We start from the raw sequence: 72089 nt of genomic DNA on the forward strand, positions 1-72089 counted from the left end.
GCAGTGAGGTACATCAAAGAGCCGATGATGCCTCTATAAGTCTTGTGATCCACAGATTCGCCTGAGGGATCAGCAGAGATCTTATAACCGAAGGCCATGGGGACCTTAGCAGATGAACAGTTGTCCATAGAATATTTCTTCAATAGTTCAGTGGTGTATTTTTCTTGATGAATGAATATGCCTTGCGGTACTTGTTTTACTTGAAGACCTAGAAAGAAATTAATCTCTCTATTCATGCTCATTTTGAACTTGTTGGTCATGAGCTTAGCAAATTCATCCACCATGCCTTGATCAGTCGAACCGAAGATGATATCATCCACATATATTTGTAGCATCATGAGGTGGTCGCCATTTGCTTTTCTGAATAGTGTGGGATCAATCACTCCTCTCTTGTACCCGGATGAAACAAGGAATTCAGAAAGAGTCTCATACCATGCTCTTGGGGCTTGCTTCAGACCGTAGACTGTATTTTCAAGCTTGTAGCAGTGGTCTGGGAATTTAACATTTTCAAAGCCTGGAGGTTGCTGAAGATAAACCTCTTCTTTTAGTTCCCCATTGAGAAAGGCACTCTTAACGTCCATTTGGTGTACCTTGACGTTTTTGTGGGATGCGTATGCTAGAAAGATCCGGATAACTTCCATGCGTGCTACCGGAGCATACGTTTCATCGTAGTCAATGCCTTCAAGTTGACTATACCCCTTTGCAACTAGCCTTGCCTTATTTCTGACTACCGCACCAGATTCATCCAACTTATTTTTGAACACCCATCTAGTGCCAACAATGGAGTGACCACGTGGCTTCGGAACGAGCTGCCAAACTTTATTTCTTTGAAATTCTTCAAGCTCTTCTTGCATTGCAGCTATCCAGTCAGGTTCAAGCAATGCTTCTTTGATCGTTCTGGGTTCTACCGAGGACATAAATGCTGCATAGTGGCAGTGATCAGATAGGTCCTTGGAAGATCTAGTCTGGATGCCTGCGGATGGGTTCCCAATGATTTGACCTGGTGGGTGGTCTTTCGTCCATACATGAAGACGTGGCAGCAGATGATCAGCAGCTGTGGTAGAGGGAATATCTTGAATGTCAGAGGAATCTGCAGTTGGAGATGACAGTTCCCCCTGGACTTGAGAACATCCTGCTGAGTCATCTTGATCTATTGGAACAGAATTCTCTTGAGTAGTTGGGAGAGGTTCCCCCTGGGTTGCAGATAGGAGAGTGACAATCTTTGGATCAGTTCTAGTGTCGATATTTTCTATGAGTTCATCATCCGAATCCAAAGATACGTTTGATGGTAATGCTTCTCTGCGGACAGGAATTTGAACAACATTAAGTAATGGAACCTCGACGGTTGCGGCTAGATTCGGAGTAGATCTTTCCCCCTCACCCGGAGAGGTGGAAGTATTGAGAGAGGCTACTTCAGATAGAGATGGTCCAGAAACATCAGCATGTTGTTGTTGAGCTACGGGTGACACAAGAACTTCAGATAGTTTCGCCGTTTCAATAGGATGGAAAAGATCCTCATAGTTGACTTCAACTAGATTCAAGGGACCTGAAGAGGCAGGAATGTCACTTTCCATGATTGCGGTGGTTTCATTAGATGGAGGGGCGTCGCGGATGTGAGAATCATCAAATTTCACATCGAAGCTTTCAATGATCAGCCTTGTACGCCTGATGAGCACTCGATAAGCAACCTTGTTAGTGGAGTAACCAAGGAATATGCCTTCGTCGGACTTCGGTGCAAACTTGTTGAGCTGATCTCTGTTGTTGATCACGAAGCATCTACACCCAAAAATATGAAAGAAGCGAACATTGGGCTTGCGGTTGTTAAGGCCCTCATATGGTGTTTTATTGAGGCGTTTGCACACGATACTTCGGTTTTGGACAAAGCATGCGGTTGCTACTGCTTCAGCCCAGAAGTAGAGAGGAAGTTGGGCGAAGTTAAGCATGGATCTGGCTGCTTCTACTAGTGTGCGGTTCCTTCTTTCTACTACACCATTTTGTTGCGGTGTGTAGGGTGCTGAGAAGTTGTGAGAAATGCCTTTGGACACCAAGAAACTGTTAAGAAGATGATTAGTGAACTCGGTTCCATTATCACTGCGGATGCGTCTAACTGGAAGCTTGATCTGAAGTTCGATTTCTTTGATGAAGTTGATGAAGATCTGCGGTGTCTCTGATTTGAGTCTGAGGAAGAAGACCCATGTGAAGCGTGTATAGTCATCAACAATAACTAGTATATACTTCTTGTGGTGGAGGCTGGCTACGGTTGATGGACCGCAGAGATCAATGTGCAATAGCTCCAGTGGTTCAGAAATAGAGGAGTCCATTATCAGAGGGTGACTTGCTTTAGACTGCTTACCACATTCACAAGCCGGACAGAGAGTATCGTTGCTAAATTTGAGAATAGGGAGACCGCAGACTAGTTCTCCAGTGACTAAGTTGTTGATGTACCGGAAGTTGAGATGAGCTAGCTTACGGTGCCATAGCCAGCTGACTTCGGATACAGCTTTGGACAAGAAACACAATTGCGGTTTACCAATGATTAGAGAAACATCCAAAGGGTACATGGTACCTTCGGATCGAGATTTGATCAGGCAAGTGTTTCTATCACTCGTCATTACGTAGCAAAATTGATCATCAAATTCAACACGATGTCCTGCTTTACATAGTTGGCCAACACTGATGAGATTGTGTTTAAGGCTTTCTACATAAGCAACCTTCTGAATGGAAAAGTTCCCCGTAGTGAGAACACCGTAACCTCGGATGACACCGTTTGCATTGTTACCAAAAGTGACATTTCCACCATTGCATATAGGCCTGAAATCCCGAAGGTACTCTAACCTTCCGGTCATATGCAAGGAGCAGGCACTGTCAATTAACCACTCTTCTTCTTGTTCCTCCTTGCACAAAGCCTGAGAATTACACGGTTAGTTTAGGCATCCAAACAAGTTTGGAGCCTGAGACAATTGATGTGTTTCTGAGTGATGCATGGTCCGAGGTTGCAGGGACAGGTCTCTTGTCAAATTTTGAGCCTAGTCCTGGGTGTTTGAGTAGATTTGGAGTGTTGTGATTTTTTGAAAAAATACGAGGTTTCTGACTCTGACTCGATTTGACATGAGATAAAACCTTTTGACAACTACACTGACATTTACAAAAGGAGATTTTGTCTTTTGATCTAACACTGTGATTGGTCAGCGGTTTTAAGGATGTTTTGGATCTGTTACCGGTCCAAGATGGGTTATTCCAGACACGAGTGTTTTTGGGTTTTGAAAAAGTCTGTTTATGAAAGGTTTTAGCACGTGTAGATTTCTGAATTCTTTTTGATGGATTTGGTAAGATACCCTTCCATTTGAAATTTTGACGTGACTTTAAAAGTGTTGGAGTGGGTAAAATACCTTTCCATTTAGGATCATTTGAAGAATAGACCTGAAAAACATAGTTTCGAAAAGATTGAACACCCTTTTGGGTTGTGTCAGAAGGAGTAGGAATGACTTTTGAAACTGAACTTTCCTTTTTGTTTGTTTTCTTGAAAGAAGAGTTTTTTGAAATGTAGTGAGAGAAAACAAATTTTTTAGGACTTTTGGATTTAGGAAATCTGACTTGCTTCTTGTTTTTTGAAAAAATTTGTCTATTAGTACCGCGAGATCTGATTTCTTCTTTAAAAGCCTTTTTTGCCAAAGATTTTGGTGAACCGCAGTCATTGTTGTTCAACTGCGGTTTCCTGGAATTCTTGGAATGATTTTGAAAACGCGGAGTTGAGTCATCAGAGCTTGAGGATTCAGGAATTTGGGAACATTGACCTACTTCAAAATTTTCTATAGGTAGTTCATGAAATATTGGCAGAAGAGTTACAGTTCCTTGAACTGATGACTGCGGTAGGGATGACTTGACTACCGCTGAGTAAGTCTTAGATGGGACTTCGGTGGGACATTTGTGGGACATTTGACTACAGTGAGAGACACTGCGGTCTGAGGACAGAGATGGAAAGTCTTTTGGGACTTCGGGGCCCTCAACAACAATCTCTTCGTCAACTACGGATGAAGTTTGAGAATTTGGATAGATGGTGCCACATATAGGAATTTGATCACATGTGTGACCCGAAACCTCCAGCACAATTTCCTCAATGACACAATTATTGCTTAAGTAGTGCAGTCTACCGAAGTGAGTTTTAATATCTTCGGGAAAAGTCTTGTCATTGACAGGGAAATGAGATTCTCGGTCTGGAGGGACATACAGTCTGTCTTTGTTGAACCGGGGTGAGGAATCCATTGAGGTAGGATATCCATTTGACCAACCCCAATTGTATGTATTGTCCACGGTTCCATTGTTTACCAAATTTTCAATAGCTTCACTTTCATTAAACAATTTTTCAATTAAGAGATTTAAGCGTACAATTTCTCTCTGAGCTAAATCTCTCTGGTTCAAAGCTATCTCTAATTGAGTTTCACTTAACATTCTTGCATCCTTTTCTAACTCTAGGTCCTTCTCTAACATAGCCATCTTAAGTCTTTTGTTATCCAGTCGTCCTCTCACGTGGAACATCTCTTGGGACGCAATGTTCTTCTCATCTAAGGCTTTATTATAGTCTGTAAGGACGGCAGTACAAGTGTCATTAAGATCATCTATGTAAGGCTGACAGTCATGCATGCTATAGTTTAGAGTTTGGATCATGAGTTTTACCTGTTCGACGATGCTTAATGTTCCATCCTTTGCCATGTAGCAGTAGTTCTTGTTCAATATTGTAGACCCATCATCATCCGCAGTGGCCAGCATGCAGATTTTCCTTTGACACTGCTGATGGCCTCATCTTCGTCTCCGGATGACCAGACTTGATGGTCCCTTTTGACATGGGCCACGTATGCCCTTGCCTTTTCAGCTTTTTCTTTGTCTTCCAACTCTTGAGCCATTCTAAGGTAGAATGCTCTGTCTTTTACTACATTGGCCTTACAATCTCGTGCAAAGTGATTCTCTTTGTTGCATTTGTGACAAATTACAACATCAGTCTTGTCTTCTGAAGGAGTACCAGAGTCAGTGATTTGAGGAGACTGCGGTACCTCCTTTGGTTGAATATTCTGAGATTGCGGTGGTGGATGAGAACTTTTGGGAAATCGAGAGTAGTTATTCTGAGAACCGAAGTTACGGTTGAATGGAGGTTTGTTGAACTGCTGATTCTTGAGGAAGGAAGGAGGTGGTAGACGGTTGAACTGTTGGCTAACCAGAGCAATAGCCTTCTGAAAATCTTCTTCATCATCATATTCAGAATCCGCTTCGTATGACTGCGGTAGAGTGTCATACGAGGAAGGGTAAGGTGACTGTGGTGGAGCTTGTGCGATGAGAGCAAGTGGTCCTCCGAAGTCAGCACAGTCTTTGAGTACGGTGGATTCTTGAGCTTGCAGCTCTCCATAGAGCTTGTAAAGTGACAGGGAGTGAATCTTTCTATTGCCTTGGACTATCATCTTGTCCGTAGTCCAATGTCTACCCAAGCCATTAAGAAACTGAAGATTGATTTCATGGTTACTGCGGATGGTGCCCGCATTGGATAACTTGGTGACTATCAGGTTGAACCTTTTGAAGGAGTATTCCAAACTTTCTCCAGTATGAGCTTTGAAGTTGTTGAACTCGTTGAGTGCGGTAGTAAGCTTCTTATCTTGTGCTTGTTCCGAGCCTTCGTACATGTTTTTGAGAACATCCCAGATCTCTTTCGCTGATTTGCAATTTATGATAATATCGAAGTTGTCAGGAGCAACTCCGCAAGAGATTTCATAAAAAGCAACAACATCATTTTCCATTTTATCGAGATCATCCTTGGTGGGACGGCTCATGGCTGGTTGACCTCCTCCTAGCCTGGTTACAGCGCCGTCAGTTTGGACTGGTGTCAGGACTGGAACATGTGGTCCTTCTTCTACGGATCGCCATACATCTCTACCCAGTCTTCTCAAGTACCTTTCCATTCTTTGTGACCAGTGATGATATTCATTTGCGACTAGTATTGGGGCTCGGTTAGAACCACCGACACTGTTGGAAACATTTAGAGATAATGATTGTGCCATTTGAAATTGTTTTTTTTTTTTGTTTTGAAGAAATGAGCTTTAGTCGTATAGAAGGCTCTTTGAAAAACCAGAGTTCCGTTTTCAAAAAGCAACCACTTTGGCTCTGATACCAATTGTTGAGAGAAAAACTTGGAGACACACTTGAACAAAAGTTAGAACAAGTATAATGCGGAATAGTTAATCTCAAAGGATCTAAAAGGTCAACAATAATATAGTTAGATAGTTAGAGAGTTAGTTGCGGAAATGTAAAGGAATGGGAATGACAGCAATTGTTATATCAAGAAGACACTTAAGCTGATTCATAACACGGAATGCATTCACTCCAAGTTAATAAGGAAGATCAAGCTTAGTGATTAAGTCTTAAAGACTTGCTCCGAAGAGGGATTATGATCAGCAGGATTATGATAAGATTTAAGTAAGAAGATATGAGTGAAGAAAGATAAGAGAGATAACTTCAGAATGTGTATTCAGATAGAATTCATAAGTTATCGGTTTTTTGTTTATCTCTATGAATACAAAGAGAGTAAGTCTCTATTTATAGAGACTTAGAAACTACACTAGATTACAACTCTATAAGCAGCCGTGCAAGGCATACTGGATAATAGAGTGTATTACATAAAAGACAAATAACGTAATCTAGCTAAGTTGACTGCGGTAGCTGACTCAGGTTGCTGATGAACAAGATTGACTCCGGGTGCTGAAGCGGTTGCGGTAGCTGAGATGGTTGCGGTAGCTGAGTTCAAGAGGGTCACTTTTATGATTCAACAGCTGGATAAACAATTTCATACATGTTTTAAATGATTTAAACTGTATATATATTTTATATCTACAAAATATGTTTGGTAAACATGGGTAGATGAAATATGAGTCGGATGATGAGGTGAGAGGTGAAATAGACCATGAGGTGAGGGTGAGAGGTGGACGATGTGAGAAGCCTTTTACCCAAATGCTGGCCCCGTCATCTAGCAGAGTATGGATGACAACCACAGACTATTCTAGACAGTCCAGTGGAACACTAGCTGGCTCGCAACCTGTAGGTGTTGTGAACGATGTGTTCACCGGTGTACTCTAAAAACCCATTGACATGTATTGCGAATGGACTCTCGAAAATGATACTGTCAATAAACGAGATAACCCTGGCAGCTGTGCCCGAAGGACAATACCGGCAGCTGCGCCTCATAGAGAATGTCACAATTCTGGCAGCTGCGCCTAAGTGATAGAACTAGTAGATGTGCTTGATAGCTGTGTCATAGGCAACGATGGACTTCGTGCCTACTCCTTAGGAATGAATGAACGAGGAATAGCAGAATCTTAGGGTAGATCCTTAAGAGTAAAGAAGATAATGGGGATGGGTAATTGGGTTGATTGTTTGATGTTTAACATAATAATTATATTATTGTGGGTTGAAAACCCTATGTACTCACCAGGTTTCCCAACCTGACCCACTCAAGCTTATTTGAATCACAGGTGCCGATACGAAGTTACATTACACTGAGAGATTAAAGAGGTGTAGATCACTAGTGTAAATGAATGTAAGTTCTGTTTATGCTTATGTTTCTGTATTGACGATGACATCCCAAATGTTTTAAAATGAATAAAAATACTTTTCTTCGGAAATGTTTTGATAACGTATTTATCATGTTTTACTGGGAACAAATTCCGCAACATTTTTATTAAAAGAGGTACTCTGATTTTTATAAAGCATAAACAAAATTGGTCTTTTCTGGCCGTGAAAATGGGGATGTCACAGTTGGTATCAGAGCATTAGTTTAAGCGAACTAGGAATATGGATTTATTTCTAGACTTAAACTTAGAATGCTAAGCAATGATTGTGAGGAGTGTGTCTAATTAAATTTAGGTAATACACCTGAATAGACACAAGCACTAGCTTATTTAGGGAAAATACCTAACAGGCTTTTATGTGCTAAATGAATTGTGATGTTTTACGATGCTATCGTTTGAACGGATCTATGGTCTGTTGCCGACCGGATCTGGAAATTTTATGTGTTCAGATTTCTAAACGTTTAATTACGATATTAGAACTAGCATGTAACTTTTCGGAGTAATAAGGAGGATTACACGTCTAAATCTTCTCTATCCATATTCTCATCTCGATGCAATGACTGCATGCTTCCGTGAAAATAACGTCATGGTGAAGATTCATAGAGAATTGAGTAAATAGAGGAAATGAAAAGGGTTATGATAGTGAATGACACCTATCAGAAGATATCGTAAGAGTGGTATCTTGCCTTTAGAATATGTTAGACAGTACGTTTAGAGGAGTACAGTATGTCCGAAGTACACCTTCGATTGGCGGGATGATGGAACGATTGGCGTAATTCCTGAAGTTGTCCCATCGTATGACATTTCCACCACCAACCAAGTTGAAGCAGAATTGATGATTGAAGATACGCGTGGAAGAAGTCCTAGTAGAGTCTAGGGGAAAATTTTGTGATTGCTTGGACACATTTGTATGTGTTAAAATTGTTTTTGTGATAATAACTTGGGAAGCTGCGAGACAATACTTGGGTCGAGTATGAGTAGGTGTGAATGGTAGTAGAGGCCTATACTTTCGGAAGCACAGGACTCACACTTGGATCAGGGAAAGTCACAAGGTTACCAAGGAGCAAGTAATTGAATTCGTTTTATTCAAGTATGTCGTTACCATTGTTTCGGTAAAGATTAAGAAGATGATTGTTATTCCGACCCTAGTGGTCATACCAAATTGAGTCCGACTACGACGAGTATGTTACGTGGTTCCGAGAACCAAGTTCGATGTAGCACCTGACTTAAGCCGGAAGAATTAATCAAAGCGATCAGTAGAGGTATCGCGACAGTTGCTTGTAGCTAGAAATGATACCTTTTAAGATGAGATTAGAACATGAAGGAAAGTATAGTCTGTTCTGGAAGACTCTAAGAGACCTGAGTCTAAGCAACATACGATGATAAGTCATTAGAATATGACACATCGTTCCATTGTAGTAATAAAAGAACTTAACTTAAGTTCATATCCAGTGAGGATCGAGATTGTGACTTGAAGGTCATAATTTAGAGTCTAACATTAGACAGAGAGCGGGTGCGAGATCGAGCGCCGCATGCAGTCAAGAAGTCAAAGAGTTAGATATGCATTCGAAGAAACATAGAAGTTACAATTATTACCTAGGATGAAGAGATAACGTATGGAGTCATTATATAGCCTTGTTTCGTTGATGATTTCAGGACGTAATCATCCTAAGGGGGAGATAATTGTAACGCCCGCAGATCCGGGCTAGTCAATTTAGAGACAATGAGCATCAAAAATGAGTTTTTGATGGAAGATTATTTAGAAGGAATAATCTTAACCAAGTGGTAGTATATGTTACAAGGGTTCCGTACATATAAAGAAAACGCCGAAATCCAAGTTATAACGAAGAAGTTATGGCCCGTCGAAGTTTTACGGCAAAACCGGCACGATACCGGGAGACGTAAATAGTGAAATTACGATGGAGGACTTTTTAGCCTTAGTGATCTAAAAGAAAGTTTTAGTATACGTTAAACCGAGAACATACAAAAAAAGAACGCCCAAATCTGACTTCGTATGAGGAAGTTATGAATTTTCTAAGATTTGGCTTAGAAGTGCACGACCCGAAACTCGAATTTTAGTTCGAGCGGTTTTTGGCTTACGCGACCTGAATGAGAGTTGAAGATCTCATTAATAGGAACTCAACGATAAAAAGACAGATGAAAACGGAGTCTGTATGAAGAAGTTATGAATTTTACGCGGACATTTAACAGTGTAATCTTCTCATACTATTAAATTTAAAATCGGCCGAGAATTAGCCGATGGAGTCAAAAGAAAAGTTGTAGATCTTGTCTTTACCTACGTGTGGATATAAAGAACGTCAAAAACGGAGTTCGTATGCGAAAATTATGAATTTTTAAAGATTGGCTGTTTTACCTGCGTCCGACGCCACGTGTCAGCACCAGACTTCGCCTTGGAGCCTACGCAAGGCTCACGACGTGAGAACCCTTTCTCACGACGTGAATCGGCCCAGACAGCCTATAAATAGAGGCGTAAATCACCCCCAAAACTCACACCTTTCATACTCTTTCTCTCCCATTACCCCCAAACCCTCTTCCCCCTTCCCTAGCACCTCCTAGGTGTTAGAGGCGAGTCCCGGAGCGCCGGAAGGCTCCGAGAAGAAGGGCTTTCGGCTCGGAAGTTCTTCCCCTGCAGAGCCCGGCTCCTAGCCAAACCCCTGGTAAGTGAGATATGCTTACCCTACCTTAAGTATAGCTTATGTTTAAATATAGTAATGTTATTAGGACCTTATAATAAATATATGGGCTATTATTATGAGTTATATAAGTGTCGTTATAATATCTTTTTAACCACTCGCGGTACGAGGAATCTGGTTTGGAGGGCCGCTTGGGCTGCTGGATTTCAGAAGTGCTATATGCCAAAATGATCCTGCCCTCCGGTGTTCCATGTCTGGCCCCTGTCTGTACATAGTGGGTGAAAAGTATTGTGTTAACGCTTATATAATAGTAATAATGGCAAGACTATTAATTAGTCTCGTAGAACGTGGGTTTCCTATTTAAAGACATTGATGCTTGTTTTGGTTAATTAATGTGGTGAATGGGAAGTGTTAGAGCTTGTTAACACTTTCAAGTACCAGCTTAGATAGAACTGAACAAATATTGTGTCATCTTTGAATCACATTGCTAAGTTGTCATACATGAAGTTGGAGTCCTTACACAATCTAAATTTAATTCACTCATTTAGCTAATTACTTGTGTTTTTAATTTGTTTATTTAATCACTGCATTCAACCCCCCCCCCCTCTTTACTGTTGGTGACCATAGTACCTTGTGAAAAGAGGTATAGACTGATTATCCCGTGTCTCTGTGGATCGACCCTACTTTCCTTGTACTACCTTTTAGTGCAATATAGTGGGATTCTTTTGGTGTATATCGTACCCCTTTATTTGTTGGGTTTGACACGCGTAACAAATTGGCGCCGTTGCCGGGGACACGGTGTTACTAATTGTTTTATGCCAAGATCTTTTCGTACAGGTATGCCATTGCCAATTGACTCGGAGATAGAGAAGACTGCAAAGAGGTTACGGAAGCAAGCCAAGCTTCGTAAGAGGCAACCGGGCTCCTGGACTTCTTCATCATCTATCCCTCCGGTCATTAACATTTGGGAGGATATACCCCTCTCAAGTGTGTCTGCATCCGAAACAGAAACTCTCTCACTCTCACCACAACCATCCTCACCCATAAATACCACTCCACCCTCTTCACCTACTCATAATAGCCCAAACACTACACCCATAAAAACTTCAACCACAAATCATACCATGGGAGATAACCATGGAGGAAATCCACCTCTAAACCCACCACCAGAGCAAAACCTTCGCCAATGGGCGAGGCAGGAGGTTACACAACAACCTCTTTGCATCACATATCCAGCTGCCACAAACTTGGAATTAAAATCCGGGCTCATCCACTTACTCCCAACCTTTAGAGGCCTGGAAAATGAAGATCCTCATAAGTTTCTAACCGAGTTCCATGTTGTGTGTGTAGGAATGAAGCCACACAATGTCACGAAGGATCAAATTAAGCTTAGGGCATTCCCCTTCGCGGTGCAAGACGCAGCAAAAGACTGGCTCTATGACCTCCCACCGGGGACGGTTACTACTTGGGTAGATCTTGCACGCCTCTTTTTGGACAAATACTTCCCAGAGATGAAAGCTTCAGCCCTACGGAGGGAAATCATTGGGATCAAGCAACATAAGAGAGAAGCTTTTCACACATATTGGGAGAGATTCAAGAAACTTTGTGCCCGATGTCCAAAGCATGGAATCACCGAATACCAAATCCTCCAATACTTCATTGAAGGCATGACTCCAATGGAAAGAAGGCTTCTTAATGCCTCCAGTGGCGGATCTTTACCCGACAAGACTCCAACCGAAATCCTCAATCTAATCAAAAACATGGCTGAAGATTCTAAGCATTCAAGTCATGATGAAGAATGGTACACGGATGCACCCTGAGGTGTAAAGGAAGTCCAAACTCCTCAAATTGAAGCTCAATTGTCCGAGCTTGCAAAAGTGGTTATGATGCTAGCTAAAGACAAGGGTGTGCAACCCACACCCTACCCTTGTGGTATTTGCACTCAAGTGGGGCACCCAACCGACATGTGCCCTCAACTTCAAGATGAGGATTATGAAGAAGCAAAAGCCATGGGAGGCTTTCCTGGGTCAAATCAAAGGGGATATGAGCAGCCACTGGGTGATCAAATATGGAACAACAATCAAGGTTGGGGAGGAAATCAACAGGGAAATTATCAACCAAGTCAACCACATCAATACCAACAAAGACCACCTTTTCCACCACAGAACTTTCAGCCAAGGAAGCCACAACACCCTCCTCAACAAGCGGGTTCATCAAGTATGTCCTTAGAGGACATAGTGAAGAGTTTGGCCACTAGCACCCAAACTTTCCAGCAAGAGACAAAAGCAAGCATAAAGAACTTAGAGCAATAAGTTTCACAGCTTGCTACTTCTGTAAGCAAACTAGAATCTCAAGGAAAGTTGCCCGCCCAAACAGAAACGAACCGAAGGCACAATGTGTGTGCCATCATATTGAGAGGCAGAAAGAGTTACAATGGTCCAACAATGACAGTTGATCAAGAGGAAGAAGAAGAAGAAATAGTAGTTGAAGAGGCAACCGAAGAAGAGAAAAAGGAAGATAAAACAACCAAAAAGAAGCCTTTCGTCACTGATTCTAAAGCCACACCTGCTCCATTTCCCGAAAGATTAAAGAGCACGAAGAAAGAACGGGAGGAGAGTGAGATCATGCAAATGTTCAAAAAAGTTCAAATCAACATTCCAGTCCTCGAGGCCATCAAGAAGGTACCTAGATATGCAAGGTTCCTTAAGGATCTTTGTGTATCTAAAAAGAAAATAAGAGGAAACCAAACTATAACAGACGGGGAAAATGTATCCGCGATTTTGCAAAAGAGGATGCCCCCGAAGTGCAAGGATCCCGGTGTCTTTACGGTGCCTTGCAAATTGGGGAATATTTATGTACCTCGAGCCATGCTTGATCTAGGTGCATCCATAAATGTCCTACCATATTCTATTTTCAAATAAATTGGTGTAGGAACATTGAGCAAAACCGATGTGATCATCCAACTTGCCGACCAGTCTTTGGTACACCCAAAAGGTGTATTGGAGGACGTGTTAGTGCAAGTCAATGAATTTGTTTTCCCGGCTGATTTTTATGTTCTAGATATGGGAGGTGATGACTCTCCAAGTTCAAGTTCCATACTTTTGGGTAGACCTTTTCTTAAAACTTCTAAAAGAAAAATTGATGTCTACAACGGAACTTTAACTATGGAATTTGATGGTGAAGTTATCAACTTCAATATTCATAAAAAAAAAAGGTTTCTTCCGATGTTCAATCTGTCAATCTTGTGAGTATAATCCAACCTCAACTAAAAAAGGTTTAAACTTGTCTAACAATGAATTTCTAGAGTTAGTTTTATCACGAAAACTAGATAGGGACAAAGCCAAAGAACTTGCAAAGGAGTTCGATATAAATAACGAGGTGCTGGAGATTTTGGAGTTTATTGATGATAAGAAGCATATGAGGTTTGATGAAATGAAGTCCACGCCACCTACAACCAAAGTCAAACCCCTTCCACCGGTGGAACAAGCACAAGATTCAGGATCAAAAACTCCACCGGACCCTTTAAAGATAACACATGTCGAGAAGGAGAGCAGCCAACCGGTCATCAACTCAACTAAATTATCGAAGAAGGAAGAGATGGAGTTGATAACCCTATTGAATAAATACCAAAAAAGGACTGAGTGGACAATCTCCGATATTAATGGTTTAAGTCCTTTTTGGTTTGTGCGCAAAAAGAAAGCCAAAGAAAGGTTGAAGGTTCCATTGAAGGAGGTGGCGAGAAGGTTGATGTGTTGGAAAGGCCCACATACATAGAATGAAGCATATTCCGGGGCCAAGTCAAGCCAACGGCTTAAAACAAGGGCGGCTAACTGGGAGGCAACCCGGGGGTATTTTCGTCTTTTACTTCAAAACATTTTCGTTTTTTTGAAGTTTTTAGTTTTTAATGTTCCAAATGTGTTGCAACATGTTTTTAAGCCTTCAAAATGAATCTCGGGGTACAAAAATCATTTTTCCGAACGATTTTGGGATTTCGGGGGTTCAAAATTTAGCATTTGCATGCAGAGGCGTACACGGGTCGTGCCCATTTTAGCTTGAAATAAACATGGGCCGTGTTAAAAGTCCAATACCATTTTCAGTTTTTTTTGCTGAACACGGGCCGTGTCAGTTTAGTGCAAATTAACACAGGCCGTGTTCAAAGTCCAATGCCATTTTTTTAGACATTTTTGCTGAACACGACCCGTGTCAGTTTAGTGCAAATCAACACGGGCCGTGTTGAGGCAGCAGCAAAAAAAATTAAGTTTGTTGTCAAATATGGTTTTTATCACCCCATTAACCCATAACTCACCCCCAAAACAATTTCTCTCTTCCAAGAACCCCTAGGTCCGAAACTTTTACAATTTGTTTTGTGCTTTTAGGCTTGATACTTCATGTAGGCAAGCTTGGGGAGGTTGAAGAGGAGGTTCTCACCAACTGCAAGGCTCCAAGAACGATTCAGTAAATTCTTTCCATATCTTTAATCGTCCATATTTTTCTTAAAAATTCAATTTGTGTGCACTTGTGACTATTTTGGACTCTTACCCAATCGGGTACCACCCGCCTCCTCCTCCCCCGCAATAGGTTGTTCCACCCTCTCCGAGCATCGGGGACGATGCTTATCTTTAAGCTTGGGGAGGGGTAGAGTTGTACACTATGCATTTAGGTTCATTCATGCATTTTCAAAACAAAAAAAAAACAAAACAAAACAAAAATATTTTCTTTTGCACCCTGCATTTTAAAATATAAAACCCAAAAATATTTTTCCTCTTTGCTTGAGTTTCAAAGCTTTTTGCATCCTATTTTCAAAAAAAAAAAAATTATACGAGAAGATGACACTCTTTGCATACGATAGCTCCATGAAGTGGGAAAACGAGAAATCAAATGAAAAACAAAATACCCAAAGCGACCGGATAGTTACCAGAAGTGTAGAATCAGCTGTCATAACTAGGGGACCCAAACACCGTAATTCGAGACCTCAGCCTTAGATAATAATAAAAAATGGAGTACTGAAATGTTTTTGTGGGCGGTAATAACAACTTTAGGATGATTTGCTTCTGAATGTTTAAAAAGAATCTTTATCGAAAACTCTGGACCCACAGAACACGGACCTATTTGTTGACACGCGTTTCCCTCGCGGTAACAGAGAGCTTAGGTATCAGATCCACACAGTTAAGAAAGAAGGACGGGTACAACTGTCATATCCAGTACTCAAATCAAAATTTCAAGTACTCAATCGAAGAAATTCTCAGAAATTCAAAAGTTGATTGAAGAACTCAAGTTCAAAATGAAGATACAAATCCAAGTTCAATCAAAATCAAAAGTCATCTCAAAGTTAAATTTGGCGAACGAAGAACTGTGTGATATGATACCCGTGGCTCTAGAAAAAGTGAAAGCATAGGAGCTGGGCCCCTTCGGGTGGGCTCACTGCTTCAGCGAGAGCTGATTTGTCGTGACGGGTTCTTAAGGATGCGTCAATTCTGATTCTTGACCATCTAGTCTTAAGGACATGAGATCCCGAACTGTGTTATTTTTGCTCGCAAAAGCTTAAGGTATAAAGTTTAAATAAAACTATGATTGGATTATTGGATTACACCGTTTAGTGGTCTTCCTCACTTTGGGAGTCTGTGATATGTGGAAGGTAGCATGATGGTCGCCTAGGTATTAATGATTGGAGCCCCATTGATGTAAAGTCTGATCGTATTTATATTTATTTATAAAAGTAAATAAATTGCTTTTGTTCTTAAATTTTTCTTTGGTTCATTTTGTTTCTCAAGTGTTTTTGTACATATTTTTCTTTTTCATGATCTTCATGGCATGCATTCATTCTTAGCTTTTAGGATCTTTTTGTCCCCATTTGTTCTATGTTTCTTTTTGCCATCTATAAATCGTCCTGTTTGTCCGGTTCTTGTTCTTTCTTGAGGACAAGAAAGGTCTAAACTTGGGGAGATTTGTTAGGTGCAATTTGTGCACCTTTTTGCACACCTTTTAGTCCATTTTCATGCATCTATTTAGCATAATTGTTCTTCTTTTTTCTTGCATTTTATCATATTCGTGTTAGTCTCTAGAACAACCTTATTTGCACACTTTCATGTCTTTTTCAGGTATACCGGAGGTTGGAATGCTCTTTGGGAGGTACCGGGAAGCATTGGTGAAGATTTCGGGATGATCGGGCGAAGAACAAAAAAGTTGGAAAAATCAAGTTTGGATTCGGAGCCAGAGAAGTACACGACCCGTGTTGGATTTACACTGCAGAATGGGCATGGGCCGTGTTGACCAAAATGGGAGCTGTTGACTTCACTGAACACGACCAGTGTCAGTTTAGCCTAATTTGACACGGGCCGTGTTGGCCTTGCTGAGCAGTTTTGAGCATCGAACTTTGGAGTTGGAATTAAGGATTGAAGACCATTTTCCATTCAACACGACCCGTGTTGATTTTCTGTATTTTGACACGGGCCGTGTTCGACCCAAAAACTGCCTTTTGACAGTTTTTCCTATCTTTCATATTACAGGATTAGGGTCATTTTAACGGGGAGACAACATATCAGAGCACATTTGGAGAAGGGATTTCGAAGGTTTTTGCAAGGGTTTGATCAGTAATCATTTGGAAACATTATTTCTTGCATTTGTAAGTTGTAATTGCACATTATTTCCATCTTTTAAACTTGTGATCTTGTTCTAGCCATGTGTGGCTACAACCCTAGTTTCTCCAATTTCATGTTTTGACTTCTTGGTAGTGATTTCAATCATATGACATGATGTTTGTTTTCAATTTCTATCTAGTGACTTTGATTTTGCTTTAATAGAATGTTTGATTCTAATTGTGATTCTTATTGGCCATTTGAATTAGGGTTAGGTCATTCAAGTTATCTATTTTGCAAAATCCGTAATTGTTTTGTGAAATTAAACAAGTAAAAAATTGAATTCTATTGAATAAATTTAGTGTAAATCATTTCACACACTTTTACACTCCCGAGCTTGTGAGGAGTATTGGGTGTTGTTGGGAACATTCACATCAAGCTTAATGCAATCTTTTAATCTAATTCTAAGAGCTTGTTTAGATTAGGTTAGTAAGGTTAGGGTTAATCAAAGAGCTTGTTTTGGTTAATTAATGTGGTGAATGGGAAGTGTTAGAGCTTGTTAACACTTTCAAGTACCAGCTTAGATAAAACTGAACAAATATTGTGTCATCTTTGAATCACATTGCTAAGTTGTTATGAATTTGGAGTCCTTATACAATCTAAATTTAATTCACCCATTTAGCTAATTACTTGTGTTTTTAATTTGTTTATTTAATCACTGCATTCAAACCCCCCTCTTTACTGTTGGTGACCATAGTACCTTGTGCAAAGAGGTATAGACTGATTATCCCGTGTCTCTGTGGATCGACCCTACTTGCCTTGTACTACCTTTTAGTGCAATATAGTGGGATTTTTTTGGAGTATATCGTACCCCTTTATTTGTTGGGTTTGACACACCTAACAGGGAGGAGGACCCTTGGGTGTATTTTGATCATTGGTATGTTTTATTTCAGTTTGGTGATGAGCACTCAGGGAGCGGGTTCTGGTTCTGTTCCCGGCTCGGGAGCAAGTTCTGAGCTGATTAACGAGCAGTTCCAGGAGTTCATCTCATCGGATATTTCTCGCAATATTTCGGAGATCTTGGATGAGCGCTTGGGCACGATCCACGCCGAGGTCATGGCTATCGTGGGAGCTCGCACTCTATCCTTTTGTGAGCGGGATATCGATTTGGAGCACCTGGGGAAAAAGGGGGCTAGATCAGGTGCACGCAAGAGAGGGTTCCGGGAAGAGACCCAAGACTTCGGATCAGCAAAGGAGGGGCCTGCAGGACCGGGTTCATTGCAACACGTGCCGAAAACTGCACAATGGAGTTTGTCGTTCCAGGGGTATGAGTTGACACAAGTGTGGTAGGATTGATCATGTCAGCAGGGATTGTCCTCAGGGAGCAAGTCCGTTATGTTTTCTCTGTGACCAAGTGGGCCACAAGAGAGCCGTCTGCCCGAGGAGGAGAGGAGGAGTAGTGAGTGCACCTGCTCTGACCATTTTGCAGTTCTCTGATCGTCGTGAGGGTAGGGCAGGATCCCCAACAGAGAGGAGCCGGCCATTTCAGTGTCAGGCGGGGGAGGCTCGTGCTCCAGCAGGTGATTTTGCAGGTATGCTATCTTGTTCGTTTTCTTCGATTGTTCACAGTAATTATGTTGCTTGGAATGATTTTTCGGTACGGGTAAGCGTTATATTTGGTTTAATTCCGTGATATTATTGGGTTATATCTTCAAGAGTTGTTGTATGCCTTTTTGCACGCCGAGAATCATTAGCGGGTTATTGAAGGGTCATCTTTCGTATAACAGGATCCAAGTGTTCGGTTTTATTTTGGGTAGTAGTCGAGATCAGTTCAGGGGCATAGTGTGGAGAGTTTATGGTCAGGGTTCAGCGGATCTTCAGGGATTGTGCAGTCTTTGGGATGGTTAGTGATGGAACACTAGTATTGGTAAGCGCTGGTTGTTAGCAGATTGTTAGGGGTAAGAAGGGTTGGGAATCCTTCAATTCTCATATGCCGTGGGAACATAATCAAATCAAGTGGGAGAGAATTGTTCAGCTATTCAGGAGCAGGAGTGGTTATGAAACTAGGATGAGTCTCGCGTCCCCGTCGGGGAGGAAGGCGGCCCAAGTGGCTGTTTGGTTTGGGGGTTGTGTGCGTTGGGAGCTCGGTAAGACTTCCCAATATGTGAATCGCGTCCTTTTGGTGCTTGATAGCAGGATCTGGGGAAATCAGGTTGGGGTTCCAGTCATTAATTGAGTTTAGGTTGGGTGTTCGGTCGAGTGTGTGCTTGACTCTGTGTGTTCGAATTGATAGATTAGGGGTAAGGCATTGGGCTGTGATTGTGGTGAGGAGAAAGTGTTATAAGACTTCGGGGGAGCCGTATCATTCGCTAGTAGTCAGTTGGGGCGAGAGTGTTGTAAGACTACGGGGGAGCCGTAGCATTCACTAGTAGTCAGTTGGGGCGTGAGTGTTGTAAGACTGCGGGATAGCCCGTAGCATTCACCGGTTCCTAGGCAGCGGTAAGACGGTGAAAAATATGTAATTGCTCTCGAACTTCTTCAGTAAAGGGTATCATGGGAAGTGATTGGAATAATCCGACTGGTTAAGATTACAAGGGTATTCTTCAGGATTTCCAGAACTGAGTGATCATTGCGTTGGCTAGCAATGGGGCGCTTATAGTGTTCAGCATAGGATTTGGGCGGTTCGTGCTAATTGAGGGAGATGGATCGGAGATTCATAAGGTTTAATCCAAATGGGGGAGAAATAAGTGGCTGTTTAGAACTAGGTTGTATTGGTGGGAGTTCAAGAAAATCCCAATCGCCGGTCGTCATCGCCTTGATTATGCATAGTAGGCAGTGAGAATTCGTAGGCGTGACCCGAACTCCTGATGGGTTATAGGATTTGGATCGGGAGGTGCGGCATTGTGATGGTTCGAGTGTGGTGAGGCCATGGGTGGTAAGCATGGTTGGATGGAAGTAATGTTAGGCTCCGATAGGATCGTAGCATTCATCGGTTCAAAGTAGATTATTTATGTGATGGTCATGAGCATGGAAGAGGAATAAGTTCGTGCCTTGGGCACGTCGGCTAGGGTTGTTGGGGAATTATTTTGTTCTAAGCTGAGGATCTTCGGAGTCCGTGGGCAAGCCCAGATGATTATGGGAATTCGGTATGGAACTAGTAGAGACCGTTGGGTCAAGGGTTTGGATCTTGAGTTGCAGGATCATGTGGATAATCAGTATGTGACGCAGTAGGGTTTAGGCTAGGTAGCCTTGTTATTTGGTTTCTTGGGAACTTGACGGATGGACCAGGTGCGAGACTGGTAGTCTCAGGGATGGTTTGGGAATACTATTTATACCTTAGTCTAGTGATGGGATGTCAGGAATCAGAAGGTTTTGAGTGTAGTGCAAGTGCAGCTTCGTGAATCTCGGGTTATAAGCGAAGTATCAGATTGGATTTGGTTAAGACTTCGACTCGGGATTTTCTTTTGCATGTCGCGAGGGGTGACTGTGTGGGAGTATTTCGCTCAGCAACTGGGCAGGAACCCGATATTTCAGAAAATTGGCAGACAATTTGGGACCAGGGAGGTCTCGGTGGATTTGGAAAGCGGTATCAGTGTTTCGAGCAGTATCAGTGCTTCGATCAATGTTAGTGATTTGGGTTTTCGTGTGTGTGTGAAGTATCTGGGCGTTTGGGAAATGTTAAGTCACTCACCGCGGGATTAAATAATCTTAGAGTAGTTTATTTGACCCTGTTGCACATCTCTCGTCTGAGTCTAACCGTTGCAGGGATGTATCTTCTACTCGAAGGATTATCTGAGCCTTATGCCGAGTATAAGTGTTCTGTAGCTGTATATGGTCAGTGACCTTATTCCCTTTGAAGCGTTTGTTGGTTCGAATCTCTATGAGGTTGACATGGTATTGGTTCGGTGTGAGAGATCTGACAAGGAGTCAGACCATTAAGACTGTAGCTTTCGAAATTTAGGCGAGATAGGATTGGGTTTTATTAAAAATATTGAGAATCCGTTCTTCACCGGGCTTGAAGAACTATTTTAAGGATGGTTTCAGTAGACCTGGATAGGCCGTTGTATGATTAGAATTGGAAATGTTAGGATTAGTTTGTTATTCGTTGAGAGCTGGCATGGGTTGTTCCAGCATGGGCGGTCTGTTGGATAGTCAGGTCATTGTAGATTGCGGGTCTCAGAAAGATAGAGGTGGTTTGCAAGGGCTGAAGGTTTGATTAGTGCCTTCAGAATGGAAGTTTCGTTTGGGTTTCGGTTGTTTTGAGAAAGTTGTTCTATGCACAAAATTTTCGTTTGTGTACCTCAGATTGTTTGTTTTGAGATGAGTGTTTGTAAGTAGCGACTTCGAGGACGAAGTCTGATTCAAGTGGGGGAGATTTGTAATGTTTGGTACAGGTCTTACTCCTTTCTCAAAATATTGGAGTTTTTGTGGGAACTCGACGAGTTGGGGAGCTGCAACTCGTCGTGTCGAGAATTTTGTGTCCGCGGGTGTTAAGGATTCACGACGAGTCGGGGAGTCCCAACTCGACGAGTTGGCAGCTGTGAAGGAAAACCTAATTTTAGGGTTTGGCACCCTATTTAAAGACATTAAATCTCTTGGCTGGCCTCTATACCAACCTCCTTGTCCAAAATAACCCTAATTTTGCGTGTTATCCTTCAAGGTTGAGTATGTGAGCTAGTAGTGAGCTTGGAGAGTGGGTTTTTGGTGTTCTTTGGAAGGGGCTTGAAGATTGAAGGTGCTTGGTTTGGAAGGAAGGCTTTGGATCCAGAAACTCTCCATTTGTTGCAGTTCTTTTGAGGTATAAAGTCGACATCTTGCCTTGTATTCATCTAGATCTCTTTGTTTGAAGTTTTAGCATGATTTTGGGATTTTGGTTGGGTTGTCCAAGATGTTGAGGTTTCCAGGGGTTAATAAGTGAGATCTGACCCCTTCCCGACTCCTCTTGACTTAAAGTTGCTAACTTTATTAGTTTCTATGTCCAATTCATGCAATAAGTCCCTCACTAAGTCTCTATTAAGCTCTAGAGAGCATTTCTAGACTGCATGGACGTAAAGTTGGAAACTTTACGTGAGTTTCCAATCTTTGGACTTCAGATCTGTGTTTTGGACTATGTTGTGAGACTTTAAGAGCTTAATGGGTTAAGACTCACTCTAATGAGCCTAGGGTTTGAGTTTGGCTCTTTATGGATGGTTCTTAAGGGTAAGGTTGGAAACTTTACCCTTCTAAACATCATTTTGGAAGAGATCTGAGATTGGGAGTCCTTGGTTTTGATGGAAACAACTTAATGCAATAAGTGGTTGAATTTCTGGTCAAGTCGGCGAGTTCATTGATGAACTCCACGAGTTGATGGGAGTTTTCCCGATCTGTACAGTGAGAGGAGAAACTCGACGAGTTGAAGGATAAATCGACGAGTTGGGTCAACTTGGACCGTTGACTTTGACTTTTGATTTATGACTTTGAGAAAGTTTGTCCCAAGGGGTAATTGTGGTAATCTGAATTGTAACTAAGGGAAGTATGGGCTTAGGGTAAGGCCCATATGGGATCGGGCCCAATTTGGAAAATTGGGTCATTAGTGGGCTAGAGAGTTGTGACAACTCGATACTTTTCCAGTCAACAAAAGTCAATTCCGTTAGATAAATTTTCGAATCTCGAGTATTTCCGTTAAGTTCGTAAGGGTTTGATAATAACTTATATATATATATATATATATATATATATATATATATATATATATATATATATATATATATATATATATATATATATATATATATATATATATATAAATTTCCGGAACCAAAAACGCTCGAAAATCAAGATTTTTCCTCAAAAATCAGCCAAACTCGTTCAACCATGCGTTTTCGGCCGAAAACGGATTTCGGCCAAAAACCCATCTTCCGGCCGAAAACCCAACTGATATAAAGGTTTTCCTTCGAAAATTTGATCATTTCTCACTCATTTCAACCGTAAACACTCTCAATTATCTCTCAAGTATCATCCAAGAACACTCTCATCTTCAAAAGAAATCCTTTGAATCTCCATATTTTTCCTCAAGAACACCAAGAACAGCCTTCAAACCTTCAAGTGGCCGAAAACACCAGCAGAACCGGGAATTCGATTTTGGCTGCAAACCCGTGTTCGGTCGAAAACCAGTTTTCGGCCGAAAACTCCTTGAGAACCGAAAACCTCTTTAACACTCACTTCATTTTCGGTAACTATTCCTAGTATAAAAACAAGTGTTTTATAACACTTTAATAAATGGTTTTGCTAATCTAAATACAATTATGTGTGTAATTATCATTAGGATACCGTTAATTCCGCGTACATCAACTCGAGGGTCATCCTTCTAGTCTCGCTGTCCAGCACGCACACTAACACAACTGTGAGTTCATACCCCTACATTTTTACTGTTTTTAATGTTTTCAAGGGGGGGATACAAGTAAAACACAAAGATTTTTGTGTATTTATACAAATGATTTTATATACAGATTTAAAACTTTTGCATTTGATACAAATCGGGAAATAACTACATTTTCTAAAAATATTTAGATATTTTTATCCCTTTTGTAGCATGCTGAGCATAAGGGTAGTTTATAAAATACAACAATAATTGCAAAGTTTCCAGTACAATGCACAACATACATACAAACTATAATAGGTATAGTTTGGGATACAGTACATGATTTCACTAACTCAAGAGCTTTATACAGAAACGAGCATATAAACTATGATAGATTTAGTTTATGGGAAACAATACTACTTTTCCCGGGTATTAGGGATGCATTACTAAATAACTATTTAAGTATAATTATTTTACATTACAAGGTTCGTTACCACAAGGTTATACATACATTTACAAAGTACAAGAGAACACTACAATACAACATGTAAACTAGTTAATACAGAGTTGTGAGGCACTACTTCGGGTACTCACACGGGTACAGGTTCAAGTCCTATAAATTATAACCAGAGTCTCCCGGATGGAGAGCGTGAGGTTTGTGTATAGATCTATACGAGACTGACAATCCCACACCCAAACTGCTAGCTACAATTAGGCAGGCATGCCTGGGGGTGACAAATGTCATACTACCGACACCTGAAGAACGTCGTAGAGGCCACTATGTCATATTAGCATGGTTATATGAAACTCACAACAGTATAAACTAACAATTCGTTTACGAAAATTATTTCTTCAAATATTTTTCTTTTAATTAATAGAACCACTATACACTACAACTGGAGGATTCCAGCGAGTACAAACACATGGTTCTATTTTAAGTAATAAAACAACTATACATTACAAGTGGTATCCAGGGTTTTCATACAGAAAAATACTATACATTACTGGGGGTATCCAGGGATTTCATATAAAGGTTTTCATACAGTACATTACTATACCTAACTACTGGTGGTCTCCAGGTATTTCACACAAGAGTTTTCATACAAAACAATACTATTCAAAACAGCTGGTGGTATCCAGGAATACTTACAAAGATATTCATATACAATTTCAGAATACAGTAGCAAACATACCTTTTGGTCTTAAGGTTTAAGACTACTTTTCGCTACTAAAGAAAGTATTAGATTTTCTTGAGAAACATATAAACATTTTCATAGAATCAAAGACAAGATTTCATTACAAAAACATACTTATGAACTCACCAACTTAAATGTTGATACACATTCAAAATCACTTGTATTCTCAGGGAACCAGTAGACAGGTACACCCGCAGGATTTTGACAAGACGGAGCTTTTAGAGTCGCGTCGTTTATACTTTTGTTATACTTTTGTTGTCATACAAACTATGTTATGAACATATGTAAATACTATATTCTATTAATGTAATGGTTGTGTTTGCTTGATTTAATATTATGCAAGTGTTGTGATACTGTACAAGACGTCCTCCACCCTCGAACGTTTCCGCCGTTCCGGTTTGGGGGTGTGACAGATTGGTATTAGAGCATTGTTTATAGTGAACTAAGTATATCAAACCTTACATGATATACAACTATAAACGCTAAGGGGCTGAAGCGCTCTGAACTAACAGTATACTTTTAAAATCTAAGTAGTTTATAAAAAGTATACGAGTATACATACACACTAGAAACAGTATCACAGTAAGAACGACATAAAAGTATTTAAGATAAGTTGGACACTACGGTTAAACCTGGATAGTTATGTAATCATATCTGGGATAAATATAACCTGATCAACTATATTTATCCGAGATATGGCCAACATGTGTTTGGGAGTGACTGTGGTGTTGCAACAAATCTAAAACTTACCCATCTTATAGACAAGAGAAGCACTAGAACCAAACATAAAATTTAAAATACTATAGGAGTATTTTATGGCATAATCACACTACACAACTTCAATACACGTACTACAAATCCTCACCATTGAAAATCAACGATTACTTGTTTATGCTAGTAAACCTTTATTATAGATCACTGATAGTACACTATAGAAATCAGGTTATGATACGATTAGGACTAAGATATATACCTTGCTCAATAATACCTGACTCTCGACCACTATAGAGGACTTATCGTCATTTCCACTTGAATCATTTTAGAGAAAGATGGCTCCTAAGAAGTCCACCAAGAAGAAAAACAACACTTCGACAAATCCACCGCCACCACCGCCCCAATTTGATCCTGCTGTCTGTTGGGTTTTGAGCATTCTAACACTCCTATGGTGTACATTCAACCCTAAATACCTTGGATCTATGTTTTCTCTATTATACATGCAAACTTGAAGTGTCCAAGGTATTACCCTAACTAGCATACAATCACAAGTACTAGTATAACAAAACTAGATAGAATACATACCTTTTTGATGTAGCTTGATTCCATGGAGCTCAAGAGCCTAGTGCCCCAAGTGTGACACCTCAAATCACTACTAGAAAAACAGCCTTTTACGACGCGCAATGCGTGTCGTAAAACGCTCAGACGACGCGCAAATGCGTGTCAAGGAAGGCCCTGTCATAACGAGAGACGACACGCTTTTGCGCGTCGTCTATTTACGACGCGCATTTACGACACACATTTACGACGCTCATTTATGACACGCAATACGTATCAAGGTAGGCCTTGCCATAAAGGAAGACGACACGCATTTGTGTGTCGTAACCTTACGACGTGCATTTACAACTCGCATTGCGTATCATTAAATCCCCTGTCAAGAAATGCCATGTCATAACTGAAGATGACACACATTTTTGCGTATCGTAATTTTAAATGTTTAAAAAAAAATATTATTCATAGATTTACTAATTTTCAAATTAAATTTGCATTTAATGTTTCACAATAGAAAATAAAATATCATATACAAAAATACAATCCGTTGCATAAAATTTAATGTCATACAAATAATCGTTCCATAGAAACATAAAACAAATCAATAGAAGTTGTAATAGAAATTTACAAACTAATTAGATACAAGAAATATGAAAAACTTGAAATCCCTAAGATTAATAGTTCTAACAGAAGCTTCACATGAGAATAGGCAATTAGAGATGATGACACACCTTTTTGACCTGCACTGCACCTTCTCGCATTTCAAGCTCAGTATCACCAGCTTGCATAACAACCTGAACTTACAATCAACCATAAACATTAGGGTTGGGTTAAAATGTGAGATATAGCAACATACTTTCATTTAATTTTATGTTTAAAAAAGTTACCAATTTACCTCGTAACTATAAGACCTTGTAGCACCACATTCAACATCGTAATGGATACTAATGTAATCAATATCCTGCCCTCTGTATGTTTGCTGCCATAGTTCTCTTATAATTTTATTTATTTCTTCCATTTTCCTTAAAAGGGGCTGAACATGCAAATGAAAGAGATGAAGAAGAAGAGGGCAAAATGGTCAAGTTCAAATATTTAACATCTGTATTAACATTATGAGTACCAAACACATTGACACCATGAAATGAGTACCGTGTTTTCAAAAAGATTCTATTTTTAAGAATTTAGGGTTTAGATTTTTAATCCTTCAACATATATGAAAATAGTTTTTATAGAAGTGGCACCTCAAACTCCCCTAAACTTGACAAAGGAGACTCCAATTGCAAGTTTTCAGGCTCAATACACACTCCAATCTGTCTTGCCACCTGTCACATCACCAAAATTGAATCAAAATCATCAATCATATGTTTCTTTTTTACTTAAATCCTAACTTTTTATAAATTGTTACCTCAGATATGATTTCATTTTTGTCCACAAGTGAACGAAGTTCTGCATCTATCTTTATATATCTTCTTAGAACCTATAAGTGTATAAGTGTTGAACCTGATCCAAAAAATATAAACATGGAAGATGGAGAATTGAATTACAATTTACAAACCAATTTAGCAAACTTTCACTGTTTCAGCAATACGTGAATCACAATCCCAGACTCTTACTAATGGAGCCTCGGATGTTGGAGTAGAAGTTTTTACTTTCTCCCAACTGAAAGCATCCTGTATCTGCCTAAGAAGTAGAGTTAATGATAATGCTGATGACTATCCCAAAAAGAAATCCAATTGTCCCACTGCCAAACAAAATTTTGTAAACTGGTGACTCAAGCTACTCTCCCCCTAATCTGTCAAAAAATGCTTCATCTCAAAGAGAATGAAGGGATCTTTCAAGGTCTCATCTATAATTTCAACAAATTATGCACAAGATGTCTTCCAATCCAACCATGTTTGGTTTAAAATGGTTTCAAGAAGTGGGAGGGAGGCAGAAATTCTATCTTGGTTAAAAACAAGAGGAGGCTTACCCCATAAGATAGTTTCTGAGTCTAGAACTTTAGGCTTCTTTCGTCCTTTAGAAGAATACTCATAGTCATTTATAACCTTGACATCCCCACATGAGAAAGTCAAATGACGCTCACATATATTTTCGTTGTAAAGAGGATAAATGAATCAAGTATTGCTGATCAAAAAAATGTAATCTGCAAGCAAATTGGGCATCAAGTAGATATATCTGGTTATATCTACTTGATGTTTCTTTCCAAATTCTTCTGCATTTTACTTTGTCAATTTATCATTGAAAGTTTTTGGCTATTTAATTAAGATGTGCTTGTGAGTGGGCTGTGTAGTCTCTAAACGTGTAGTGTGAGACATGATCAGGAATGCAAGCCATTCCAAAAGCCAGTATAGCCACTAAAACAGAAATCCAATCATCTAAAACAGAAGGCCGTAATTTATTGTTTAACCCTGCATGATATGCTGAATAACAAAAAGAAAAAGGAAAAAAGAAATGTTTGTTAAGGAAGATTTTAAGATGAAAAGTCAAAGAATGATGAATCATTACATACCAGCACAAGAAATGCCATTTTTTTGATAAATAATAAGCCAAGTCATCACACATTGTACGTTCAAGGTAATACACAATCCCACAAACATCTCCACAGGATTTAATTAGATCAGTCAGACCATCATACGGGTCTTTTAGAAGGTCTTTAAATCGAACTGTAAAAATTAGAAATTTTAGTCAATGACATTGATGATTTAGAAGTAAAGACAAAAAAAAAAGGCAACTGATTTAACCTTCATAATATATGTTTGGTCGATTAAATGATGATTTGAGAACTAGAGGGTTTTCCATGTTCAAAGACTCTATCACATCCACCTAAATCCTACAAAAGAAAATAAATCAGGTAAGAGTTATAAACAATGACTAGAGGAAAATAGAATACTAGATCATTGATCCAAGTATAAAAGATATTGGGTGAGAGTTAAAAAGACTCACTTGGGAACAGCAGTAGCTGTCAATGCTAATAGTGGTACATCTGGCAGGCGTTTCCTCAAAAAAGCTAACTTTCTGTAGCTAGGCCTGATTATGAAAAGCCTATAATCAAGAACCACAAAAACTAGCACTAATGAACCATTGAGCTTATATGAAGAAACTATGTAGCAACTTGAGAAATTACCTAAAATCATGGCCCCATGTTGAACTGCAATGTGCCTGAAAAGTTAAGAAAAAATGGATAAATATTGATCAGAATTCATTTATGAATCGGTAAAATATATAAAGTGCAAACCTCATCTATAGCTATCAGATTCAATAACCCTCTAGAATGAAGTTTTGTTAGCTTCAACATAAATCCTATTGTGGCAATCAATTCTGGTGTCACATAGAGTAACATCATTGATGGATTTCTAGACTCAAGATCCCCATAAATCTAAATTTTTTTAAGAGTTCAAAATGCTGAATAAATCTCTGAAAATAAAATATAAAAAAATGTGTATTTAGTCATTCCATCATTAAAAATCCAATTAAAATTATTTAAAAAAATTGAGTTACCTCTTGTTCGCTATCGAATGGTCCACGACACTGAAAAACTCCATGTTCATTTCTCAAAGCAGAAATAATCTACAAAAAAACTAAAAAAATATGAATAATTTGCAAATAAATATGTATAAAACCAAGCAAAATGTTTTACCAATGTGAGCCCTTCGGCAAGATATATTTGGCACTGAAGCAACAAAACCGCAGGTGGAATTGCAGGTCCCCTTGCCACATCCTTCAGACTCCCTTTTTTTCTTTCCTTTTTGCTTAGCTGGCATATCAATTCTTAATAAGTTTCCAAAGTAAAAGCAAATGAAAATTTAAAAAGTACCCCAAAAAATGTTCTTTAACCAATATAATAATAGAAGAATATATATCTAAATAATACTCAACGGTTTCGCTATTTGTGATCATTCTGAGATGCATTTTTTCACCAAGTTTGATCAAGATAACATATATATACCAATAAACCATGCAGTATTCACTAGGGGCATAAAGCTCCAACTCAAATCCCAATATGAGGAAACGAAAAGCTACCCAATAGGTTTGTTCCTCAACCCAATTAAGGATGTTTTTGTAAATCTTCATGCATAAATTCTACAAAACACATACTATAAAAATTAGTTATAAAAATAAAGTGATTAAGTAAACACGTATAAACCATATGTTATCGCCAACTTTTTCAAGAAAAGCAATAATCATATGTTAGGATGATTAAGTAAACACGTATAAACCATGGAATAAATTTTCAATATTTTAATAATAAATAGTTTATTGATATGAAAATATTCATCTCACAAAGATGTACAAAAGACTCGTTTTTCTATATATCAAGGTTTTTTGCAAGTTTTGGTATTGCAGCAACTTTACAAATCATAGTGAAGATAGGATCACGCCCAATGAGTTTCCCATCTTGAACTAGTAGAAGCTCTTCATTAGTTTTAGAATGAGAATTAAAAAAGTAAAAAATAAAGATAACTGAGTATGTTATTCATAGCAGCCATTGCAACACCCTGTAAAACATGGCTCTTTCGATTAAGTCTCTGTTTCTCAGTTTCTGTTTAGTTCAATATGATGAAACCAGAATCAAAATCAGATACCAACCTCGCCAATTCCCATGAAGGCACACATGACAAGTAAGAAAGGAAGTCCGATTTTGGCAGCAATTGGAGTTAAAACCGTTGCAACCGACCACCAGACCAAATCATTGGACTTAATACCCGGTTTTGAAAATAAACTATTAAGAGCGCCACAAATTTCAAAGATAGATTAGGAATATTGTAATACCAATTGCGATTTACAAATGATTCAATTTCACGCCCAAGAAGGGTACAAATGACCTAATTTTTATAAGAACTCTAGAACTCATACGTACCTTTCTCTTTGATAATTTCTTTTAAGATGACTATTATTTAGGGCTATCAACAGCACCGTCGTCTCCGCTACCACAGTGTAATAAACAAAGCACCGTTGAAGGCCCTTCATCATCTTCCACTGCCCTTACTTCCTCCTGTGACAATTTCGAACTCGACGGGGAGAGGAAATGAGTCGCCAATAAGAAACCCCAAATCGCATATGTTTACAATTGTCTGCGGGTGATGGGCCTATGTATACGTGAAGACACAGGTGAGGGGTGGAAAAGGTGGCAGGTCGGAAATTAGGGCTTTTGGAGAGACGTTTTTAATCACATCCTAGGAGTCGTCTACAAAGTTGGAATTATGTTTCACCCCGTTGAGAAGAAAGTGCATATCTAAGGGCTGACCGCCCATCGCTACCATCTTCCTTACCCGAAGCCACCATCTTGGCATCTTCCTTCTTTGGAGCCACGGTCGCCGTCCTCTTCCTTCCTTGAAGCAACCATCTGGAACCTTTGAAATAGAGCAATGTAGAAATGGAGATAGATGTGTGAAAAAAAGCCCTAGTCTGATTTTGTGTTGAGGGGAAAAGAACACTCCTAGGGCAAATGAAGCGAAACAAAGAAGACAGGTTTTCTAATTTTTTTGGATTTCCTTTTCTCACTGCTACCTAGTTGCTAAAGAGGAGCCGCATGTTTGTAAAATTATAAAGCAACATTTTTAGATGACACAGGTTTAAAATAAGCGCCCTCCGTATTTTTTTTGTGAGACACTAAATTTAGGGCGCACAAAAATGCGTGTCCTAAATTCTTTAAATTTAGGGAGAGCTGACATTATTTTTAGGACACACGCTTTTGTGTATCGTAAATTTGTGCGTGTCATGGTTTGCGCGTCATTAAAGGGCTATTTTCTAGTAGTGAATGGTTCACACAACATCACCAACATTTGGAATAACCATGAGAAGAGATACATGGACTCTAGAAATCGGCTTGCCCTCTTGTGTATACACTAGTGCCCATTTCACCAACCAATGTGGTCATTATATAGTGTGGCTATTAGGGTTACACCATGTAACTCATGACTTTACCCATTCCTTATGCTCCATGGGTTTTAACCTCCATGGAGTATCCATGGGTCACCACATGGGTTAAACCCAACATAAGGAATAATGGATCATAAGCCCACATATATAAGAATGAATGATTTACATAATCAATCCCCATATATTTAATTAGTCTCTTTTGATCACTAAATTAATTCCAAATTAAGTCTTGATCAATACTAATTAAATAATATGATTTCATATTAATATATTAGAACTTATAATATATTAATATGTCACAAATATCCTCTTCTCACAAAAGGTCTACCCAAATGTTGCGATGCCATGCAACCCAAATGGACCATGCCGGGTCGGGTCAAGTATATACCAATTATAGTTATGGACTTAGACACTAATCCAACAGTCTCCCACTTGGATAAGTCTAATAACTATTATAAGTGATCATATATTCCTCCATTCTAGATATCATATGGACTGAGACATGGATTATTTCTCTCTGTCTATTTGTTGTTTCCCGATTTCTGATTTATGACAACCGACTAATTGAACAAATCAAATCAATCCAGGCTTGGCCAAGCACTTGGGGGTGTCATCACTAAATCATCGAGGGGCCCACATATATCGCTTTTATCCTTTTAAGGGTAAAAGGAATGGATAAACTTTGACTCATATGCTTGTACTAACTACTTGTTGAATCATACTCAAAGGCACGTTTTATAACATCGAGTTACCAATGCGTTTTCGTGCAATCAATGTATAACCAACTCATAGTCAACAACTCATATCTCTAGGTTTGAAGAATATAAGATATTATCGTCTCATGATTTACTCGTGATAAAATCCATGAAGTGATTCAAATGAGCGTGGGTTGAATCCAATACTCGAATCTTATTCCAGAAACACTCATGAATACTGCAACTAAGTCTAGCCACCTAGACATACTACAGACCCATTCATGACAGTCTTGCCTCAATATCTACTTCCAAAGTATGATCGACTATGGATGGTTTGAATAACCTAGTTATTCGGGAAATCAAAACATGCAAAGTGAAACACAAGAATAATACTAATCCTATATAGCCCCAACACTTTGAGTGTAAATAAAACACCTTTTATCTAAGCACCATATTGATTACTTATTATTCATTGTATAATGTTTCGATTTATCAACTTAATACTTGAATTAAAAACAACAGTCATGCCATGCTCCAAGCATGCATTCTATGTTTGTCTAAACAATAGCTATGCCATACTCTAAGTATGCACACTATGTTTGTCTTATGATCCTTACTTTGTGAAACAGATCGATTGACAATATTTCAATGATGCTCATTTCACAATCCCAAATCCTTTACAATAAATGTAAGAGTACCAAATTCATTCCATTTACCGTAATCTTGTTAGATTCTAAACTTATATGCAATGATCCTCTTGTAATGAATATGCACACAAGTCATAAAGACTTAGCAACATACATTACAAAGTATTCCAATGGAGAGCAATTCCATGGAAACGAAGTCTCACATTCAAAGTACATTCCTTTGAACATCCTTCTTTGCATTAAGTTTTCTAATCTTACACGGATTCAAAGAATAACTTCCGCCTATAGAAACATTTCCATATTCCCATTTTGACTATCCCTTCTGAACAAGAGTTGCCTCCTTTCAGAATATGTCAATATGGTCCTTATTCTATACTTCCAATTGTCCAAGAGCAACCAATCTTTGGTAAACCTTAGATTGTCCTCGACAACTGCTTAATCATTTTAGTTATATCCAGTTCTAGTCCTTTTTCCCCTCTTAATGCCCTAGGCATTTGGAAAATTTAGAATGGATAAATATTATAGCACATGTAATCGATCCTATACCCGAAGCATATAGAACACGATTCATGCTATAAAATTTTATTTGCCATGTTCTCACAATTCGAACTATGATGAGGGATGCCGTAATCATAATCGAATTTTGAGAATGCAACTGTTGGGTTTTGAGCATTCTAACACTCCTATGGTGTACATGCAACCCTATAAACCTTGGATCTATGTTTTCTCTATTATACATGCAAATATTAACTATTCCAAGGTTTCATCCTAACTAGCATATTATGAAGCACCTATACTACAAAGTTCTAGTTAGATGACATACCTTTTGATGTAGCTTGATGTCTTCAAGCTTTAAGAGCTTAGCCCCAATAGTGTGGAAGCCTCAAATGGAATTACAAATCACCAAAACACCTTGGAAGAACTTGAGAGAATATGTATGCACACTAAAATCGGCCCACTCTTATTTTCACACACTTGTGCCAATTTTGTGAGCCAAGGACCCCTTTATATATTATGGAGGATTAGGGTTACATCCATGTAAACCCTAATACCCATGACCTTTCATTTACATAGGATCCATGGGTTAAAAGCTCCATGGACCATCCATGAAAGCTTAGCCCAACCTAAATGAACTTGGCGCATTCCATATATATAAGAGTCCATATTTAATTAGTTCTTTTTGATCACTTAATTAATTCTAAATTAATTCTTGATCAATACTAATTAAATAATATGATTCCATATTAATATATTAGAACTTATAATATATTAATATAAATCATAAATATACTATTCTCAAAAGACTATCCATATAAATTGTGCCGGTGAAGTGCAACCCAAATGGACCATGCCGGGTCGGGTCAAGTACATACCAAATATAGTTATGGACTTAGACATTTATCCAACAGTCTCCCACTTGGATAAGTCTAAAAGTATTATTGAGTATGACTTCAAAACCTAACTGGCAATCGTAGCTCTTAAAGCCGCTGTCGAACTCTGACCTTGTCAATGACTTGTCCATTAGATAAGGGATCATATATTCCTCCATTCTAGATATCATATGGACAGAGACATGGATTATAATCATTCTCTCTGTCCATTTGTTGTTTCCTGATTTTCGATTTATGATGACTGACTGATTGAACAAATCAAATCAGTCCTGGCTTGGCCAAGCACTCACATGTGTCATCGCTAAATCATCGAGGGGCCCACAGATATCGCTTTTATCCCGAAGGTAAAAGGAATGGATAAACTTCGACTCATATGACTTGTTCTACTACTTGTTGAATCATACACAAAGGCACGTTTTATAACATCGAGTTACCAAATGCGTTTTCGTGCAATCAATGTATAACCAACTCATAGTAACAACTCATATCTCTAGGTTTGAAGAATATAAGATATTATCGTCTCATGATCACTCGTGATAAAATCCATGAAGTGATTCAAATGAGCGCGGGTTGAATCCAATACTCAGAACTTATGAGTACTCATGAGTGTTGTAGCACCACTTTATCCACCAACTTGGACCTCTACAAACCAACCCATGACAGTCTTGATTCATATCTACTTCCAACATATGACCGACTGTGGATGGTTTGAATAATTTAATCATTCAGGAAGAGCGACTTAGTTATTCTGTAAGTCAAAACATGCAAAGTGAAACACAAGAATAAATGAATCAAATATGGTATCAAACCCTATGAATATAAATAAACACTTTTATTTATCACCATACTGATTACTCATTATTCATTGTTTCAGTTTTATCAACTTTATACTTGAATTAAAAAACACTAGTTGTCCCATGCTCCAAGCATGTACACTATGTTTTTCTTAAACAATAGCTTTGCCATACACCAAGTATGCACTCTATGTTTGTCTATGATCCTTATTTTGTGAAATAAACCAATTGAACATAATTTCAATGATTCTAATTTCACACTCCCAAATCCTTATCGAAAAATGTGAGAATTTCAAATTCCTATCATTTATCGAAATCTGTTTAGATTTTAAACTTATATGCACTGACCCTCCTGTAATGAATATGTACAAAGTCACAAAGACTTGTCAACAGTCATTATAAGGTATTCCAATGGAGATCAACTCCATGGAAACTAAGTCTCATATTCAAAGTACATTGCTTTGGACATGCTTCTTGCATTAAGTTTTCTAATCTTACACAGATAACTTCCACCTATGGAGACAACTCCATATTCTCATTTTGACTATCACTTCTGAATAAGATATGCCTCTTTTCAGAATATGTCAATATGGTCCTTCCAAAATTAGCACTATACTTCCAACTGTCCCTGAGCAACCAATCTTTGGTAAACCTCAGATTGTCCTCGACAATTGCTTAATCATTTTAGTCATATCCAATTCTAGACCTTTTCCCTTCTTAATGCCTCTGGGCATTTGGAAAAATTTAGAAATGACAAATATTATAGCACATGCAATCGATCCTGTACCCAAAGCAAATGGTACACGATTCATGATGTCTCACATAAAGACATGATTCTAGACCAGTCTTTTGCTACAATATTTTTGTTTGCCATGTTTTCAAAATTTGACTATGAAGAGGGATGCCGTAATCATAATCGAATTTTGAAAACGCAATATATAGAATTTCCTTAAGTTGAACCAATCCAACATGAAATTCATATATATTCTTGACTAAAGATGATTAAGGTCTCAATCTAAGCCTTTAGAACTGAAATGAAGTATATCCTCTCCCTTAATTATAGCAAAACAACTTTTTTCAATCGCTGCAGCCTCACAAATTGAAACTTTTGTTTTCTATAATTAACATTGCTAACTTGCAACACTAACAATAATTATCATGCTCCCACTAACATGATGATTATTAGCATAACACTTATGCTGTCACTAGCTTTGACATGTACTCAGAAATCAGCTGGACTTCTAGAAATCAATACTTTATTGACTTTCTTACCAAAGTTCAGATTTCTGATACGAGATGCTTTGATAAAACTTTATCAAAATCATACACCTTTCCTTAGATAGCATGCATGTGTGTCTAAACAATTTTAGAACTATGAAAAGGGATGCCGTAATCATAGTCTCAATTGTTTAGACCTTTTGCCATCTGCTTCAAATCTACTTGGTGGAAGTGTTTCCTCACCATCATTTTCATGAATCGGAGAGAAACCTTATGACCCTTAGATTTTATGGTGTATGTGTTCTTATCCATGTGAATCGTCAAAACCATAGTCACAAGACAAGGATAATGACAAATCCAAACTCATATGGACTGAACTTATGCAATCTTAACTTCTTGCCACCTGGCAGTACAGGGCCTGCCATTGCTTCCAAGTTGTTATGCAACCAATTGAGAACTTTCAGAACTCCTATGCAAAGCCAACTTTAACTGGAATGGGCATAGAATATGTCAACACGATAGGTTATAAACCTCAAGTCGTGTGCTAGTGAAGAACCTCAGGTTTTATTCTTGATTAGTTCTTGAAATTCTTTTTAGGATATTTAAGACTCCCACTATCCTCTTTACATATAAGACTATCTTGCCAAATATTCAAGAGATAGTGCAGATTCTTTATCAAGACAAACACTTTACACAATTGGCCTTAGTTGGTCTTTGTTTTATCCAAAACATCACAACTTACCAATTTCAAATGTACAAGAGTAGGACACTTTTACTCTTACATTTGACAAGTGTTTTAAACCTTTCTTTAAGATATGTCACTCAAGTTACAATCTTGGAGTATGACTCTAAGAATTGTTTTGGAACGAAGTATGACTCATCTTCCTGATCTAACCATTTCAACAATTCATGACTCCTCTTCTTAGTCATAAGAATGCACTAAGATGACCTTTAGAGGACTAATTGTGATATGATTTCTAAATCATTAAGATGATCACAAACATGATACTAAAGTACTCTCCCATCTTTTCAGATTTGAGAAACTTTTATCTTTCTGCCTAATTTGATTCTTCCCATTCGTTCTGCCATACATTGAGACTTTTCCAATGTTTCAGAATTATACTTAAACTTGTAAGTATAACCATATTTACTAAACTTTAGTAAATCAAATAGTCTTAACGAGCTTTGTGGTGGACATGACCAGTGCACAAGAATGTGTACTCGATCCCTTTAGTCCTTCACTTGACTCACACATCCATGTGAACAAGTAATTAGTCTTGATTTTCCAATGCTTGAAAGTTCTCATTCATCATACTATTCAACTTGCATGATTCCAAGTTTTGGTCCAATTGAAACTTGGGTGATGAGGAACTTTCCTGATTTGGTAAATTTAGACACTACCACAAATGAAAGAATCAAATCCATTTTCCAATATTGCTGTCAGTGGAATCATATAAGCAACAATTTTCCACAAATGCCATTGTAAGGATACTTCAAATAAATAAAATTAAACAATTTTCTTTTATTTTAAAACTTTGCGGAAAAACTTATCCTTACAATCCACATGGAAAATTGTTGTTATCTATTCCTTAGCAATATATCATAACTTCTTAAGCAACTGCTCAAAATTCTGATGCGATCGAAATCCACCTTCGCGATCAGAATCAACATATACTTCCTTTAAGATTTCTCTCTATTCTGTGATTCTTAAAACATCAACATGTGACCCAGTCACATCATGTAATGAGGATCTCAGAATAGAAGTTAACAGAGTTAGATAATGGGCTCTACCTGATGTAGAGTCAAACTTATTGACTTTAACATCCTTAGGTAAATTTGGCAGCTTTGCAATCAGCGCCCCTTCCTTTGGCAAAATAAACATATGGACCCTTTGGTAATGGGACTATCTCAGACTTAGCCTTTCTCTTTACCATTTGGTCAACCGGGTTGACTATGGCCAATCCCTTTCCATTGGGAAGAGTATGCTTTTTCTGGATTTCCAGTGTCACCATTGTCACTGTCCATAAAGTTTTTGGGAAGTTGATCTTCTAATCAAATTTGCTTCACTATCGTTCCAAATCATTGCTGATTCAGCAGCACCAAGCAAATAGATATGATCATTAAGGTTCATGTCATAGTCTGTTTCATAGTAGTCCCAAAGGAACTCACTATGTGACTTAGAAAGTGATTGAACATCCAACTTTCTCAAGACTTTGACACCCAACTCTCCCGGCTTGTCAATATGTGACTTCATCTCTAAAATGTGATCACACATAGACCTTGCTTGCCATTAGGGCTTGAGTGACCTTGAACTTGTGGGTTAGGGAGAATAATTGGAGGAGGTGGAGGAAGAGAAGTATGACTTCCATGAGCCAAACTCGGGAAGTCATATTCATTAGGAAAGCTTGGTTTGGGAAGATCATTGTTGTCTAAACCAGATATCAACAATGGGAGAAATTCACGTAAAGTTGATTTAAGTCTTTAATATAACACCCAATATGATATATTAAGGCTAGGACCCAACAAACTATTTTATAACTTGGAAGAGGGATGCCGTAATCCAAGCTATAAAATATTTGAAGGTAGGTGAATGGCGATTCACCAATTTCCACCAAGATAAACGAAATGTATTATTAGGTTTTAATTGGTTTTGAAACTCCTAGATTCTTTTGAGATTCATTGAACTTTTCAATGGCATGTTTCAATCTCGAGTGTGCCCTTCAGGTTTTGTGACTGGGATGCCGAGGATCACAAAACAAGGTGTGAAGTAACCATGCAAATATACTTGGTACCCTTAATATTTACCCCTCAATCGATGTGCCGGTTAACCACACACGCTCCAACGATACTATGATAAACATTAAGTTACCCTTTGCCTACCTTGTTAAGTCCAGGTTAGTGTGCCGATTAACCACACACGCTCCACTAACAGCTTAAACAAAGTGCAAAGTGTAATTTCATGGATTAGCACCTTATTCACATTTTCCTAAGTAACTAAGATTGGGAATTTATAAGTGTTTAGTTACTTAGTATTTATCATTATACTTATAATGAAGGGAGAATTATAGTCCTTGTCCTACCTGTTCGGCTAACGACCCTCCACCGGTCAAGGAAGCGGTGAGTGAGAGTGGACACCCATTAAACTGCCATTTTATAGGTAGTAACCTTATACCCGCCTTATAGACCGGCTTCGTGAATGAGGCCTACTAATGGTAAGACGACTTGCTCTTCTACATATAATATATTAAACTTTTAATATTATAATAGTATAAGGGTGTATTTTAGACATTTAAAATATTTGGTGGTTTAATCTATTAATTAAACTAGACTTTTAATTTAATTAAACTCAAACCATATATTTATGGATTAATAATACTCTTTTAATTAAACGCTTTAATTAACTATTAATAAAGTCCATAAGAGTTAATTTGAACTATTCAACAAAACATCATAATTCCAATTATTAAACTCAAAATTAAAACCATTTAATTAATTGTTTAAGTTATGAACCCAAGAGTTTTAGAATTCAATTCTTTTTTTCATAAAAAACTTTTCTCAAATTCCAAAACTTGAGGGCAAGTTTTGTAATTCTTGAAAACCTTTGGATTCCATAACTTATGGAATTAATGGTGTTTTATGATGAAACTTTCCATGTTCCATAACTTAAGAACAAGTTATGGAATTCTTTAAAACATTAACACCAAATTTTGTAACTCCATAAAAACTTTGAATCAAATTTTTTTTTTTTAAAAAAAAACTTTCATATCCATAACTTATGGAAGTTTCAAAAACACTTAAGATCACAACTTTAAAAAAAACTTTTGAGCTCCAAAATTTTATGACAAAATATGTAACTCCTTAAGACATTTAGATCAAACTTTTAAAACTAATAAAATAATCATATCATTTTATCTTTTACTAAATTTGACCTAATTCAACTCATATAACAAATGATTCAAATTTTACAAATAATTCGTTTTTCACAAAACAAGTAATTATCTTAAAATTTGACAAACGTCATGTTTTTTTTTCTTTTTTTTTTCAACTTGAAAATAAAACATTTGCATCAATATAACAGAAAACAACCCATGGCTCTGATACCACTGTTGGGTTTTGAGCATTCTAACACTCCTATGGTGTACATGCAACCCTATAAACCTTGGATCTATGTTTTCTCTATTATACATGCAAATATTAACTATTCCAAGGTATCATCCTAACTAGCATATTATGAAGCACCTATACTACAAAGTTCTAGTTAGATGACATACCTTTTGATGTAGCTTGATGTCTTCAAGATTTAAGAGCGTAGCCCCAATAGTGTGGAAGCCTCAAATGGAATCACAAATCACCAAAACACCTTGGAAGAACTTGAGAGAATATGTATGCACACTAAAATCGGCCCACTCTTATTTTCACACACTTGTGCCAATTTTGTGAGCCAAGGACCCCTTTATATATTATGGAGGATTACCCATGACCTTTCATTTACATAGGATCCATGGGTTAAAAGCTCCATGGACCATCCATGAAAGCTTAGCCCAACCTAAATGAACTTGGCCCATTCCATATATATACGAGTCCATATTTAATTAGTTCTTTTTAATCACTTAATTAATTCTAAATTAATTCTTGATCAATACTAATTAAATAATATGATTCCATATTAATATATTAGAACTTATAATATATTAATATAAATCATAAATATACTATTCTCAAAAGACTATCCATATAAATTGTGCCGGTGAAGTGCAACCCAAATGGACCATGCCGGGTCGGGTCAAGTACATACCAAATATAGTTATGGACTTAGACATTTATCCAACATCAACATATATAGAATTTCCTTATGTTGAACCATTCCATCATAACATTCATATATATCCTTGACTAAAGTTGATTAAGATCTCAATCTAAGCTTGTAGAATTGGAATGAAGTATAAAATCCTCTCCCTTAATTATAGCAAAACAACTTTTCAAAGCAAATTGAAACTTTGTTTTCTATAATTAACATTGCTAACTTGAAACACTTAACATAATAATCATGCTCCCACTATCATAACACTTATGCTCCCACTAGCTTTGACATGAATCTAAAAATCAACTGGACTTCTAGAAATCAATACTTTATTGACTTTCTTGCCAAAGTTCAGATTTCTGATACGAGATTGCTTTGATAAGACTTTATTAAAATCATACACCTTTCCTTAGACAGCTCACATGTTTGTCTAGACCTTTTGCCATTCTCACTAGTTAGTGTGCCGGTTAACCACACACGCTCCACTAACGACATGAGAATGCAAATATCACAATTGCTATCTACTTAAAATCTATTTAGTGAAAGCGTTTCTTCACCATCATTTTCATGAATCGAAGAGAAACCTTATGACACTTAGATTTTATGGTGTATATGTTCCTATCCATGTGAATTTGTCATAGCCATAATCACAAGACAAGGTTAGTGACAAATCCAAACTCATATGGACTGAACTTATTCAATCTCATTTTCTTGCCACCCGGTAGCACAAGGGCCTACCATTGCTTCTAGATTGTTATGAAAACAACTAAGAACTCATAGAACTCATATGCAAAGTCAACTTTAACTGGAATGGGCACAGGAACAAGAATATGTCAACACGATAGGTTATAAACCTCAAGTCGTGTGCTAGTGATTAAACAATACTCCTGATTCGTTCTTGAAACTATCTCAAGATCTTTTAAGACTCCCACTGACCTCTTGACATATAAGATTCTATTTGTCAATAACCATTCCTTGACAAAACAAATATTCAAGAACTAGTGCAGATTCTTATCAAGGAAAACACTTGACACAATTGGTCTTAGTTTTGTTTTATCCAAAACATCACAACTTACCAATTTCAAATGTACAAGAATCGGAAACATCTTACTCTACATTTGACAAGTGTTATAAACTTTCTAAAGATTATGTCACTCAAGTTACAATCTTGGAGTATGACTCTAAGAGTTGATTTTGGAACGAAGTATGATTTATCTTTTGATTTAACCATTTCAACAATTCATGATTCCTCTCCTTAGTCAAACAAATGCACTAAGGTGTCCTTAGAGGATCAATTGTGATATGGTTTCATAATCACTAAGATAATCATAAAACAAGATACTCAAGTACTCTCCCATCTCTTAAGATTGGAGAAACTTTTATCTTTTTGCCTTATTTGATTCTTCTCATCCGTCTGGCATACATTGAAACTTTTCCAATGTTTCAGAATTACACTTAAACTTGTAAGCATAACCATATTTACTAAACTTTAGTAAATCATGACGAATAATCTTATCATTCTTTGTGGTGGACCTGATCAACGCACAACCTAGTGCACCCGATCCTTTAGTCCTTCTCTTGACTCACATATACATGTGAACAAGGACTTAGTTTTAATTTCCCAAAGATGAAAATTCGCATTCATCACACAATACAAGTTGCATGATTCCAAGTTTCTATCCAACTGAAACTTGGGTGATGAGAATCTTTCATTATTTGGTAAATTATGACACTACCACAAATGAAAGAATGAAATCCATTTTCCAATATTGCTTATCAATGGAAACATATAAACAATAATTTTTCACAAATGCCATTGTAAGGATACTTAAAATAAATAAATCAAAATTTTCTTTTATTTTTAAACTTTGCGGAAAAACTTATCCTTACAATGCAAATACATATGAAAAACATGTTGTTATCTATTCCTAAGCAACATATCATAACTCTTAAGCAACAGCTCAAAATTCTGATCATAGAACCATGCGATCGAAATCCATCTTCGCGATCAGAATCAGCACACTCTTTCTTTAAGCTTCCTTTGATTCTTCCAAAACATCAAAATGTAATTACATTACCTCATGTATTAAGAATCTCCAAAAGAGACTTCATAGAGTTAGATAATGGACTTTAACCTGAAGCAAAGTCAAACCTTTTTGACTTTTACCATCCTTATGAACTTTCAGGTAAATTCGGCAGCTTCGCAACCAATGCCCCTTCTTTTGGCAAAAGAAACATATGGACTATTTGGAAATGGTACACTTGATTGTCTTAGACTTAGCCTTTCTCTTTACCATTAGTCAAATGACTTGACCATGGCCAATCCCTTTCCATTGGGAAGAGAAAGCTTTTCTGGACTTCCAATGTCACCATTGTCAATGTCCAAATAGGTTTGGGAAGTAGATCTTCCAGTCTAATTTGCTTTACCAGTGCTCCAATCATTGCTGATTTTGCAGCAACAAGCAAATAGGTAAGATCGATAAGGGTCATGTCGTGATCTGTCATAAGGGAGTATCGGAAAAACCAAGTCAACAACCAGTAACCTCGAAACTTCGACAACCGACTCTCCCGGCTTGCCAATATGTGACTTAACCTCCAAGATGTAAGCACATATAGTCTTTGCTTGCCAATAGGGATTGAGTGACTTAGAACTTTTCAAGTCTTGAAACTTGTGGGATAGGGAGAATTATTGGAGGAGGTGGAGGAAGTGAAGTATGATTCCAGTCCTATTAGTGCACAACAAAGGGATTAATCTTTCACCTTGATTGCCATGTGGGATTTCATATTCATTAGGAAAGCTTGTTCCTAAAGATTTGGGAAGACAATAGCTGTCTAAACTAGACATTTATAATGGGAGAAATTCAAGTTAGTTAATTTAAAGTCTTTAATATAACACCCAATATAAAATATTAAGGCTAGGACCCAACAAACTATTTATAACTGGAAGAGGGATGCCGTAATCCAAGTTATAAAATATTTGAAGGTAGGTAAATGACGATATACCAATTTCCACCATGAAAATGAAATAAACTATTAAGTTTTATTTGGATTTGAAACTGCTAGATCTTTTGAGATATATTGAACTTTCAATGGCATGTTTGAATCTCGATTGTGCCCTCTCAAATTTGTGACTGGGATGCCGAGGATCACAAACAAGGTGTGAATAACCATGCAAATTAACTTGGTACCCTTAACTTTATCACCTAATTGATGTGCCAGTTAACCACACGCGCTCCATCAATGTATGATAAACATTAAGTTACCCTTTGCCACACATTTTCAGTCCCAAGTTAGTGTGCCGGTTAACCACACACGCTCCACTAACGACTTAACAAATGTGCAAAGTGCAATTTCATGGGTTAGCACCATTTCACATTTCCTAAGTAACTAAGATTGGGAATTTATAAGTGTTTAGTTACTTAGTATTTATCATTATACTTTTAATGAAGGGAGAATTGTAGTGCTTTCCTACCCGTTCGGCTAACGACCCCCCACCAGTCAAGGAAGCGGTGGGTGAGAGTGGACACCCATTAAACTGCCATTTTATAGGCAGTAACCTTATACCCCCCTTAGAGACTGGCTTCGTGAATGAGGCCTACTAACGGTAAGATTGACTTTACTCTTATACATATCTATAAATATTAAACCTATAATATTATAATAGTATAAGGGTTGAATTTTAAACTATTAAAATTCTAGGGTTTAATTTTGAATTAAAGTATACATGAGGGGTAACTTTACAAATTCCAAAACTTGAGGGCAAGTTTTGAACAATTCAAAAACTATTCAATTCCATAACTTATGAGTTTAAAGTAGTTTTAATGAAAAACTATTCAAGTTCCATAACTTGAGGACAAGTTATGGAAGACTTTAAAGCATTTACAAAATGAGACTCTTCATTTTTATAACTTATGGAAATCTTATGAGTTTTAAAAATCATAAATGTGACTTTTCATATAACTTGAGGACAAGTTACAAAAACACATATTATGAACAACTTTTAGATCAATTTGGATTGAAGACATATTATCACATAACTTTTCTATTAATCTAAATCAACTCATAAGAACAAGATAATTCAAATCAAATAATTTTCATGAAATTAGCCTAACCATTAAACTAATACAAAACATGAATCTATTGACAATTATCTTTGAAATTGGATTAGCATGAACATCACCACATCAAAAACAGTTTATAAGTTCAAAAACAACTTAGGGTAATGTTCCTAGTCCAATTCTAGCCAAAAAACTCGAAAATATGCTGTCTGGGGGTCCAACTCGTCGAGTGCATGAACCAACTCGACGAGTTGGATGATTTTAGGCACTTTTTAGGCATGGACTCGTCGAGTCACTCCCTGGACTCGTCGAGTCAGCTGTCCAGACAGCAAAAAACTTCGTTTTTCAGCCTTAAAAAGCAAGTAACATCAAGTATAATTGAAAACAACCCTAGACTCTGATACCACTGTTGGGTTTTGAGAATTCTAACACTCCTATGGTGTACATGCAACCCTAAATACCTTGGATCTATGTTTTCTCTATTATACATGCAAACTTGAAGTGTCCAAGGTATTACCCTAACTAGCATATAATCATAAGTACTAGTATAACAAAACTAGATAGAATACATACCTTTTTGATGTAGCTTGATCCCATGGAGCTCAAGAGCCTAGTACCCCAAGTGTGACACCTCAAATGGTTCACACAACATCACCAACATTTGGAATAACCATGAGAAGAGATACATGGACTCTAGAAATCGGCTTGCCATCTTGTGTATACACTAGTGCCCATTTCACCAACCAATGGGGTCTTTATATAGTGTGGCTATTAGGGTTATACCATGTAACTCATGACTTTACCCATTCCTTATGCTCCATGGGTTTTAACCTCCATGGAGTATCCATGGGTCACCACATGGGTTAAACCCAACATAAGGAATCATGGATCATAAGCCCACATATATAAGAATGAATGATTTACACAATCAATCCCCATATATTTAATTAGTCTCTTTTGATCACTAAATTAATTCCAAATTAATTCTTGATCAATACTAATTAAATAATATGATTTCATATTAATATATTAGAACTTATAATATATTAATATGTCATAAATATCCTCTTCTCACAAAAGGTCTACCCAAATGTTCCGATGCCATGCAACGCAAATGGACCATGCCGGGTCGGGTCAAGTATATATACCAATTATAGTTATGGACTTAGACACTAATCCAACACTATCTTCCAAGCAGAAGTAACTGCTGCTGTGGCTGCCGCCATGTCGCAGATCAATTCTAGCGGCACTAGCGGATCGGGTAGTGGTACCAATCCCCTTAACCTCGGTGGTAGCCAGGGGCACCCAAATGAGTGTTCCTACAAGGATTTCATGAATGCGAAGCCCAAGTCCTTCGACGGCATTGGAGGTGTCATTGCTTTAACTCGTTGGTTCGAGAAGATCGAATCAATCTTCGAGATCTGTGCATGCCCCGAGGCAAGCAAGGTGAAATTTTCCGCATGCACCTTCACTGATAGAGCACTAACTTGGTGGAACAACCAAGTCAAATCCCTAACTCTTCCGGTAGCCAATGCTCTGAGTTGGGATGATTTGAGGGAGTTAATGCTAGATGAATACTGCCCTAGGGGCGAAATGCAAAAGCTGGAGCAGGAGCTCTGGAATCTGAAGATGAAGGGTTCCGACATTGCTGCATACACTGCTAGATTCAGTGATCTGGATCTACTTTGTCCCGAGATGCTTACCCCGGAGAGCAAGAAAGTAGAGAGATATATTTGGGGACTAACTCCCCCAACTCAAGGGAATGTTCTAGCTGCCAAACCACTCACATTTGATAGCGCCAAGCGTCTGGCGCACACACTGATAGATCATGGGAGTCACCAAGATGCCGTGACAGTTATTCCAGAACAGCCCAAGGAGAGCAGCAGTGGGAAGAAAAAGTTCTGGAACAAACGCAAGGGCCAGTTATCGTAGGAACCCTCCAAGAAACAACAATCAATGGCAGTCCATGTTGCTACCATTCCTGCTGCTGCCCCCACTACTCAAGCACCTCCCAACAAATACGCTGGAAATCTCCCAAAGTGCGACAAATGCAACTTTCATCATCATGGGCCTTGCCGGGAGTTGCAATGCACTATCTATAATAAGAAGGGACATACGACCCGCTTTTGCAAGGCACCTATACAACCGAATGCCCAGACCTCCGGAGCTGGAATTGGCCAAGCCTGTTATGGGTGCGGTGAAACTGGGCACTACAAGCGGAATTGCCCCAAGGCAAGAGATGCTGGAAACACGGGGAAAGTGCTAGCCATGGGACAGGAGGAGGTAGTTGCAGACCCCACCGTTGTCACGGGTACGTTCCTCCTCGACAACTCTTATGCATGCATTCTCTTTGATAGTGGTGCGGAGAGGAGTTTTGTTAGTCACAAATTCAAACACTTACTTAGACACAAATCCCAACCACTAAACGAAACTTTCACCATCGAGATGTCTAACGGAAAGAAAGAGAGCACTAACGACATATTCATAGGCTGTACCCTTACTCTAAACAACTATTCCTTTCATATCGACCTTATGCCGGTATCCATAAAAAGCTTCGATGTCATCATCGACATGGATTGGTTGAGTCCCAATCGTGTAGATATCCTTTGTTTTGAAAAAGCCATTTGTCTCAACCTGCCAAATGGCGAAGCCCTCATTATCTACGGCGACAAACTCAGCACAAACCTTCGCATCATTTCTTGTATTAAAGCCCAAAAATACCTGCGAAAGGAGTGTCACACATTCCTAGCCCATGTAGTTAACGAAAATAAAGAAGTTGAAGACCTCGAGAGCATCCCCGAAGTATGTAACTTCCCCGATATTTGCCCCGAGGATATTCCAGGAGTTCCTCCTGAACGCCAAGTCGAGTTTCGAATCGACTTGATACCTGGAGCTACCCTCGTACCCAAATCCCCGTATCGTCTAGCTCCAGCGGAAATGCAAGAATTATCTAGCCAACTTAACGAACTACTCAGCAAGGGATTCATTAGACCAAGCTTCTCACCCTGAGGAGCACCGGTCTTGTTTGTTAAGATGAAGGATGGATCTTTCCAGATGTGCGTAGACTACTGTGAGCTCAATAAACTCACTATCAAGAATCGCTACCCACTACCCCGAATAGACTACCTCTTCGATCAGCTTCAGGGAATGAGCTATTTTTCAAAGACAAATTTGCGACCAGGGTACCATCAGCTATGAGTCCAGGAGAGTGATGTTCCTAAGACAGCCTTCCGAACTCGATATGGTCACTACGAGTTTGTAGTGATGCCCTTTGGTCTAACCAACGCACCCTCCGTATTCATGGAACTGATGAATAGGGTGTGCCACCCATTCCTAGACAACTTCGTGATAGTATTCATAGACGATATACTTATCTATTCACGAAGCAAGGAAGAACACATCCAACACTTAAGACAAGTTCTAGAGACGCTGAGGACAGAAAAGCTTTACGCGAAATTCTCTAAATGCGAGTTTTGGATTAGGAAGGTGACTTTCTTGGGTCACGTGGTTAGCGAAGAAGGCATACATGTGGACCCTTCCAAAATAAAGGCAATAGAGAATTGGTCAGCACCGAGAACGCCCACAGAAATCCGTCAATTCTTGGGCCTTGCTGGCTACTATCGTAGGTTCATACAAAACTTCTTCAGAATTGCTAAACCGCTTACCACCCATACTGTCTCTTCCAGAAGGGACAGAAGACTTCGTTGTATACTGCTATGCATCCAACCAGGGACTAGGCTGTGTACTTATGCAGCGAGGAAAAGTTATTGCTTATGCCTTGAGACAACTTAAGACACACGAGGTCAACTACACAACTCACGATCTTGAACTGGGAGCAGTGGTCTTTGACCTAAAAATCTGGAGACATTACCTCTATGGTACCAAGTGCACAATCTTCATCGACCACAAAAGCCTACAACATATTTTCGATCAAAAGGAACTCAACATGAGGCAACAGCGATGGGTAGAGCTACTTAATGATTACGAGTGCGAAAGGAGTACTCAGGTCGGAGGGTGAAGGCACTAACCGAAAGGAGTAGCTGATGCCCTTAGCCGAAAGGAGTACTCAGGTCGGAGGGTGAAGGCACTAACCATGACAATCCATTCACATCTGTCCACACAAATCAAGGAGGCTCAGCTAGAAGCCTTGAAGCCGGATAATGTGGCAGATGAAGCCTTGAGAGGAATGGAGAAGAACTTGGAAATCAAGGGTGACGGAATTCGCTACTTCATGAATCGGATCTGGACACCGAAGTTTGGTGGCTACAAAGACGTTGTCATGAATGAAGCCCATAAGACCCGATATTCCGTTCATCCAGGTTCAGATAAGATGTATCTGGATCTCAAGAAACTATATTGGTGGCCAAACATGAAAGCAAAGATTGTTACCTACGTGGGCAAGTGCCTAACTTGTGCCAAAGTTAAGGTAGAATACCAAAAGCTCTCAGGTTTACTTCAACAGCCAAAAATACCTGAGTGGAAGTGGGAACGGATTATAATGGGCTTCATAACCAAGTTGCCCAAGACATCGGGTGGTCATGACACCATTTGGGTAATCGTCGATAGATTAACCAAATCTGCCCACTTCCTGCCAATCAAGGAAACCGACAAGATGGAGAAGCTGTCACACCCCCGGACCAGACGGCGGAAACGTCCGGGGGCTTGATGTGACTTTCAACATTGTAGTATCATTACAGAGTATATAATTGAAACATACCATCATCATCATCACACATGTAATATAACAACATTCATTGTTTACATCGAGCATTGTATTTGAATATTACATGCCAAAATAGTCATAGTATGATGAAACAAAATATAACACAATATCCATTAGTTTGTTTCGTTCATCTTGCTTCAACGGTTTCCTGAGAATACAAGTTAATTTAAAAAGGTCAACATAAAAATGTTGGTGAGTTCATAAGCATGTTTGTGAAAATGATTTGTATAACTTTGAAACCACCAGAAAATCCTATATTTTCTGCAAACTGTTTAGTATGTTTGTGTCAGATCTTGTATTAATGCATGTATGTTATTGTTTATTTGACTAAAAGGGTAAAGAGAATGTAGAGAGAATGTAAAGAGCATGTAAAGAGAATGTTCCCAGACAACCCGATGTTGTCTGTAAAAGAGAAAGCTGCCATACCAACCCCCGAGGTTAAGTACCAGTACGAGAATGTTTCCGAGAAATCAAAAAAAAAAAAAAACGAATGGTCTTCCGTAAACTTCATAACGTTAATTTCTCTAAGTGAGCCGTCATAACCATACTAAATAATGACAATTTCACCTGTCTTGGTGTTGTTGGACGCCGGTTTTGATTACAAGGTTTTGATTATAAGGTTTTTATCACCCTAGACCGAGTTAGTCTAACTGTAGCGAACAGCTCAGGTGTGGGGTGTCATCCCCGTATAGATCTATACACAAATCCCCGCTCTCCCTCCAAGAGACTCTGGTTATAACTACAGGCTACGATCGAACACTTAATAGGTGTCAACCGATAAAACTCACTAGATCCTTAATCAAATTTACGCGAAGAAAGGTATAATTTCATTCCAGACCCAATGAACCATGTAAGTGAACCACTAAGGCATCGCTAAACATGTAAATCATTTCAAGGCCAAATTGGAATGAGATTATATAACATGGGCCCGAAATATATATATGAAAGGACAACTAAGGCCCATTTCACATGTAAGGTATTTACAGGCCCAAATAGCACACAAATAGTATCCAAGGTCCGTCGCACATGTTAATGGGTCAATGAGGCCCAATAAACATATAAATAGTATACATGACCTGTCAAACATAAAAATGGGCCACTAAGGCCTAATAACCTAGAAAATGATCAAATTAATCCGTTTGTTAGTTTATCGTTGGTTTTGGTTCAAGTATTCACTAAAATAGCATAAAAGCCCACTTTTTGTAAAAATGACGTTCTTGGCCCAATAAGCCAAAAATTTACAATTAAGGCCCAATTTTTGTAAGAATAACACTTTACTCTCCATTTTGATCAAAACTTGTGTTGATGACTAGTTTGTGGTACAAATAACATTTTAAACCCATTTTTGTCAAAAATATCATTTTTGGCTTGACTTTGTGAAAAACACATTTTTCTGGTTTTGGGCTTTTCTGACCTAGTTGTTGGAAAATTTGTAGAAAAATCATCGTAAGTCGAAATTTGGGTCCGTAAACTTTGGAAATTTGGAAATTTTGTCTACTTTGTTCACCATTTTTCTCATAATTTTTAATGGCTTCTAACAAGTGTGAAATTGCTCACCTTCACAGGCTGGTCCGAAATTATTTCAAATCTGATAGGCAGTTTTGTAAAATTCACCAAAAATTGTAGAAAAATCGTATGAAAACATGAGAGTAGTCATTTTAAAGGTAGAAACCTGAACGTTTTTCATGTAAAACAGTTTTGAAGAATAGTATCATTTAGGTGGTCAAAACAGTTCGAGATTGGGCCAAAACTTTCCTGTGAAAGGCTGATTTTTGAGTTTAGTTTATAGATCTTGGAACACAACACTCATTTTTACCATTTTAAGTGTATAAATCCCAGATCTACTAGTTTACATGTATTATATATGATAACACATACTTTTCTCAAGGTTTTCATGTAGATCCAAGTGATAAACTTAATATTCTTAACATACTTTTAGATTTATGAAGTAAATAACACATAACCTCCAAATAAATCATGAAAAACACACATATTCATGCATACACACATAGATCTACACAACACAACTTGTATTCTCCCCCAAAACAAGGTAAAAATCGAAAATAGGGGGTATGAACTCACCTTTGCTTGTTGTTCTCGGTTTTGAAGAGGAAATGAAGAGATCTCGACTTTAGCAAGCCTCTTGAAGAGGTTTTTGAACTTGGATGGTTCTAATGAACATGATCCACAAAATATGGTGGTAAGAGGAGATTTTTGAAGAGATCAAGAAGTTAAATCCTAGATCTAAGTAAGAACTTACCAAAGTTGTTGATCTTGAAGAAGAATCTCTTGAAGCACACTCTAATTCTCGAAAATTTTGGAGGAAGAAAGAGGTTTTTCTAGAGAGAATTCTTTGAAGGATTTTTGAATGAAATGAGGTGGTGTGAGGGTGTTTGGCTGAGATTAAATAAGAGAAGAGAGAGGAGAGGAGTCTTGAGGTGATGGTTGCCTAGAGATATGAGAAGTTTACGGATATATGTTGTGTATAATCCATTGTTATCCTATATATAAAAATGAGGTGGCATGGTTTAAGTTAATTAGCCATTTTCTCCTGTTTTTTTACACACACATGGGCCGAAAATGGGCCAAATGAAGTGAAAGAAAATAACATTGGGCTCAATCTCTTGGCTTGTTCGAATTCATGAGGCCCATAGAGAAAATTTTCGGCCCATTGGGCCTTTAGGGTAGTTCACGGCCCAAATTAATTAAAGAATGAGTTCTATGGTCCATTAGGGTTAATTGGTTAAATTATGGTCCAATAAGGCCCATTAGGGTTAGAATGAATCATTCTAAGTGCAATGATCAAAAATGCTAAAGTTTTATGAATGTGGTCCATTTAGAGCCCAATTAGGGTTCCTAGGCCCAAGATGGTGAAGTTGGAGATTTATTGGTCCATTAGGCCCAATAAGAGAATCCTAGTCCGTAATAAACTTGAGCCGGGATTCCTAGAGTTTCCAACCCTTATTTGAACATATGAGATGTATTTGAATGAGCATAGAGTATGATATTCTCTTAGAGTACAAGTTATTAAACTAGGTGAGTGATTACATGAGAGTAGAATTTCCTAGCAAAAATGCTAGTTGTGACATCATCCCCCCGTTAGAGGGAATTTCGTCCCAAAATTCTTTCGAAAGATAGGTTCATGAATGAGAGAATAGGTGAGGGCACTTCTGCTTTATCTGATCCTTGCGTTCCCATGTGAATTCTGGTCCACGCTTAGCGTTCCATCGAATCTTCACAATCTGAATGCGACTTTGTTTAGTACGCTTCACTTCCCTGTCCATAACTTCAACCGGTTCTTCGACGAACCGAAGATTCTTGTTTATCTCGATCTCTTCCAAAGGAATGACAAGAGTTTCATCTGCTAAGCACTTTTTCAAATTCGAGACGTGGAACACGGGATGTACATTACTGAGCTCCGAAGGCAGCTGCAGCTTATAGGCTACCGGACCAATTCGGGTGAGAATCTCAAACGGTCCGATGTATCACGGGTTCAGTTTTCCCCGTTACCCAAAGTGGATCATTCCTTTCTAAGGAGAGTCCTTTAATAACACGCGATCCCCAACTTGACATTCTAATGGCTTACGCCGCTTGTTAGCATAGCTCTTTTATCTGTCTCGTGATGCTTGAAGTCGAGTTCTGATTTGGATTATCTTCTCTGTCATTTCGCGAATGGTTTTTTTTGGTCCCGTGAGAGTACTGGCGAGTGATCTGCATTTACGACCATAAAGAGCCTCGAAAGGAGCATCCTTGATGCTCGTGCGATAGCTGTTATTGCGTGAGAATTCGATCAAGGGTATTTGGGCATCCCATGAATTTCCAAAATCAATCAAACAATTCCGGAGCATGTCTTCGAGTGTTTTGGATGGTTTGTTCGCTTTGGCCATCGGTTTGAGGGTGGTAAGCAGTGCTCATGAGTAGCTGTGTTCCCCTGGCCTTCTGGAGTGACTGCCAAAGAATCATGGGGTAAATCTACTATCCCGATCCGAGATTATAGACGCTGGCACTCCCTGGAGTCTCACGGTCTCTTTGGTATAGATCCGTGTTAATCTTTCCATCTTGTACAATTCTCTGATCGGCAAGAAATGAGCAGATTTGATTAACCTATCGACGATCACCCAATTAGTGCTCGATCCAACTCTTGTAATAATAAGCTTCGTCCTTTTGACTTTGAGAGTTTTATCCAATCCACGCAATGCTTCTTTCGCGATATTCTCCGACTGTGATGCCTCCAAAGCCGATCGTAAGTGTTGACAGTGTTTGTTCTTGTTTCATGAGCAGACGAGTATACTATCAATGAAAATAATTAAAAAGGCTGACTAGGAATGGTTGGGAGAACTCGGTTCGTAGGGTCCATGAATACCGTGGGAGCATTCATTAGACCGCAGGGTATCACAACGAATTTGAAATGGTCGCAACGAGTTCGAAATGTAGTTTTTGGAATGTTCTCTTCTCGGACTCGGAGCTGATGATATCCGAATCTTAGCTCTATTTGGAGAAGTAACTAGCTCCTTAAAGCTGGTCAAATGGGACGTCAATCCGAGGAAGCGGTTATCGGTTTTTGATAGTGAGCTTATTCAATTCCCTAAAATCGCTGCACATTCTGAAGGATCCGTCTTCTTGACGAACAAGACAGGGGCTTCCCAGGGTGAAAAGCTTGGTCTGATGGATCCTTTGCTCAAAAATTTTCCTAATTGACTGGATAACTTTTGAATTTCGGTGGTAGTCAACCTATAGGGTGAATTGGCAATTGATGTGGTTCCCGGTATGAGGTCGATTCAAAATTCGACCTGTCTTCCTGGGATATTGCCGTAAGATCTTAGGGAAATACATCCGGAAAATCGCATGCTACTGGAATACCTTGTATGCTTACTTCTTCCTTGGTCTTGTCCACAACATGAGCGAGGAAAACGTAGTTCTTCAGGTGCAGGCACTTATGTGCCTTGATGTACGAGATAGGACGAGGATTGGCGCCAAGTTTATCACCATGGATTATTAGAGTTTCGTGATTAGGAAGGTGAAGGCAAACGACCTTCTCGTGACACATAGTATCAGCACGGTGGGGGCTTAACCCAACCATGCCGATTATCACATCAAAACTCCTAATATTTACTGGCATTAAATTTTATTTGAAATGAATGGTTGTTTAGTGTTAAGGTGTACTCTACATAATATCCTAGGTTAATTCGGTTTTTCCCATTAGCCATCTCCACCGTGAAGGCTTCGTTTAGCTTCTGGGGTTGTTGTCTTAGTAAGTGCTCGAATTTGTTATTAACGAATCTTCGCTCAGCTCCACTATCGAGTAAGATGCAAGCAAAAGAGTTGTTAAGTGGGAACGTACCAGTAACAACTGTCGGATCTTGGACTGCTTCGCCTTGACCCAAGGTCAGGACCCTTCCTGATCCTTCTTCTCCTTGATTGTTAGCCTTGGGGCAATTACGCCTGAAGTGACCGGTTACTCCACACCCATAGCAAGTGTGACTGGTCTCATCATTGGTGTTGTTGTTAAGGTTGTTGCAGTTGTTGTTGTTTTTGTTTGGCTGACAATTCTGTTGTGGATAAGTTCTACAGTATTTGGTGGTGTGGTTCTTTCGGTTGCATTTCTTACAATGCAGCTCTCGGCAGGCTCCCTTATGATGGAAATTGCACTGGTTGCATTTTGGAAGGCTTCCAACATATGGTCTCGCTGATGTTGGTGTAATAGGGGTCATGGTCGCATGAACAGCAACAACATGTTGCTTCTTTGAGAACCCTTGAGTTGGCTGTCCCTTTCTCTTACTTTCAGACTTTCGCTTCCTGCTCTTAAGCTTGGGGTTTAGTGTGCCTTGATAAGCTGTCACTTGTTGGTTTCCGTGCTCGTTCCTTGGGCTGGAGTTGTCGATACTGTTTCCACCTCTATTGGTGTTGTTTGCGTTGAGTTGTGCCATGGCAGCGGTTACGGCAGCTGTTACAGCAGCTTGGAATGTAGCAGGGTCTATCTGCAGGATTAGTGTCTCACGGGTGCGCTTGTTATTTCTGCGGGGTGCCATTTTCTGCTGCATGATGATGAGCAAGATCGTCAGTGGCGATGGTCATTTCTAATTGGACTCTATAACTTTCGCGTTTTGTCGTATGATTCTAAATGTTCTAACCTACATCCCCATTATGTATATATGGTGGTGAGTAATAGTAGATCCTGCACGAATATTAAGTCTATCTCTAGAGTACATGGATTGTTTTGGTTCCGAGATCCTTGAGTATCTAGCGGTTTCAGGGGTTCGGTTGTGCATATAAGTGAATTCGTGCAATATCATGAAACAAGGAAAACACATAATTGCTTCATTAGTAAATACCATCTTAACACGCAAAAGAGAATCATAACAAGTAGTAGTGGGGGGAAAAGCTGATCCTAATCGTGGTGGAAAGTGCCTGGTGGTGGTTTTGATGATGTGGATGCACCCCGGAGACGAGCTACTTGTCACCCGGTGTCTCGTAGTCGTGCTTCCCAAACTGACTGTCTCACTTGGAAGTCTCCGATCACTTCCTGTGTTTGTCTCTCATCTCTATCAACAGCAGCCCACATTTGGTCCGTTTGATTTGGGGTGTCCTGAGCTTGATTGTCAATATCTCGGGTGCGTCGGACCATGACTGGGAGGGCCCGGTCAGCTGGTCCTTTATGACTAAGATCGAAGAGACCTCGGTTCCTACCGTAGTGTGGTCGTATCCCATGCTGGTGACTCCATCTCCAATTTTCGTGTGCCCATGGGGCGTGGGGCCATCGGGGCCCTTATGATAATCCGGTACTTTGGCCATGTATGGAGGATTGATGACCTTGGACCCTGCATCCGAGTCATCATCGTCATTGCCCTCGAGCTCTTTCTCTTCGAGGTTTACTACCTGCTCAGCGGGCTCATCTGTAAGTTCTACTTCACGTTCCTCCTCTGGTTCTTTCTCTGAGTCTTCTTCTGGGTCTTCCTTTGGATCAAGCCACCCTGCATTCCCCTAATTAGGGAGATAGGGTTCTCCTGGCTAATGATACCCGGCCATAGCGTCCGCACGAAGTTGTATAAATACTAGAAACAAATAGTACACCAAATACTCCTATAGTATTTTAATTTTGTTTAGGTTTGGTTCTATAAGCTCTTTGGATAATTAAATGGTAAGTTTTTGATTCATTGTACATCACAATTACGCCCGAACACATGTTGGTCGTATTTTGAATGAATGTAGTTGATCAGGCTACATTCACCCCCAAATACGACTACATAACTTCCCGAGTTTAATAGCGATATTCAAATCATCCAAAGACTTTTACTGTTCTTGTTGTGTTATTATTCTAAAATGCACACATAGGTATGTATTTTAATTATTATGTTCAGAGTTGTTTAGTCCCATTGTATTTATAGTTGCATATCCTGTATGATTAGATATGCTAGTTCACTATAAACAATGCTCTAATACCAATCTGTTACACCCCCGGACCAGACGGCGGAAACGTCCGGGGGCTTGATGTGACTTTCAACATTGTAGTATCATTACAGAGTATATAATTGAAACATAACATCATCATCATCACACGTAATAAAACAACATTCATTGTTTACATCGAGCATTGTATTTGAATATTACATGCCAAAATAGTCATAGTATGATGAAACAAAATATAACACAATATCCATTAGTTTGTTTCGTTCATCCTGCTTCAACGGTTTCCTGAGAATACAAGTTAATTTAAAAAGGTCAACATAAAAATGTTGGTGAGTTCATAAGCATGTTTGTGAAAATGATTTGTATAACTTTGAAACCACCAGAAAATCCTATATTTTCTGCAAACTTTTTAGTATGTTTGTGTCAGATCTTGTATTAATGCATGTATGTTATTGTTTATTTGACTAAAAGGGTAAAGAGAATGTAGAGGGAATGTAAAGAGCATGTAAAGAGAATGTTCCCAGACAACCCGATGTTGTCTGTAAAAGAGAAAGCTGCCATACCAACCCCCGAGGTTAAGTACCAGTACGAGAATGTTTCCGAGAAATCAAAAAAAAAAAACGAATGGTCTTCCGTAAACTTCATAACGTTAATTTCTCTAAGTGAGCCGTCATAACCATACTAAATAATGACAATTTCACCTGTCTTGGTGTTGTTGGACGCCGGTTTTGATTACAAGGTTTTGATTATAAGGTTTTTATCACCCTAGACCGAGTTAGTCTAACTGTAGCGAACAGCTCAGGTGTGGGGTGTCATCCCCGTATAGATCTATACACAAATCCCCGCTCTCCCTCCAAGAGACTCTGGTTATAACTACAGGCTACGATCGAACACTTAATAGGTGTCAACCGATAAAACTCACTAGATCCTTAATCAAATTTACGCGAAGAAAGGTATAATTTCGTTCCAGACCCAATGAACCATGTAAGTGAACCACTAAGGCATCGCTAAACATGTAAATCATTTCAAGGCCCAATTAGAATGAGATTATATAACATGGGCCCGAAATATATATATGAAAGGACAAATAAGTCCCATTTCACATGTAAGGTATTTACAGGCCCAAATAGCACACAAATAGTATCCGGACCTGTTAATGGGTCAATGAGGCCCAATAAACATATAAATAGTATACAGAACCTGTCACACATAAAAATGGGCCACTAAGGCCCAATAACCTAGAAAATGATCAAATTAATCTGTTTGTTAGTTTATCGTTGGTTTTGGTTCAAGTATTCACTAAAATAGCATAAAAGCCCACTTTTTGTAAAAATGACGTTCTTGGCCCAATAAGCCAAAAATTTACAATTAAGGCCCAATTTTTGTAAGAATAACACTTTACTCTCCATTTTGTTCAAAACTTGTGTTGATGACTAGTTTGTGGTAAAAATAACATTTTAAACCCATTTTTATCAAAAATATCATTTTTGGCTTGACTTTGTGAAAAAACACATTTTTCTGGTTTTGGGCTTTTCTGACCTAGTTGTTGGAAAATTTGTAGAAAAATCATCGTAAGTCGAAATTTGGGTCCGTAAACTTTGGAAGTTTGGAAATTTTGTCTACTTTGTTCACCATTTTTCTCATAATTTTTAATGGCTTCTAACAAGTGTGAAATTGCTCACCTTCACAGGCTGGTCCGAAATTATTTCAAATCTGATAGGCAGTTTTGTAAAATTCGCCAAAAATTGTAGAAAAATCGTCTGAAAACATGAGAGTAGTCATTTTAAAGGTAGAAACCTGAACGTTTTTCATGTAAAACAGTTTTGAAGAATAGTATCATTTAGGTGGTCAAAACAGTTCGAGATTGGGCCAAAACTTTCCTGTGAAAGGCTGATTTTTGAGTTTAGTTTATAGATCTTGGAACACAACACTCATTTTTACTATTTTAAGTGTATAAATCCCAGATCTACTAGTTTACATGTATTATATATGATAACACATACTTTTCTCAAGGTTTTCATGTAGATCCAAGTGATAAACTTAATATTCTTAACATACTTTTAGATTTATGAAGTAAATAACACATAACCTCCAAATAAATCATGAAAAACACACATATTCATGCATACACACATAGATCTACACAACACAACTTGTATTCTCCCCCAAAACAAGGTAAAAATCGAAAATAGGGGGTATGAACTCACCTTTGCTTGTTGTTCTCGGTTTTGAAGAGGAAATGAAGAGATCTCGACTTTAGCAAGCCTCTTGAAGAGGTTTTTGAACTTGGATGGTTCTAATGAACATGATCCACAAAATATGGTGGTAAGAGGAGATTTTTGAAGAGATCAAGAAGTTAAATCCTAGATCTAAGTAAGAACTTACCAAAGTTGTTGATCTTGAAGAAGAATCTCTTGAAGCACACTCTAATTCTCGAAAATTTTGGAGGAAGAAAGAGGTTTTTCTAGAGAGAATTCTTTGAAGGATTTTTGAATGAAATGAGGTGGTGTGAGGGTGTTTGGCCGAGATTAAATAAGAGAAGAGAACGGAGAGGATTCTTGAGGTGATGGTTGCCTAGAGATATGAGAAGTTTACGGATATATGTTGTGTATAATCCATTGTTATCCTATATATAAAAATGAGGTGGCATGGTTTAAGTTAATTAGCCATTTTCTCCCGTTTTTTTACACACACATGGGCCGAAAATGGGCCAAATGAAGTGAAAGAAAATAGCATTGGGCTCAATCTCTTGGCTTGTTCGAATTCATGAGGCCCATAGAGAAAATTTTCGGCCCATTGGGCCTTTAGGGTAGTTCACGGCCCAAATTAATTAAAGAATGAGTTCTATGGTCCATTAGGGTTAATTGGTTAAATTATGGTACAATAAGGCCCATTAGGGTTAGAATGAATCATTCTAAGTCCAATGATAAAAAATGCTAAAGTTTTATGAATGTGGTCCATTTAGAGCCCAATTAGGGTTCCTAGGCCCAAGATGGTGAAGTTGTAGATTTATTGGTCCATTAGGCCCAATAAGAGAATCCTAGTCCGTAATAAACTTGAGCCGGGATTCCTAGGGTTTCCAACCCTTATTTGAATGAGCATAGAGTATGATATTCTCTTAGAGTACAAGTTATTAAACTAGGTGAATGATTACATGAGAGTAGAATTTCCTAGCAAAAATGCTAGTTGTGACAGAAGCTGACCCGAACTTACATCCGAGAGATAGTACGACTGCATGGTGTGCCCATATCTATTTTCTCGGATAGAGATAGTAGGTTCACCTCGAGATTTTGGCAGTCACTACAGAAGGCTCTTGGAACTAAGCTGGACATGAGCACAACTTATCATCCCCAAACTGACGGGCAGAGTGAGAGAACCATTCAAACTCTAGAAGACATGCTGAGAGCCTGTGTGATCAAATTTGGTAAAGCATGGGACACCCATTTGCCATTGGTCGAGTTTTCATATAACAACAACTATCACACTAGCATAAAAGCTGCTCCATTCGAAGCCCTCTATGGTCGTAAGTGTAGATCCACTCTGTGCTGGGCTGAGGTGGGTGACACGCAGCTAGCTAAAGGAAAAGTTCTTGAAAGCACTCTCACTGGCCCCGAAATCATTCGAGAAAACATAGAAAGGATCGTGCAAATCCGAGAACGGTTGAAATCCTCTAGAGATAGACAAAAGAGCTACGCCGACAGAAGACGAAAACCCTTGGAATTCCAGGTTGGTGACCACGTTCTGTTGAAGGTCTCACCCTGGAAGGGCATGATACGCTTTGGAAAGCGTGGAAAGCTAAATCCAAGATACATAGGGCCATTCGAGATCCTCGCAAGGATCGGCCCCATAGCTTAGAAATTCCGTCTGCCACAAGAACTTAACAACATACACCCATTCTTCCACGTGTCAAATCTTAAGAAATGCCTATCCGACGAAACTCTTGTGATTCCCCTCGATGAAATCGAGATAAATGAAAATCTTAACTTCGTGGAAGAACCAGTCAAAATCATGGATAAGGAAGTCAAACGAACGAAACAAAGTCGCTTACCGATAGTGAAGGTTTGCTGGAATGCCAAGCGGGGAACTGAATTCACTTAGGAGCGAGAAGACCAGATGCAACAGAAGTACCCGCATCTTTTTCCTAGTCCATGATTGTATTGTATAGAAGAATCTCGGGATGAAATTCCCTCTAACGGGGGGATGATGTGACAACCCGATACTTTTCCAGTCAACAAAAGTCAATTCCGTTAGATAAATTTTTGAATCTCGAGTATTTCCGTTAAGTTCGTAAGGGTTAGAAAATACTTATATATATATATATATATATATATATATATATATATATATATATATATATATATATATATAAAGTTTATATAAATTTCCGAAACCAAAAACGCTCGAAAATCAAGACTTTTCCTCAAAAATCAGCCAAACTCGTTCAACCATGCGTTTTCGGCCGAAAACCCTCGGGCCGAAAACGGATCTCGGCCGAAAACCCATCTTCCGGCTGAAAACCCAACCGATATAAAGGTTTTCCTTCGAAAATTTGATCATTTCTCACTCATTTCAACCGGAAACACTCTTAATTCTCTCTCAAGTATCATCCAAGAACACTCTCATCTTCAAAAGAAATCCTTTGAATCTTCATATTTTTCCTCAAGAAGACCAAGAAAACCAAGAACACCAAGAACAGCCTTCAAACCTTCAAGTGGCCGAAAACACCAGTAGAACCGGGAATACGATTTCGGCCGCAAACCCGTGTTCGGTCGAAAACCAGTTTTCGGCCGAAAATTCCTTGAGAACCGAAAACCCCTTTAACACTCACTTCTTTTTCGGTAACTATTCCTAGTATAATAACAAGTGTTTTCTAACACTTTAATAAATGGTTTCGCTAATCTAAATACAATTATGTGTGTAATTATCATTAGGATACCGTTAATTCCGCGTACATCAACTCGAGGGTCATCCTTCCAGTCTCGCTGTCCAGCTCGCACACTAACACAACTGTGAGTTCATACCTTTACATTTTTACTGTTTTTAATGTTTTCAAGGGGGGGGGGGGGATACAAGTAAAACACAAGCATTTTTGTGTTTTTATAAAAATGATTTTATACAGATTTAAAACTTTTGCAATTGATACAAATCGGAAAATCATTACATTTTCTAAAAATATTTAGATATTTTTATCCCTTTTGTAGCATGCTGAGCATAAGGGTAGTTTATAAAATACAACAATAATTGCAAAGTTTCCAGTACAATGTACAACATACATACAAACTATAATAGGTATAGTTTGGGATATAGTACATGATTTCACTAACTCAAGAGCTTTATACTGAAACGAGCATATAAACTATGATAGATTTAGTTTATGGGAAACAATACTACTTTTCCCGGGTATTAGGGATGCATTACTAAATAATTATTTAAGTATAATTATTTTACATTACAAGGTTCGTTACCACAAGGTTATACATACATTTACAAAGTACAAGAGAACACTACAATACAACATGTAAACTAGTTAATACAGAGTTGTGAGGCACTACTTCAGGTACCCACAAGGGTATAGGTTCAAGTCCTATAAATTATGGCCAGAGTCTCCCGGATGGGGAGCATGAGGTTTGTGTATAGATCTATACGGGACTGACAATCCCACACCCAAACTGCTAGCTACAGTTAGGCAGGCATGCCTGGGGGTGACAAATGTCATACTACCAACGCCTGAAGAACGTCGTAGAGGCCACTAGGTCATATTAGCATGGTTATATGAAACTCACAACAGTATAAACTAACCATTCGTTTACGAGAATTCATTTCTTCAAATATTTTTATTTTAATTAATAGAACTACTATACACTACAACTGGAGGATTCCAGGGAGTACAAACACATGGTTTTATTTTAAGTAATAAAACTACTATTCATTACTGGTGGTATCGAGGGTTTTCATACAGAACAATACTATACTTTACTGGGGGTATCCAGGGATTTCATATAAAGGTTTTCATACAGTACATTACTATACCTAACTACTGGTGGTATCCAGGGATTTCACACAAGAGTTTTCATACAAAATAATACTATACAAAACAGCTGGTGGTATCCATCCATACTTACAAAGATATTCATATACAATTTCAGAATACAGTAACAAACCTTTTGGTCTTAAGGTTTAAGACTACTTTTCGCTACTAAAGAAAATATTGGATTTTCTTGAGAAACATATAAACATTTTCACAGAATCAAAGACAAGATTTCATTACAAAAACATACTTATGAACTCACCAACTTAAATGTTGATACACTTTAAAAATCACTTGTATTCTTAGGGAACCAGTAGACAGGTACACCCGCAGGATTTTGACAAGACGGAGCTTTTAGAGTCGCGTCTTTTATACTTTTGTTATACTTTTGTTTTCATACAAACTATGTTATGAACAGATGTAAATACTATATTCTATTAATGTAATGGTTGTGTTTGCTTGATTTACTATTATGCAAGTGTTGTGATACTGTACAAGACGTCCTCCACCCCCGAACGTTTCCGCCGTTCCGATCTGAGGGTGTGACAAGAGTTGAGTTATTATGGGCCATCAGAGTTCAGGTGTTGGACTAAAAAGAATAGTGGGGCCTTATGGCAAGTCCATGTAATGGGTTTGGGCCCAATTTGGAAAATTGGGCCAATGGTTGATTTATGGGCCTTTGGGACTTTCAGATTGTAGTTAGGTCATAAATTTGGACAAGCATAGGTGAAAGGTAAAATGGTCCTTTTACCCCAGGCATGGAGTTGTAATTATGGATTGGAACCCAATTGTTAATTAGGTGTATTGTTGGTATTAATAGTTCGGGAAGCCATCAGGGAAGCATCGAAGGATTCTTTCAGTGAGCTTCTTCAGTGCGAGGTGAGTCTCCTCACTATATTCATGGGTCGAAGGCATCAATGCCGACCCATTACATGTTATGTGGTATGATAGTTGTTCTGTGTTATGTAGTATGCTAGTTGTCTCTATGATACTTGCATGGAAGACCCCGGGGGGAGCCCGTGGCAATTGGATATCAGACCATGGTGGGAGCCCATGACATTCCAAGTAAAGACCATGGGGGGGGGGGGGAGCCCATGGCAACTATATATATGTTGCATGATAATCTGTGGTTGTATGTGGTATGGTATTTTGGGGAACTCCCTAAGCTTTGTGCTTAAGGTTTTCAATTTATGTTTCAGGTACTCCAATTTTCAAATGAGAGAGCTCGGGACGACCGCAACGCATACACCCATGTTTTCCGCAAAATGTGATTTCTGGGAATGAACTCTAATAATTGTTTTGTTTGGATTGCTTTTCAATGTTTCATCAAAGGCAAGGTTGTAAAAATCGCTCGACGGTCGACTAGTGTTAAGGGATTAATCGGTCTTGACGAGGATTAATCGTGGATTAATCGGGGACCATAGATTATTAATAAAATATTAAAATTAATAAAATATTAATATATCTTAATAAAAACAAGCACTTTAAAATTAAAAAATAAGAAATTTTGTAATTTGAAAATTTGAAAATACGAAAATATAACATTTTGGTATAATATTTGAAATTTTGGAGTAAAAAAAAGTTTATTTTTTGAAAAAAAAAATTTTAATTTTTTTTGAGTTTTTTTGATTTTTTTTTTTTACTTTTTTTACTTTTTTGACTTTTGTTGACTTTTGTCCGATTAATCCCGCCAAGACCGATTAATCTCGCCAAACCCGATTAATCCTAAATTTCCGATTAATACCCTAATCCTCGACGGTTGGAGAACGTTAAACGATTAATCCACGATTAATCGCCGATTAATCCCGATTTCTGCAACCATGATCAAAGGTTATATTAGTGTTTAGACTACAACAAAAATGAAATATTTACCCTTGATTTTCAATCTACATGCATCCCTATTTTTACTTGAGGGATCAGACCTAAAAACCTAATGGGCCAAGCCCATTGGCCCATAGGCCCATGAAAGGTGTCAACCAATCATAATTCGCCATGCAACATCTTTTGGAACATTCATCCATGTCATACAAACCATGGGCATCAACAACACACTTGATGGACCACCTTGACCATATTGGAGCAACATGATGCACAGGTGGTGCATCATGAACACTAATGGCCCAACATCCATCATGGTGGCACAACATGGTGTAATCCTTGAGCAATACCAACTTCTGAGCATCCTTGAACGATCTTGAGCATCATAGAGGAATTCATAGCATACTTGGCTCATCAGGGATACCATGGCTCATCAAGGAACGAAAATGGCCCATCTTGCACCATGATGGCGCAACATGTGAAAGGATGGTGCAACAGGCTTCAAGTGTGGCGCAAGAACTTCTAGGTTGGAGCAACATCACCATCTTGTCACACCAACAACATACATTGTGCAACAAGGCCATGCTTGGCGCAACGACATACTCCATGGCGCAATAGGAGTACCTCAAGGCGCAAGAGAGGTACCCCATGGCGCAAGAGGGAGTAGTTTGGCGCAAGAAGGAGTGCCCTTGGCGCAACAACATCCTTCTTGGCCTAACCCTTCAACAGATGGCGCAACAAGGTCCCCTTGTTGCTCCATATCACTCCCAAGTGCTCTAAACCTCTTCCAGGTGCTCCAAACCCCTTCTGTATGATCCGTTCTGTAACGATCCCAAAACACGATAAAATTTTTAATTTTTAAAACAAGTACTACAAGTAATAAATTGTTCCAAAACCATCATAATGTATAAAAATCACATCATCAGAGTACAATATCAAAATGCAGAAATAATGGGAGAGAATTTTGTGCCATCACGCCGAGCTCTTCCCCTTAGTACCGGAAGTACCTGAAATCATAAACACAATTTGTAAGAAAACACTTAGTAAGTTTTCCACAAAGTACCACATACCAACATACAAATTACTGCTATGGGCTAAACCATAGTCTTACGTATAATTCCTGCCGAGGGCCAAATCCCGGTCTTCCATACAATTGACAGGGGCCAGATCCTGGTCTTTCATGCAACTGCCACGGGCCAAATCCTAGTCTTTCATATAGGTGCCAGGGGCCAAACTCTAGTCTTTCATACACATAACACACAAGTAATCCTTATCCTATAAGACAAATAATGGACCGGCCTTGGTGCCTTCGACCCCTTGATACAGTGAGAAAACTCACCTCAGTCAGCTGGAAGCAACAAGATGCTCGACTGCTAACCAGGAAGATCCCACACTACATAAACAATTAGTCTTAATCATAATTAGGTCACAATCCCAAATCATGGGCCTAGGCCTTAAGTCCAAACTCCTAAAATAAGGGCTCAAATGCTTTTTCCTTTAATGGGCCTAACCATTCCTGGCTCAAATGCTATAACAGGCTCCATGGCCCAAAAGGCCCAACTACGCCACTTAAGGCCCATTAGCAAATTCAAAGGCCCACCTACTCTAAAAAGATCAAGTCCCAAAACTAAATGAGGCCCAATGACCCAAAAGCCCAACACAAGTCCAAAAGCTCACTAGGAGCGTACATGCGGCGTAATCCCAGTAGGCTCAATGTACTTGACCGCCATGCATTACGTACTGCGTACACCTTGGTACGCTCAGCATACCGCGCTGCTCAGCACTTTCAGCCCTTTGGTGTTTAATCCATGCAATCACTTAACTTCACTTCCAGATCTTGGTCATTAAGAGGGTCCTAGGGCATAAAGGTTGCAACTATATGCCTTAGCATGTCTTATGGGAGTCCAACATCCATTTTAGTTCACCAAATCTCACTTCAAGGACCTAGATTCATGCATGGCTTCATATCCATCACCAAGATAACATTTTTATGCTTCTAACATGCAAAAGAGAATAAGATCTAGGATTTCTAGCTTTTGAAGTTGCCCAAACTCACAGAAGAGAATCCATGGACCAAAAATGAGCTTATAAACAAACCCTAACTCTAACTATAAAAAGGATCAACAAGGTATGAGCTTTTTACCTCCAAAAGTTTCCTAAGATGATGTAGATTCAGGATCTTGAAGCTCAACCACGTCCAAGGCTTTCTCACCAACTTCTTCTTCTTGCAAACACACCAAAAAGGCCACTAAAGTCACTTTCAAGCTCAAAGATCACTCTCAATGCCAACTAGGGTTTTAGGGACGTTCAAAGGCAGTGGAGGCTGATAAGGATGAGGGTCCAAGAATCATAAATGTGTTTAAATAGGGCTCATGCCCTAATATTAGGGTTTTATTTTTGGTCACGTACGCCCTGCGTACTCCTCGTACGCCCCGCGCACGTAGCTCAGACTCCCGATTCGCCTAGCCCATGTACGATAAGCGTACGCCCAACGTACGAAGGGACCTATTTCGTAAATTAAATTTATTTCAAGGACTTAAAATGAAAAATAGTTAGATTCAAGTGTTACACGTTCCATTGGCACTTGATCCGTTCCTTTGTCAGACGATCCATTCCCTCCTCAGATGATCCGTTCCTTTGTCACATACTCCATGAACCCGAAGTGCTCCATTGAGTTCCAAGTGAACCAAATGCTCCATGAACATGATCCAAATGCTCCATGAACATGATCCAATTGCTCCATAAACATGATACAAATGCTTGAGTCACATTTAACAATCTCCACCTTGACTTGACCATCCTCTGAACTCCACCTCGAACAAGAACTTCCTCTCCCATCCTGCCCCGAAGGGGCTTACCTCTTGCGAACATCAACCAAGTCCAAGAAAAGCTTGAACTTCTCTCTGGGCAACGTCCTTGTCACCATGTCTTCCGGATTCTCCTTGGCACCCGACTTTTGAATGCATAACCTGTCATAGAACATGATAGGTTTCTCCACCTTCAAAAGAAGACTCTAAACAAGACCAACTGCCAATGATCTTTTGATCTCTAGATCACTTCCATGGTCCAAGTCTATCAATCCAACCAAGTCCGTATGTCGTGCATTTGCACCATACACCAGAAAAACATCAAGCGTTCCCTTTAAGTGTCGCAAGATCCACTTGACCACTTCCCAATGAGCTTTTCCCCGATTGCCTCAAACCACCAAAGGAGTACCAACATGTTTGGACTGATTAAGATAGAACGACCGCAAGACTTTCTCAATGTAGTGAGAAATGTATAACCATCCTGCTCTTCTATCACTCTGAATCTCCATCCTTGTTATCTTCTTTTTAGCTCCTGAATCGTTCATCATAAGCTCATTCTCTAAAAGCTTCTTCAAGTTGACTTTCCTGACATCAGCATTACCAGACACTTCTTCCCTGGGTTGAATAAGGGATTCCTCACGTCTATGTTGATCCATGCGACCCTGTTGTTCCTCATTTATCACAAAACTGTGTGGGGTTTCTGTTTCAAACTCCAGCTTCTGGCTAGCATCCTGATTGTTCCCCGTAACACTTGTACCACCTCCTCTTTGGTTACACATAACAGATTCAAAGGTCACATCTCTGCTAATAACGAATTTTGGTGTTTGTTCTTATGTACACCACGAACAGTGACCTTTCCATCCAAATTCATATCCTAGAAATATGTACTTCATTTATCTGTGATCCAGTTTACCATCATTCACACGAGCATAATAGAGCATCCAAACATTCTAAAAACATTTTTCTTAGAGGGTTTCCTAAACCACACCTCTTAAGGAGTCTTACAATCAATTGCAGTTGATGGATATCTATTCACCAGATAGCAAGTAGTGTTGACTGCTTCTGCCCATAATTGCTCTGATAAATAAGCAGATAATCGTATGCATTGAGCATACTCCATCAGTGTTTGGTTCATTCGTTCTGCCACTCCGCTTTGCTGTGGTGTTATCCGTACAATGTGATTCCTCACTGTACCTTCTGTTTTGCAGAAGTTGTGAAACGAAGCCTTGCAAAACTCCAACCCATTTTCCATTCTAAGTGACTTAACATGGTTCTCGGTCTGTTTCTCAACCATCGTCTTCCACTCCTTGAACCGACCAAACACTTCATCTTGGTCCTTTGTCTTCAGAAAGTACACCCAGGTCTTCCTTGAGTAATCATCGATAAAAGTCACACAATATTGACATCCACCATGAGACTTCACAGGAGAGGAACCCCATAGATCTGAGTGAACGCACTCGAGAATCTCCTTGCTTGAGTGTTGAACCAAACTGAACTTCACCCTACTTTGTATCTCTTGAACACAAGCATCACCAGGTTTAGCATTTCAAGTTGCATCGCCACCAAACAACCCCTTCTTGCTCACATGTCCCAACTTATGATGCCACAACTTTCTTTCATCATCATACTGATCCAAGGATTGGGATACAGTCACCGTTCCCCCAATCCTACAACCATCTAGAATATAAATCCCATGAGGATCCATCCTTCCCTTCATAACTACAAGAGCACCGTTGGAGACTCTTAACCAACCACCCTCTCCAGAATACTTCATTCCATCCTTCGCCAAAGTTCCAAGAGAAATCAAATTCTATCGAAGCTCTGGGACGAACCAGCAATCCAGTTTCCTGACCATACCATTATGCATCTTGATCTGCACTGTGCCACTGCCCTTGATACTGCTCACCCAATCATCACCCATCTTGATTGTTCCATTCCACTCTTTGAAGAAGTCGAACCAGTCATGATTTCATATCATATGATAGGATGCTCCAGAGTCCAAGACCAAAGCATCAGCAGAACTAGATGTACAAACTGTTAAAACTTCACCATCACCCCCTTCATCAGAATTTCCTTGAACCACAACAACATTTTTGTTGCTTGGTCAAACACCATTATTCCCTTTCTTCAACAATTGACAATCTCTTCTAAAGTGTCCCTTTTCCTTGAAGTTATAATATTTTATGTTGGCTTTAGATTCGGAACTTGACTTCCCTTTGTTACCTCCACCTCTATCCGATGTTCTTCATCTGCCTGTGAACAAACCGGAACTGGAAACTCCTTCTCCAACTGAAACTTTTCTTTTTTCAGTTCCTTGGACATTAAAGAATCCTTCACTTGGGTGCTTTCCTACATCCTAAGAGTATACAAACGTTGATTCTGGTATAGCCTGTTCATCAGAGAATTGTACTGATACTTGTCACATAGTTTCTCCTAAAGCCCATCAGCACCCGTTTGATCCACAACCTCTCTCAGTACTTCGTCTGTCAAACACAATCGAATAGCGCTATGCGCTCTTGCAAGAATATCCACCTTCCTTTCAGCCGCCACGTCCTTTGCAAATTTTACTTCTCCTTCCAAAGCCGCTGCACATCCTTATTGAACCAGAAGAGCCATCATCTTCACTTTCCACAAAGTGAAATTATTCGAACCATTGAACTTCTCCAAATTGAACTTGTGAGATGCCATATTCAATCAAAAAAACACCAAACACAGCTTTGATACCACTTGTTATGGAAAACATGCAATTCTTTTTAAGACTTAGAACAAATCTAATGCCACTTGTCAAGTTCTGATGACCCTTGTTTGGAAGTAATGCAAATAACAAGCAAAACTATAAGCACACAAAGACACAATATTTACGTGGTTCGGTCAAGGAGACCTACGTCCACGGGCAGGAGGGGAGTATTCTTTCTTTCAGAGTTCTCAAATAGATATTACAAGTACAATTCACCAGAGATTCGCCCTACTCACTAAAGATACAAGATACAAGACACAAGACACTTCAAATGACTCTGCACGCATCCCTATTTATATGTAACACTTGGATTTTTGGTATGTTTCTTATTTTCCCTTTATGTTTAATTTGTTGCAATAATGGTACTTGTAGTAGTACGCGGGGGTACGACATGGTACACTTAGCGTACTAAGGTGATGCTGGTCGCAGATGCGAGGCCTTGTACGCTGGGCGTACGAGGGTTACGCTTAGCGTACTCGAAGATTATGAAACCCTAATTTTAGGGTGTTGTACCCTATATAAAGACCTTAAGTCCCTAGGGCTGGCCTCTTTACCATCCCCCATATCTTCTAAACCCTAAAATCGACCTTAAGCCTCCATTGTTGTGTCTTTGAGCTTTTGAGAAGAAGTTGGTGCTTATTTTGCTCATCTTGAAGGATTTGAAGGAGGGTGAAGGTGCTTTGCTTTGTAGGAAGTTTAGAGATCCAGAATCATCACTCATTTTGCAAGCTTTTAGAGGTATCAAGTCCAAACCTTGTCTTCTCCAGGCTTAGATCTCATCATGTCTTAGTTTTTATGCTTTTGGTCCCTTTTTGGGTTGGTTTGATGAGTTAGGACGTTTGAAGGGCTTATTCTTTTATATCTGAGCTTATTAGGAGTTTCTTAAGCATAAATGTGCAGAATTTATGGGGTATTTGGTCTCATGTATGCAATAAGTCGTCTAGTACGTCTTTTTGAGCTTTAAGAGCTTCATTTAGCCATGCATGAACGTAAAGTTAGCAACTTTACATGATAATCCAGATCAAGGAAGTAAGATCTACGTTTTGGAGCAATGTCTTAATGGATTAAGGGTTAAAAGTGCAAGATGGCTGAATGGGGAAGTACACTGGGCGTACAAGCCTGTACGCGCTGCATACAAGAACTATAGTGTGTACGCTTAGCGTACAGCTGAGTACGCCCCACGTACTCAGTCAATGGGCTTCAGACATTTTGGGCTTCGGTTTGGGCCATTCTTTTGGGCTTAGATGCTTAAGGCTTGTTGGGCCATCTGAATGCAAGTGTTTTGGACTAGGAATATTTTTGGGCCTTGGGGTAAGGCTATGTAAGGGTTTGGGTCTTGGATGGTTATTTTGGTTTTTGGGCCTTTTGGATTATAGGTTTGGGCCTAAGTCTTGGTCCAAACTCGGTAAGGGGTAAAATGGTCATTTACCCTAATTATGGACTGATG

Source organism: Lactuca virosa, chromosome 6 (assembly GCF_052849685.1).
Source record: "Lactuca virosa cultivar CGN04683 chromosome 6, Lactuca_virosa_CGN04683_v6, whole genome shotgun sequence".
Lineage (NCBI taxonomy): Eukaryota > Viridiplantae > Streptophyta > Magnoliopsida > Asterales > Asteraceae > Lactuca > Lactuca virosa.